The sequence below is a fragment of the Cydia amplana genome, chromosome Z (assembly GCF_948474715.1).
Source record: "Cydia amplana chromosome Z, ilCydAmpl1.1, whole genome shotgun sequence".
Taxonomy (NCBI): Eukaryota; Metazoa; Arthropoda; class Insecta; order Lepidoptera; family Tortricidae; genus Cydia; species Cydia amplana.
In genome coordinates, this window is record NC_086096.1 from 20719714 (window position 1) to 20791802 (window position 72089).

Here is a 72089-nt window from a genome sequence, read left to right on the forward strand (position 1 = left end):
CAGGAACTATTTAACTATATGTAGTAATTAGGGCAGTAGGGGCAATGGGCTTGCATGTTGCGGTAGGTATATGAAAAAACATTCGTTATTTATTTTTTAATCGTAATAATGTAATACCCTGATAATGTGAAAATAATAGAATAACAAAAGTACAAAGTCCTGTATTCGACTTAGGTAGGTAACTATAGTTTGTCAAAGGACTGTCTCATTTCAAACATAGACAGAGAGAATCATACTATCTTTGACTTAGACGTGCTTAGACTAGTACTAGCACCCAAAAGAAAAGGATGAGTATTGTTTTTTTTGTTCTTAATTACTGACAATTTTGTTTGACCAACTATAGGTAATTATATAACAGATTACATTTATGTATGGAAGGTTTTGGATGATATCAAATAATTTGTTGGGTTTGGCATTATGCGTATTTGGTATTTAAAAATTTTTGGCATTATGCGTATTTGGTTTTTATACAGCTTTGGCATTCCACGTGTTTGGCATTAACAGAATTTGGCAATACACGTCTTTGGCGTTTCGCGTATGAATGGCGTTTTGCGTTTTTGGCATTATGCGTCTAAAGGATGTGTATGCCCGCAGGCAGAAGTATTATATTTACTATTTATGTTGTTTTGATATTGCACCGCCTACAACTTCTGTGCTTTGCCCGAAGGTTGACTGGTAGAGAATGCTTTATAGCATTAAGTCCGCCTGTTGTACGATAGTGTTTCTTTTGTGCAATAAAGATTAAATAAATAAATAAATTATGAATGCAGTTTTCTTTGTTGCTAAAATCGACGTCATGGTTCCTAAGAACAGATCTTGCTATGTCTCATAGTTTCCGACTTCACCATACTGACCCATTTGGATTGTACACCCGGTAGAGTATAGCGATGGGCGAGTCGAGTTATCTGATTCGAATAATTCGAATCAGCCTACAGATGAGTTAATTCGAATCAAGACTATGGGCAATTCGAATCAACTCGACCACTAGCTAACTCGGCGAACAACTCGCCGAGCCGAGTCAACGCTATCACACTGCTACTAAGGCCATTCAAAAATAAACCTTAATACTGTAGCCCGAAGGCTCTTTTTACAACAACTGCCGCGTGATTCGCCGTCTCAACTCGAGTTGGTACTATGACCATTCAAAAATAAACCTTAATTCCGTGACCCGAAGGTTCATTTTACAACAACTGCCGCTTGATTCGCCATTCCAAGTATCCGAACTCGAGTTCACTGCTAGTATGGCCATTCAAAAATAAACCTTAATTCCGTGCCCTGAAGGTTCTTTTTACAACAACTGCCGCGTAACTCGCCGTCTCAACTCGCTCCGCGCCTGTGCCTGTGACCTTGTCGCGAACCACGCGAATCGTCGAGTCGAGTCAACTCGATTTTGAATTCGAATCAGCGGCCGAATCAATTCGAATGATTCGAATTGAAAAAAAGTGGACTCGTCACATCGCTAGTAGAGTAACGATATTTTTGGCGATCACAAAGTGTCACTAGCGAAGTTTCTACTCCGCGTGTTACAGCTTTGGTAACTAGCAAAGTTGGTACTATGCGAGTTGGTACTATGCGAATTACAGATTTGGTAACTAACGTAGTTGGTGTTTTGCGAGTTGGTCACTTTACAAACTTGGTACTTTACGAAATTGGGGTTTTGCGGAATTGGACATATGAGTATGTTGGCACATTGCGTTTCTGGTACTATGCGTCTGAAGGCGATTGACGACCTTATTCGATCTTCCCTTGAAACCATTCTAAATATACAGCTTAGCGAGCAATCTTGGAACCAGGCGTCCCTGCCCATCAGATTCGGCGGGCTGGGTACGCGCAAATTTTCTAGTGTTGCTTTGCCAGCTTTTCTGTCTTCCGTCCATGGCACTTCCTCCCTTGTAGGAAAAATACTAAGGGCCTGCCCTTTAAACTACGAGACGGCGTGCTGGACGGAGGCTAGAGACGCCTGGCTGACGGCTTTTCCGGGCCAAGATTTACCCTCGAAATTACACATTCAACGTTGCTGGGACGACACGTAGTACAAAATTAACTACGATGAACTACTTTCCAGCTCTGCTACGAGATCCGGCCAGTGGCTGCATGCCTACCCCCCCCCCCCCCCCCACCCTCATATCTAGAGCCGGATACGCTACGTTTAGCCGTAAGCCTTAGATTAGGGGTCAAGGTCTGTGCCCCCCACAGATGCCCCTGCGGCGCGACCGTCGACGTGCTTGGACACCACGGTCTTTCTTGCCAATTAAGCGCCGGTTGCCTCTCCAGACACGCTGCCCTAAACGATATCATCCGCCGATCTCTTGCCACCGTCAATTCGCCGGCTATTCTTGAACCAAACGGCGTTTTGAGGGACGACGGCAAGAGACCGGACGGTATGACCCTGGTCCCGTGGAAGATGGGACGGGTGCTAGTCTGGGACGCCACGTGTGTCGATACACTGGCACCGTCCCATCTACTAAGAACTTCGACCAGGGCTGGGGCAGCTGCCGGGGCGGCTGAAAGCAAAAAGGTCTCAAAATATCAGGGTCTCGGCCCCCAATACCATTTTGTGGCATTCGGTGTCGAGATACTGGGGCCGTGGGGTCCAAGGGCACAAATTCTTTTCAAAGAACTGTGCAAAAAGCTGGTCGATTCCACCGGTGACCAGAGAGCTGGCAGCTTTCTCTCGCAGCGCATCAGTATTGGCATTCAGCGAGGGAATGCTGCCAGCATCTTTGGCACAATGCCGCGGAGGCCTTTTTTAGATTTATTTTAATTTAGAGTAGTTTAGTTTATAATTTTAGATAGTATATGGTGTTTGTTATGTTCGAGTATGTTCCTGTTTTTTTGAGAAATATATGAATAATTAATTCCCAAAAAAATAGATTCTTGTTAAATGAGAACAAAAGCAGCTAAATAGTTTTAGGTAGAAAAAAAAGAAATAATTTTACCTGGGTAGTTAAAATTAAGCGTTGTCCCTCACAGGTTCCTGTAATAATAGAAAAGATTGAATAAAAAGAAATAGCAAAAAAAAAAATTTTCAATCTGAAAAGTAAATATAAACATAATTTAGAGAAATAATAAGAATAAAATATATTTGATATTTATTTGAAAATCTATTCAATAGTTCAACTTTTCACATCTTTATTGTTGATATTATTATTCCCCCCCCCCGTTTTTCTTTAGGAATGACAAAGACGCCGTGAGAGGGCGGAAGCAAGTAACCCTCCTCGAGCGAGGGATCCGTCTCCCGACCATGCTGTATCGAGCTCGGAAGAAGATGATGACCCACCAAGAGTCATGAATATAAATATAGTGCCAGAAAATCCAGCTCCGATAGCCCCTCCTCAAGAACCCCTCCTCAAGGAGTCCCTCCCCAAGAAGCCCTTCCTCAAGAAACCCCTCCCCAGGAAAACCTTGTCGTAAATGATGAGGTATATATGATATTATTTTTATTTTTAGCTTTGTTTAATATTATTTTAGTTTTAATTTTTTTAAGTAGATTTATCTTAATGTTAGTTTAGTTTTAAAGTTTAGTTTATAGTTAGTTTTAATGTTTATTTTACTTATTAAATAATATGTTATTAAAAACGTGCAAAAATGACGTATGAGTATAATTTTTTTTTTTACCTTTAACCTAGATTAACCTCTTATTTCTCTAAAATATGTTTATATTTAATTGTTTTCAGATTGAAATACTTCTTCGGGAGCTTGAAGAGGGTTTTGCAGCGGAACCTTCCCATAATGACCACAACTATGCTGAAAATTTCAATGAAGTAAGGTAACCCCTTATGTTTTTGAAATTCTATTCTCCCCGATCCTTTTACTTAGGTACCACTATAAATAGGTGGTCGAGTATTTTGTAATTTTGAAGATAATTAAATTACATATAATATAACTGTTGTTATAATGTTTTAGTTTATACTAAACATAAATTGTAAATAAATAAAAATTGTAAAATTTTAGACGTTGTCCGCGATTAGCGCTATAAGAGTTCTCCAACCATGCACGCATGCAAAAAGCTTATTAGTACCTACAGAGATACCTAGAGTCCGTCCATGCAAGTCACCTGTTAGTTTTATGTGAATTATGGCGCATGCATTATGAATGAATTAAATTCGTAAAGTGACCATGTAATATTTCGGCTGGGTTACATCGATTACCACGGCCAAGACTTGACTAGTCGGTGTAAACTTAGCGTGCTAAAAATATATATAGGTATGTCCGAAAACGAAGAACACCAAAATAAAAAATAAAAATAAACATTTCAGGTGATTCGGGGTACGCTCTTGAGCCATGGCTCATGACGCCCGTGATGAACGCTGCCCCGAATAGTCCGGAACAAAGGTACACTGCCTGGCACTGCCGCGTGCGGAACACAATCGAAAGAACGAATGGATATTTAAAATAGTTATTTTCGATACAAGTGCGAAAAAGAGGAAATTCGAAACGAGTGGCGATAAATTAAAACACGACCGAAGGGAGTGTTTTAAATCGACACGAGTTGCGAATTACCTATTCGCACGTGTATCGAACAACGTTTTACAGTACATATGGCACTTTAAAGTTTCGACATACGCACGAAAAGTGCTATTTTACGCACTAGTGCGGAAAAGTAGCCCCATATGTACTGTAATAGTTATTTTCGATACAAGTGCGAAAAAGAGGAAATTCGAAACGAGTGGCGATAAATTAAAACACGACCGAAGGGAGTGTTTTAAATCGACACGAGTTGCGAATTACCTATTCGCACGTGTATCGAACAACGTTTTACAGTACATATGGCACTTTAAAGTTCCGACATACGCACGAAAAGTGCTATTTTACGCACTAGTGCGGAAAAGTAGCCCATATGTACTGTAAAATATATTCCGCTGTCTGGGGCACGACCGTGTGCTCCATTATAGCCCGGCTAAGGCTTCGGCTATTATTTATACTTGCTGTACCTACACTATATAACATAATGGAGCATTACAAGTAAGTGAGCTCCAGCATTTACATAGAGAATCAAGTAGGTATGTTACAAAAATGGTAGGTACACATAATGAACAAAATGGTAGGTACACATAATGAACTAAAACAAAATTTCGTGTTCAAGAAAAAATAAGGTTTGGCTCCGCTCCTCAAAACGAAAAAACCTAATACCTATATAACCCTTGTATGATCACTCGAATCTTTCTATCCGGTTGTCGCGGCAAAACCCCTGACATATTTTTTTTGAGAATGACCCATTTAAGCTTTAGGAGGATAACACTTTATAAAAACATTAAAATTACTCAACAATTAGACTAGGGTAGACGGGGGTAAATTGAAACATTTATTGTTTGATGGCCTGTAACTATTTTATTTTTACAGTTAGCTACGAGTATAAAGGAAAACATCGTGAGGAAACCAGCATACATCCGCAAAAAACATTTAGGGCGCGTGTACACGGTGCCGCCTCCGCGCCGCCCCCGCACCTTCGCGATATGTACACGAGACGCGTAAAGCCCGCCGCCGCGCCGCCGCCGCACCTTCGCGCTATGTACACGAGACGCGTAAAACCCGCGGCGGCGGCACCGTGTACACGAGCCCATGCGGCGGCAGCGCGGAGGTGGCACCGTGTACACGAGCCCGTGCGGCGGCGGCGCGGAGGCGGCACCGTGTACACGCGCCCTTAAAGGTGCATAGCTCGAAAAGATGGCGCCACTGTTTGAAATTTCACAAATTCAACACAAATCAGTGAAAGAACAAGGTTCAAAGTCAAATGGCGTTCTACAAGTTTTAATCATGTGTCGAAAGATGGCAGTAAATTTACTGTGACTACAAAATTTACTTTGACAATACGCCTCTATACTAAATTCTCTTTGATATAGGTATTTCCTTGTTCCAGAAATCTCCCAGTAATAGAACCACAGGCAGTAATTGAAGAAGACGCTGCTCGAGGTGGGATGCATTATCCACAAAACGGACTTCTCTTAAGGGTGGCACGGGAAAAGCGTGCCCAATTAATAAACGCTTATTTCGCCTAGTACTATTTTGTTTTGTTATGTTAACACTGCCTTCCTGAAAACATTCTAAGGAAACCGGGCTATGCCCAAGTAAAGTTTCTCCCTGAGTAAGAAGGTCAGATGGTAGCTTATGTAAGACTGCCTGTGCCTTCCCAAGTGAAACGTGGCAGAATATTGGACCAGTGGCGTAGCGTAACCAATCTAACCGTGGGCGAAAACCACTACTGCGAAGCCCTTTTCAATGTGTTTTCCCAAGGTATTAAAAAGGTTGGCTTTGAGAGACCCCCCTAAGTGCGAGGCCGAGGGCGAAGCCCCCATTCGCCACGCCACTGTTGTTGACTTATTACGGCCCGATTCGAATTTTAGTTATTCGATCCGTTTCCAATATGCTCCTGATCTGTCCAATAACCAAAATTCGAATCGGGCCGTCAGGATCAAACCTCTGTCCGTCTGTCTGTATGTGTATGTTTGTGTCTTATGTGTGTGTTATGTGAGTCAAATCCCCGCCAACACGAAATAAAATGCTATTCCCTCCAAAGCCGCAAACCCCTTTAGCTCAAAATATTTAAACTCTTTGAGACGAAGGAACCAACGATTCCCTTTACGGTAATATATTATATAGTACGCGGCTAATGTTGATCCGTATGACAGTTCCTCCAATTCGCTTGAATAAATAAATGTACAAGTACCTATTTAAATATTTAATTTATTAAAACATAAAATGACTCCATTAAACAAACAGTCCTTACATTTAAAAATGTTGAAATGCCTCTGCTACTTACATTATTAATGAAACATCGACCATCGTAATCGAGGTAACTACCTATTTGAATAATACATATTAATAAAGGTCGTTGGGGTGTGAAGAGGCTGGCTCAAGCATACAGGGGATATTAGCTAACTCTGACAGTAAGGCTCTCCTAACGATGTCATTTAAGAAAATGGTGTCGTGGGAACCTCCCAGCGCAACGGCAGCAGCTTAAGGCATGGTGGCTGTTGCTCCCCACAGTGGAACCGTAGATGCATTGGTGGGGTTGCCATACATCACAACCTATTAGGCGGAGAGCAACGGCCACACGCATCGAGCAGTTGTCTAGTAAGGTGCCTAAGTTTGGGGAGGGCCTACAATTTAGTTCATTTTGACAGATCGTAGATAGTTTGACGTTTACAATTCACCGTATTTGAGGGTAATAAGGTCTACTGTCCTTAAAATTTTGTATGAATTTACAAGAAAATATCAGCTTTCGTTAATTAAGTATTGCCGCCGGGTCTACCTTAATCGGTTTCACTTTAAAAATCGCCTTAAATAAACACCATTAGAATTTATTTTTCTAAAGTTTTAACCTTGGATAACTTTTAACTATAAATGTCACATGTGGATAAGTTGTGATAGGATGTCATTCATTAAAATACGCTTTAAGTAAACTTGTTTAGAATTGATTTTTATCAGTCAATGGCAAAAGTAGATAAGTGGTGGAATGTCGTCAGTCAGTCATCGAGATTGAAATTGATTTTTCAAAAGCTCAAATCATGTCACGCTATAATTTAGTCACTTAAACTTTATCCTCGCGTTATTTTTACCGATTTTAATCACTTATCAGATATTTCATATGTCACGGAATAAATCTAATACCTTTAAACGAGCAATTCTTGTTTATTTATTTATTTATTTATTTATATATGTATATATTTCGTTCGGGGATCTCGGAAACGGCTCTAACGATTTCGTTGAAATTTGGTATATGGGGGTTTTCGGGGGCGAAAAATCGTTCTAGCTAGGTCTTGTCTCTGGGAAAACGCGCATTTTCGAGTTTTTATATGTTATGCGAGCGAAGCTCGGTCACCCAGATATTGATTAATAATTTGGTGACAAAGCATCATAGCCCTCGGTTTGAGTTCTATTCATGTTTTTATTTTTATTTTGTCACCTTGAGTCAAAAGTCACGTTGATTTGGTTGGTTGGTTAGTGCACAGTAGTTGTATAAAATTCATTTTTTAGCACTTTTTCGTTCAAAAATTAAAAAATTTAAAGTTTTATGCAACTTTCCAGCATGAGACGAATCTAATGACATATCATTTATCCAAATCGGATCATAACTGTAGATCTGATGGGAGTGATGGGATGTACAAAAATCGGCTTCGCGTAATAAAGATACTAACAGTTTTTTATTACAATTAACTTCGTTGAAGAAACTTTTATTTGGCTAATCTTATCATTGTAATGTAAAAAGAATCTGGTTTATTACACACAACTTAGGGAGTACTACCATTTACTAGACGATCTCAACTTTCTTTAGGCCAATTGATTTTAATGTGGACACGGTTTAATAAAAAATTTCAAGTTCATAGGTCTACGATTTCGGATAGTTGGGTAGGTAGTTATTTATTACAACGGTAAGAGTAAGTAAGGTCTATCATTATATTATATTACCTATACTGGGTTGACTGGGTTACCTATACAGTATTATCTCCCCAAGCTCTTATTTATGTCCACTCACCACGAAACATTAAATCTGACAGCACCCTAAATCTCTATATATAACACAAAACGACAGAAACATTTCACGTAACAAATTCGGGAATAACGAAACATACGAGCAACAATTATGGAGCGACCGCGTCATCATTCATAGGGTAAACGTAACAATAACCTCTCGGCGCGAGTGACAAGCGATTTTTTTTTACCTACCTAATTACAAAACATAACATAAAATTATGAAAAAGTAAAATGTAGGCGCAGCATCGCATGACATAATAAGGTAGGTAAGTATATTAATCAGTATCAGTAATTGGGTACTCTCACCGAGTTTCCTCTATAACACAGTCATAAAAGTTCTATGTTCGACTAAAAAAAGTCTTAGTAGGTACCTACATATCAACCTAATATTTTATGGGGCCTAGCAATGAATTTCATTACCTACCCAAAATTAGTAAACGTGTAGCAAGTTTTTGAGTTCTACGAGACGTAGTACGCTGTTACGAGAAAGTTCACTCATTACAATGAGTGGTAGGCAGTTAATCTTCGAACAAAAAATTGAGCGGACGGCGAGAAAAAACAAGGGACGATCTTCCTGAACTAGCCGTAATTAGCCATGATTACTAAGATTACCACCTCATCTTCCGTACATATGTAAGTTTCATTTTCATTTATTTCATGCAAAAAACCCATGCAAAGGTGTTACATAAAGATTTGGTACATGGTCACCCTGCAAGGGCGTAGCACTGTCTTAGAAACTAGTTTAAAACAAAAAGTTTATTTATACAAAACAAGATATGTTTAAATATAATAATAATAATAATAAGTGCGTGCTTGCCTCGCTGCTGGCGGCACCCTAGGTTAGGTTTTTTATAATATGTTTATATGTACCTATTTTGTATTGTTTCTGTAAGTGTTTTTGTATTTTATTTTTATATCCATATTATAAAATAACCTAGCCTAAGAGTTGAAATAAATAAAGATAATAATAAATATCTATAATAAATTCCTTCATGCTCCAGTCTTATTGCCCGTAAGGCTAGTCCTGAGATATATATACGAGGGGCGTTCAAAATATTCTCGGTATTGATATCTTACGACCTCTTCTAAAATTTCTTTCGTTACAGGCCGCTAAGGTTTATTCATTGATTTTCGTACTTGTTTGTTTTCATTCTCATACCGAGAATATTTTGAACACCCCTCGTACCTATGTCAATGTGGCAACGTGAGCACAACAACTCTGGCCCCAGTTTTGCACATGCAATAATAGGCCAAGATTGGCTCTTCTTCCGGATATTCGTTTTGGAACGCTATCAATAATTGATATTGAATTGCATTTCGAAACCACGAGCGTATTCTCATACGTATTAGGCCGTACTCATTTAGTTCATCAAACTGTAAAACATCGGGTATTATTATCTTAAATTTTTCTTCGTTATCTTCCGGTATCCGCCGCAGAGCACGAGGAACATAGGCATTATTGCAGACAAAGCAATGTCCTCTACCTAATAGTAATGTCATTCTACAATACTCGTATTTGAACGAGTAAATCTTACTTTTAAACCTTACCTATCATTGAAAATGTATTCACATTATGTAAACTGGGGCTAATCGGTACAATTTTTGGAGTAAAACATCAATAACTCCATATTTTGTATCAAAAAAATTGTTTTATATATTTTAATGGATAAAACGCATCTTTCTCCATCATTTTATGTACTACACATGTTTGAATTGTTAACACAGAACGAGTAATGATTTTTTAAAAAGGTGTTCCCAAATATTTCATGATTGGGGCTATATGGAAATCGATGGGTCTCTCACTGGTTTTAACTGAATTTTTAAGCTTGTGTTGTTTTAAACGTGACTGTGCCTATTTGAGACGCTTTAGAAACGACTGCCTAAGGAAATAAAAACAGGGTAACCACAATTTTCAAAGAAATTTCGGGACAAAAATTCACAAAGTTATGCACACTAAACAAGATTTCCGAAAATCTTATTTTAGCTGTAAAATACCTTATATTTAACTATATTCACATGTATATGTACCCAAAATGTGCGCCTTTAAAATTACATAAAACTAACGTTTTTGATAGCAGTAAATCAATAAAAAAAATAACGGGTTGCACTCCGGGAGTGCCGGCAGAAGTGAAAACTTGAATATTAACGTAGTGCATTTTTGATATTTTGGAATCGTTAGGTAATAATTTTGCACGAATTCCTTTCATCATCAGTATAAAAGTACTATACATTTATGTGGTAAAATACAATATTCATTTATTGCGCTATCGTACACAAACATGACAATTTATATTACATTAAAAATTTAACACTTCAGGACTATTACAATTATTTAACATTAAAAAGTTTATCTCCCAGAAAAATCAACTTTCATCGATAATTTCAACGATTCTTACACCAACATCATTACTAGAACCATCATCGCCAATCTCTAAAACTGATACGATAGGTTTATGGTAGCTGAAACAAGAAACGAACAATTTTGATTCGAACCTATTTAATTTAAATATCTAATAAAGACCGCATCAATACTAGTTTTGTATTTCGTAGTGCTAAGATTGCGATCAATAAAATTGACATCGTTAAACCAAATTCATTATTTAAAAATTCAATTAATAACAAACACACACGCACTTTCGCGCATGCGCCCTGCGCGGCCTAAACGAGGGCAGCAGGCACAGTACTTCCTCTCCTACGCCGCGCCGGCGGTCTACTGGCTTCAATGACATTGTAACAGTTTTTCGATCAGGTCACGTGTCCGTCTTACGAATTTTCAATCTGTCGGTCACGTGACCTGTCGCGAGTTTAAATTTTTTTCTCTATCACAAAAAGTGCACAGCGCCGCTAAAGAAGTTTTCACTTCAAAAAAGAAAAAAGAAGGAGATAATCTGAATATATATTTTAGTCAAATCAAGATAGAATATTTTTATTTTCCTGTCTCTCTAAATCTTTATGAAAAAGTGACCAAAGTGTAATTGGTAAATCTAAATGGTTCTTAAATAATAACAAATTTATCGATGGAATAAGAAAATTTATTAAGTATTCCCCTCCTTAGTGTACTGTTTTTCAACTCACAACTTTGTATTTTGTTTTACGGAGGTTCCAATGCAACACTGTTCGTTAAATCGTACTTATAATTTTTTTCCCACTCCTACCGCTATCAGGCTCCTTTCGTTTCATCGTAAACCTATATATTTATTTACATTGGCTACATAATTTTTAGAGCAGATCCAAAAGTTTACTTTTTAGTGAAAATGGGTGACTTTGTAGGGCAATTCCCATACCTACTAATATTTTTTTAATAAACCAAGAACCTAATCTTAGTTTAGTAAGATACCTAATAGTAAAGTCAGTTCTCCGTTGCCCCTTTGCCGCTTCCTTCCATGACTTAGCCTGTGCATAACATCACAGCACCTGAGGCGGGGTAAACAATACTTTAATTACAATTTGTATAGGTACGTTTACGTCGCTTGGTTAAGGTAGGCATTGTATTCGGTTGACGTAAACGCAAAAGCGCAATTTGCTTTTAAACAGTTCTTCTCCTCAGGACATTATAGGTAGATAGAGATGAATGTAGGTAGGTACATACTTTTGTTTTAAAATTACGAATTGCGTTAAAGTGGAAAATACTTTTAAACGTAGCACAAAAAGCCTGGATAGTTTTTTTATCTCCTTGGCAACAACCATTAATCAGGCTGCATTGCGCTCGACTCCTGTAGAAACTCGTAGAAAATAAGAAAACTTTTCTTTCAATTGAATTAAAATCTTCAACTACCTAGTTGACTTTTTTCCTGTCAAATTCCTGATTAACAGAACCCTGCTATTAGCAAATAAAACAAAAACATCATGTCTGGTAGTGTGTATGTATTAACCCTTTAATACTACGTTCTCAAGTTGTTGTTTCAGTTTCTTAATGATTAATTAATAATCAACTACGATCAGAGTACCGTAAGCAACGGGAAGGAAAGACACGAATTTTACCTTCCTGCATAGTTTTTGGCAAAACCTAATTAATACAAGTGATATAGAAATGTTTATATATATTTGGAGTTGTACCTAGTTAGTTCTTAGTCTAGACAGTGTAGTTAGTGCTTTTGTCATTTTTTTTTATCTTACTTAGAGAAAATCAAATAAAACTGCCCGTTTCGTTAAAGGACCCTCAGAAGAATAGTTATAATAATTTTTAAATAAATCATTCAAACATTTTGCTCAAAATAGACAAAGCGTTAAGCCCTAAAGGGTCAGCTAGAAAACCAACAACTAAACTTATATCGTAGAAAAATGCGGCGTAAAGCCAGTGGACAATATTGGTTTTGTACTATACTAACCCAAATCAAACTAGTTTAGCTTACCGATTGCTCCGTGTCCTTGCGTTGGCAAAGGAAGGCCTCTACTGGTGGTGGCTGCTTCTTGTTCTTCCTTTATTCATTATTAGGTAACACTTCATAAGTTTGGTTTTTACTGAATATCTTGGAAATTGTGACACAATTTCTTTCGCGATTCGAATGACACGATTGCCTCTATTATAAATCTACCTTTTAATAACACCAAGACAATTATTAAACTAATTTGTAGTAGACTTCACTCAAGTAAAACACGAGCCATGATGTTAATGTTGTTTACGGAATAATTAGCAAAGTGTTATCGGTCATGCGCAGGCGAATGGAATTCTGTTATATCAGTTGAGCAGCCGTCACACCTTGTCATTATTGTAGCTTACGTGAATAATATTATACTCGGTATTAGACTCAAAATGTATATGTCCTCCTCACCTTAGTGCACTGAATGCATTCTAAACATCATGGTCCCCTTTTGACAACATAATCCCAAGAATTGGCACAGTTTTTACGAAAACTGAATATGCCCGGTCCGTTGGTTTTTGTAGCTAAATTTGGTTGGTTTTTGTAGTTGTCTAATTCGGTTCATCTAGGCAACCATGGACTAGATCACTAGATCAACAACTTTTTTAAAAAGGCAACCTATTACAGTTAGATTCGGACCATAGATGGTAGTATTTCTATAGATGTGGCCTACCGCGTGCCCCCGTAAGGGATAGACATAGATGACGTCACAAACCCGGGGATACCTATAGGGATATAGGGATACATATAGGTAAAAATTACCCCAATATTATCAAATATTGGGGTAATTTTAATCACGTTCGCGAGTTGTTCGCCTACGTAAGACGCAGCGATAAATAAAATATCAATGGGCCAATTTTTTTTATTTAGAAAACAAACCGGCTTTTTACAAATAAGTCTTACAAAAATGACTAAAAATAGGCCTAAAGTTTAATACGTTACTTGCTTACTAAGTTGTCTATTACAATGAAAAGTAAATAGGTTACTTAATTATAAATTACCCGTAGGTATAGTTGTGAGTACAACACGCAAATAAAGTAAGAAAACAATGCAAAATATTTACTTGAAACAATTTTTCAATTACTAGTAAACAAAATATGCCGAACTTTTTTCTTGAAAACGGACAAATTATGAACAAAAATGTCTATATCATTAAGCGATTCATTAATATACATATTACAAGTGCCTAAAGAAAGAATTTTTAGCATACTGTGTGCCACAGGAAGAAATAGAAAAGGTAGGTTTTCGTAATATGCTTTGAGCATATCCGGCAGTTTTGCGTCGGTGCCCAGTTTCTCCTTCCGGTTGCTAAAATCCATTACGCACGCGTGCCTGCATCTTGTGGAAATCTGGAGGTAATAAACGAAATATTCATTTTGTAATCTGTCACTCTTATTGCAAAATTAAGAATTAGTGCCTGCAGCATATCATAGAATTCGATTCTCTGAGTCGTGGCAAAACCCCCTATAACGTTAATATAATTTACATTCTAATTTAAACACAGTTCAATTTTATTGTTCGTATATGTCCAGTTCTACAGCAAAATTATTTATAAGAATATTATTAAAATACAAAATACCCGAATTTTGGGGTAATTGTATGCATCACGGGCTGGTATCCCTCGAATAATAGCAATGCGACTAAATTGAATACACGTTATTAAAAGGGTGACGGCTTACTGTCAATATGCGTACGTAATTTGGTCGGTTAATTTATCAGGAAATATTTATAGGTTAATTTTTTTACCCGAGTTATAATTTACTGTAAATGCTTTTTCTACTCAGATTTTAATTGATATAGATTGTAGGATGCTGTTCCTAAGCATGATAATGTGACCGAAGTATAAAATACTGTATTTACCTGTGAAATGTTACGTTGTCCTGTTTTTGCCGGCAGTCACTTGTACAGCGCAAAACTGAGCAATTCACCATATTTGTTGAATTGTTAAGTACTCCTACATGCACACGAAACACTGATTTCAATATTTTTCCTGATAATCTTTGCACTGTTCATATGTTTCACACCAATTTGACGTTTACGCATTGTTTGTATCCCACCATAAACTACGGTGGGGAATAAAAAAATATGAGACTGTGACAAAGACAAACAATAATAGCGCTTTCTCTGCTACTCCTAGTGAAAGATACATAAGACTATCCCGTTCTGTCAGTTATCCCCACCACTCATGCCATGCCCTCGATTCGGACATTCGGAATAAAATAAGCTTTCATTTGATATAATAATTATGTAGTTACAATTAAAAAACAAAAAGAAAAACTGTACCTACGCAACTAGACAACCTAATATTTGAAATATTCCAATGTGAATTTTATCCATCATTTATTTCTTATCACTAATCTAATAAATAACAGAACCAGATGAGGGTCTTTATTTCTTTAAATATAGTATCTTAGACTATTTATTTGTAGAATTTTTTAAATCCATCTAAAAAAAAACAGTTTTGGTGTTCATAGTTAAGTGAGAAATTGGGCATGTTATTATTATATCCTTATTAGGGCTTCTTTTGGCTATAGTTTCAAACTCCAAGCTTTGGGGACAATTTTTCCAATACTATCCTGCTACATCCTTTCTTTATGCAACACGTTTCTTTTTGCCATGCTCCATGCCAGCTCTATTGCATTGAGATTACAGTGTTATGGAGATTGGAGGTAGATTCAGGACCCCGTGATCGTCATTCTTAAAAATCCCTTGTTTCATAACAAACTCTAGGTGTTTCTTTCGTACCTATAGGTAAGTGTGGTCAAATGCAATCCCATACCTGGTGAGCCAATTCTGGATGATAGCTTTCAAATCCTGTGTCGTTGGTGGTTTAATCGTTTGCTTGACGTGATATTTTACTTTGTCCATTACAAGGGCTCGTGCAAGTTGGGGATCAATTTTTCGTAGAGCGATTTGGTAAAATTTTACTCTTGCATGTTGTGTACTAAACACTAAAAGTGCATTTGGAACCCCACACTTTTCAGAGATAGCATTCAATATAACGTAATGGACCCTATAATGGACGTGGAACCGGTAATGGGACATAAAACCACAAATCCTCTAAAATAAGTATGTAAAAGTAGTTTATAAACACTGGCAATATTTTACCATAAATAAGAGTCATAGAGCTGTTTAAGTTTGACTTTTTATTAATTTCGGTTAATTTTTAAGAAATTGGCGCCAACCCAAAAGTTGTCGTGTCACTGGAAAAAATAACCAGTAAGAATTCTTAACAACTTCGCTAAGAGAGGTGAGTTCATATATTAAATTTTAATTAATTATTACTTGGTGTAAACTAGAATGTGTTTTGTTAATTGCATTTACCATGAGATAAGGTATACAACACATTATGTTGTGACTCTAGAGATGTATAAAAAATAGTAGTATTTTGCCCAATCCCATTATAGGAGCTGTAAAACTGCATACCTCCTATGATGGGATAATTTACATAATGATGCTTGCCATGGCGTAATTTCATGTTTAAACAATACAGAAGTATAATGTAGTTACTCGTACGAACTATGTCAGGAGGTCTTCTCGGACTTCGGATAAATTAATATCGTTTTTACAAAATTTTATTTAACTTGCCCTGTTAGTTTGTATACAGGGTGGATTTTCTTTTTGGGTCAGTGAGGGTAGCTACCAGATCCCGTGCTGCGACGAGAAAACGGTCTTAGAAAACCTTCCCTCGATTTCAAATTAATGAAGATTGGCTTTTACAGATTTTGGAAAAAACATACAGGGTGCGAGAAAAAGGTAATTTTTGACAATCTTTTTTTGATGCCAATCGATCCCATTCCTATTGAGGATCAAAAGCTTGTATGGAGCTAAAAAAAATTCCGGCTAGAAAAGCCACAAATCGAGGAAAACTTTTCCCATACAATTTGTATGAAAATCAAAACTTTTATTTTTCACATGCTATTTTTCTATGACAATTGATTCCATTCTTATCTAGTATCAATAGTTTCTTTGGGGTCAACTTACGATAATGTACTAAAAAGCCACAAATTAATAAAAACTTTTTCCATTGACCCCAAAAAAACTATTGATACTGGATAGGAATGGAATCGATTGGCATACAAAAATAGCATGTGAAAAATATAAGTTTTCATTTTCATACAAATTGTATGGGAAATGTTTTCCTCGATTTGTGGCTTTTCTAGCCGGAATTTTTTTTTGTTCCATACAAGCTTTTGATCCTCAATAGGAATGGGATCAATTGGCATCAAAAAAAAAGTTTGTCAAAAATTACCTTTTCCTCGCACCCTGTATGTTTTTTCCAAAATCTGTAAAAGCCAATCTTCATTAATTTGAAATCGAGGGAAGGTCTTCTAAGACCGTTTTCTCGTAGCAGCACGGGATCTGGTAGCTGCCCTCACTGACCCAAAAAGAAAATCCATCCTGTATTAGTTAGTGTGGTTCAAATCTTGGAAATGGCATTTGAGCCACTTTCGGATTTCCGATTGAGTTGAAATTTTGGATACGTATGCAAATCGGATGACAATGCAATCGGGTGACAAAAATGACTAATAACTAGTTTTTTGCCAAAAACTTATTCCCTATTCCAATATCTTATACTGATAGGGTATGCCCATTATAGGGGGCCCATTACTGGATCCACGTCCATTACCGGGGTTCCATTACTGGAGCTTTGGTGTCCATGACTGGAGAAAAAAACCATACTTTTAATTTATTAATTATGTGGAAACTAACTGCAGTATCTTTGATACAACACGCCTGAAACATGAAAGAAGGATAGGATATTCATCTTTTAACAAGCTAAGCGGTAGAACTTTTACATGTATCAGGGAAATATCACAAATACTCAAAATTTCCTCTTAAATGTCCCATGACTGGTGCCGTTACTATATATCTTTTGCAATATAGTTTCCATTGTCATTTTTGACCGACAGTCCCTGCCAAGATTTTTTAGCTTTGTAGTTGAGAAGCACCGTAAGTCTCAATTAAGTAAATGATGGGTTTCCGTTCTTGTGTCTTGGTATTAATCGACCTCAAGTACTTTTCTCGTCATAGCGATATTTTTATCCTCTCTCTCAGATTGATTATTTTTAAATACAAATTCAATCCGACGCAATGTCTCCGAATTCCATGGCTTCTCTCAATTCGGGTAACAAATGTACTACGTGCGTAACGTTTTCACCGGTTTTTTGACAGTCTAAAATTCATTAATTTCGTTTTTTATTGCAGTAATGTAATACCAACACTATCTAGATTCAAACCTACCAACCTACCTATAAGTAAATCCTTGCGCTGCACTGGTGTCATTTTTTTTGCGCATGGTGGCAATCTGGGACGTAATTGGTCAACAAACCTTCGCAATATGTATATACACATACATTTGTGGCATTTGGCCGTTTTAACCATTTTTGTTGCTGAAGTTTGCCGCTCTCACTTCAGCATAAAATATGTAAACAAGTTGAAGTAATTTTATTTGAGTATATGATTTTGTCTGTTGGCCAATTCATGACTACTTTTATATCCGTGTTACATTGGTTACACGATCCATGACACGAAATTATGTCGCCGTACCTACTTAATGGAATAAGTTTTAATAAAGGTCCAGCTACATGGTATTTTCGTATTTTTCAAGATTTCTTCCCGCAGTATATGCGCCCATTGATATTTTTGAAGAATATTTTTCATGTCGCTACTTTGTAATTGATATTGAGTCTCTTTCCTCGCTATGCATTTCATTATGGGTTGGATTTGTTCCCAATGGTATATATCCAGTGTAAACATAAATACCTTTTGTCTATTTTATTCATCCTCTTCGCTATCATTTTCATCCTTATATTCTGTCTCCGAGGTACAGTCATTCACGGTTGATTCCTCATCAGAAGTATCGTTTGTTCCGCAGTCAATTAAATTATTGAAAAAGTACCGATAATTCCTCTTTAGCGATAAGTAAAACGCCTTTGCCGACATTTGGCACTGCAACTCGTTGGAAATATCTTTGAAAGTCTTATCACATGGCGAAGGTAAGTTGTTTTCATTGTTGAGGTATTTTTCATACTTTCAAACACTTCCTTTTGACTATCTAGTGAAATAATACCTTTGTTTCTACGTTTCATGTTTGTTTTATTAATATCACAGCATAACTCTTAACACGTAATATATGTATATCGTTTTATGTGCTACAACGTTCAGACGTGACAGCAGGAGTCATTTATTTTTGCCATTGTCATATTTTCATTTCACTTCTCATGTTGCGAACCAACAGAGTCTAGAAAATAAAGAAAAAAAAATAGATATCCTCCATAGAACGCCGGAAGCATTTTGTTATTGTTGTAGATGCTAGAATAAATTGTAACATTTTAGTATCAGTGAAACCTAGTTAATTGGAACCTACTAGTATAGATAAATGAGAAACCTCAAAAATTGCTACCAAGAACCCAGTATTTTTGTCACCAAAATTATGGTAACCCCTTTAAATTTATTTAGACGACAACGGTTTCACTCACTTGAATTTTTAGTCGCTATTGGCGACATGTTTCTTTAATTTTAATTTATTTTCTTTAAATTTAATAATTATTTTAGGTTTTCCTCATATTACTTCTTAAATACACCAATCTTACAAGATGTGATCATGCAAGAAGAGACTAACTATTGCGTTTGTTGTTATAGCGGCAACAAAAATACATCATCTGTGAAAATTTCAACGATTCATGAGATACAGCCTTGTGACAGATAGACAGACGGACAGGCAGACAGACAGATGGACAGACAGACAGACAAACCGACAGTGGAGTCTTAGTAATAGGGTCCCGTTTTTACCCTTTCGGTATGAAACCTTAAAAAAAACCAAGGTTCCGTACATTAAGTCCGACTCACGCTTGACTGCACATTTCTAATAGGTTTTCCTGTCATCTATAGGTAAAGAACTATTTTGTTATATAAATACATTAAATACATCCTATAGCTATAAGCGAAGCGCCCGATGTCCGCACAACACCACATTGTTATGGCTGCAACATCGAAACTCACTCAAACTAACGAGTTCGAAGTCCCACAAGTCCTCCCCACACTCTATTTGTACCTCTTTACGTTCATAATAAAGGGTCAATCAATACAAATTTAATATACTTATTTTATTATTTACAGGAGTAAAATATAGGTACCTAAATTATGAAAGACCGAAAAATGAGGTAACAGGCGTGTCTGTATATTACTATTTGTTACTTAACTAGGAAGCTGAAATTTGGCATGAGTAGGTACATATTTTGATCAATTACTAAGAATAAAAACTAAAGTGGGGATGATTTTTTTCACATTAATATCATTCTAAAATAAACGTGCTGTGTGCAGTTTATTGACTTCAAATTACACAGGATTCCATCAAAGCGTAACGACTTTGGTCAGAGTATTGGGCATCTTTATATGAAAAAGCAATTATATTTCTTTTCATGATGTCTTTGAAGATTTATTGGAAATGTCAATATCCATTTTTAAGTAGTTACTAGATATAAAAATAGTATTTTATGCAACCGTTGTTTAAGAGGGGTCAAAAAAGGCGAGTGGCGTGAGTAACAATTTGAGGCGAAAAAGACGCCACGAGTATTTTTTGACTCAGTTAAACAACGTTGCATACAATACTTTTTCTACGACCAAGCTTTGAAATGCAATGAAATAATAATAAAAATGGATAATGATGATTGTTTAATTTCCTAATATGATAGGTTGTTCAGTGCGTGGGATTCTTAAGGGGAATGAACATTTTATTATTTTTGCGCTACGACGCACGGTTTAGGAGATACAACCCATAAACATTTTTCTTTCTTTTTTTAAATTTTTTTTTAGTTTTTCGTTATTTTTAAATATTACTTACGGGTTTCAAAGGGGAACGAAAATTTGATTATTTTTGCGCTACGACGCACGGTTTAGGAGATACAGCATTATAAAGTTTTTTTTAGTTTTTTTTTTTATTTCTCTTTTGTGTTTTTTTTTTAATATTAATTAGGGGCTTCTTACAGAGGAATGAACATTTTAATATTTTTGCGCTACGACGCACGGTTTAGGAGATACAACCCATAAACATTTTTCTTTCTTTTTTTTATTTTTTTTTAGTTTTTTGTGTTTTTTAAATATTACTAAATTTGATTATTTTTGCGCTACGACGCACGGTTTAGGAGATACAGCCCTATAAAGATGAAAACTGATGATGATGATGATGATTAACCAAAACATGTCTATGGTTCACTCATCTGTCAGAAATGACAATTAAAATTAGGTTGACAACAATGTATTCCATACAATATTTTTTAAGTGGTGATTACACGAAGTATCGTAAAAGTGCCAAAAAGATACTGCGTGTATGCACAAATACTGTTTTGGGGAATAGACTAAAGACTTGTCTTGACAACTATAAGAGAGGGGTTTAAAGCTGTGTGCACGACCCTTTAAATGACAAATAAAAGTACGGGAGTAGAAAAAGTATATTACAGTTCAGTAAGTCTCATAGCACCACCACTGCTTTACTAGACGTAGTAGATAACATCTTAGCGGATCGAGACAGTGGTAAAAATGTCATGCTGGTGCTGTTAGATTTCTCTAGGGCAACCATACTCTAAGTGTGTTCCGCGGAACCCTAGGGTTCCGCGACACCCCTGCAGGGGTTCCGCAAGAATTTAGAACACTATGCTTTAGTCGCCTCGAAAAATTTTACTATGCCGCCACTGTAGGGTACTTGATGGAACCCCTTCGCTTTCCAAAAGGGTTCCGTCAAAAAAAAGATTGAGAACCGCTGCTCTAGGGCATTTGATACCATTAATACTACGCTCTTACTTTCCAAAATGGCATTTTATGGATTCGATATACGTTCTCTTAACTGGTTTGCGAGCTATCTCACCGGACGCACACAATCTGTTGAACTACGAGATGAAAATGGTTCAACGTCAATGTCCAGTTCGCTGCCCGTTATACGTGGAGTTCCACAAGGATCAATTTTAGGCCCATTGCTTTTTATCTTGTATAGTGCAGATATTATTACCAACATAAATCATTGCAACTATCATCAATATGCCGATGATTTACAAATTTATATACCATTTAAGCCCAACGAAATGTCCTCAGCAGTGAGTAAATTGAACTTGGACTTGGATCAAATCGTGCAGTGGTGTAAAGCAAACAATCTCGTTCTTAATTCTAGTAAATCAAAGCTGATGCTGTTTGGTCCTGATAAACTGGTGCGTGACCTAGCGCCTCCGCAGGTTTCAGTCTCGGGCGATGTTTTGGAGCGCGTTTCTATAACTCGAAATTTAGGTCTGCTTATGGACTGTAAGATGCGATTTGAAAAACATGCTCTAGAACTCGTCAGCAAATGTTTCTATAGGCTTAAAGTATTATATCACGTCCGTGATTTTATTAATGTCGATTTACGCAAAAACCTTTGTGACACGCTTATTCTATCCAAATTGAGTTACGCTGATGCCGTCTTTTGGGGGTGTATGCTGGCGCGTACCTCGGTATTAATTCAACGCATTCAGAATGCTTGTGCCCGTTTTTGCTTCTCTGTTCCTAGTCATTCTCACATCACACCATTTTTGAACCGTAATAATCTGTTAAATATGACTGACAGACGTACCTTGCACTTTGCTTCATTGCTTTTTGATGTTATTCGCGATAAACAGCCATCTTATCTATTTGAAAAACTCAAGTTTCCGAAAGGTCATCTACGAGGTGCTCTCAAGCTTAACGTTACGCAACACAGTACGTCCGCTTTTCGTGGTAGCTTCCGATATGCTGCCGAAGTGTTGGAACAATTTACCGCCACCAATCAGAAACTGCAAATCCGTCACTTCTTTTAAGTACAACCTAAAACAGTATTTACTCACAACTCAACAAAATTTATAACTTAGCGGACTTATTCAAACAGCTTTAAAAAATAAAAATAAAGAAATTGTAAAAATTTGTGAACGACAAGATATATTTGTCGACTCTCTCTCTCTCTTTCCATCTTACACGTGATATGTCTAATCTGTCTTGTTCTGATTATATCTGTTCTGTTTGTGTATTAGTTTTAAGGTTTAGCTTTTAATTTTGGGTGCCCCGAAAACCAGCGCAGTGTCTTAGAGACACTGCTTAATGCTGAGCGGCATCCTATTTGGTGTACCTTTCTTGAATTAATATTCTGTTGTACCTAAATAATGTATGTTTTTTACGCCAAATAAATATTTTCTATTCTATTCTACTGCACCTTAGCACCTTAAATTTATATGTGTCGTGTTTAGTCAACTAGGCAACCTTATAGTTTCGCCTTGTCCGTCTGTCTGTCCGAGGCTTTGCTCCGTGATCGTTAGTGCTAGAAAGCTGCAATTTGGTATGGATATGTAAATCAATAAATCCGACAAAGTCGTACAATATAATCTAGAAACAAAAATTTAGTGTACCTCCCCTGGACGTAGAGTGGGGGTGAAAAGTTTTTTTTCGCTTCAACCCTACAGTGTGTGGTATCGTTGGATAGGTCTTTCAAAACAGATAGGAGTCTTCAACAAACATTTTTTTGACTTATCACTGTTACGATAATAATTTAAAATCATAACTAGGTCCATGTGGGGCAAGTTTGTAGAATCTGCTCGCATGAACTCGCTCATTTTGATCCTTCTTGCAAAACTCAGTCCAACGGTCAGCGCAGGGGTCGCCGTGTAGGGAAGAAACAGGGAAGAAATTGTCGTCCAATATGCAGTGCCAAGTTGTCAAACTAGATAAATCTTTGTCCAAATTAATACTCGCAGATGTCGTGGGAAATCAGAAGTCCGTGGGTCGTGCTGAGTAGACATGGGTAGTTCGCGAATGAACGATTCAAATGAAGTACTTAATTAGATGTAACTCACTCATTCACTTGTTCAGTTCAGATTCATTTAGTTCTATCTTCAGCAGTTCAGTTTATCTATCTTTTCTTTTACTTGCTCACTCGCTCATAAAGTGACAAGGACAGCGTAATATATCGCGTCCCGACGCCATAACCCCGAATAATCCCGAACGCGGCCGAAGCAACACGAAAGCTTTTGGCGCGAACGCCGAACAGCCGTGAGCTGAGCGGCGCAAAATCGGAAACACTCCTTGCACTTGCGCGAGAAAGTTATATTCCATTTCACTTAGGCCTTGGCTTGTACTCATAAACTTAACGATAGGAAATAACAAATAACTACGCAGCGTACATTCACAAGGAATGAATTTTTTACTGCGTGCAAGTGAAGCAATGTATACTGACTTGGTAAGAGTTCACACTTTATGGGTAGTTTGGATATTGTTTCTAGGAATTGAATTAGCGCTAATATTTTTAAATGAATTTGATCTATGAAAGAGTTGCATAAGACACTTTTTAGGCTAACTATAAATAATTTCGTACGTAATAATAAGAAAATATTGCAGTTTTGGAATTTACGAGAAGCTTAGTTTTCATTTCAATTTCGCGCGTTTACGTGACCTGTGATTTTGAAAACTTTGCTTAGGTATTAGTATAATATCTGTGTTTATTTTCTAAAGTGTTGTATATATGGAGTAGAAGTGTCAATATATTGTAAATAAAACTGTAAACTAGTAGTGTCGTAGAGTTAGTTGTTGATCAATGAAACACTAAAAGTTCAAGCCTTCCTATCTCTGGTGTTTTTAAAGTTATGAGTGTGATATTTCGTACGAAGATAAACAATTTATTTGGCTATCATATGGCATTCTTGGTTTCTACTTATTTTTAACAGTTTCTGTATTATAAAGCTTTCTTTGAAAAATGAGTTTTGTTTCATTGTGTACTTGTGCATGTTTTCAATGAAACACTCTAATTTTTACAGTGAAACAGATGTAATATATATAGTCTACCATGAAACATCCTTAATAAACATTGAAACGTTGTAATAAATAAGTTACATTAATACATACATCCTTTCAATCAATTAATGAGAAAGGAAAGGAGAAAATAGTGGTAGGCTGAAATTTGTTATTTAAAAGGTTTCCGAAATATGGAATCGTTATAAGATTGCTGAAATATCTAAAAGCGAAAGACTTGTTGCATTGTACGCATACCTAAGTTTCATTGTGAATCGAAAATCTGGTCGGCACTTACGGCATGCTGCGAGAAAGGCGCCTTTTATGTCCACGGAGCATGATTGCCAACTAGGTGGACGCGGGAGGGTTTTAAGCATCTCCTTGCTTGATATCATACACTTTCTTGCAACATAGTGTTTATAAACGACTGTTTCAATGTTAGACTTGTGACCTTAACCTTGCCATCAATGAAACATTCAACATATAAACTATCCTATCTCAGCCATTTCTAAAGTTAAGTATCTTATATTTTGTCATATGATAGACAAATTATTATCAATTTTCATGGTATTTTAGTTTCACAAATTTCGCACATAGTCTTTAATTAATTAAAAAGATAATGAGTTTGTTTCATTGTGTACTGATACTGGTGTTCAGTGAACATCATGTTTCATTGTTTACTACATAAAAATGTTTCATTTTGAGACTAGGGGGTGTTTTTTGAAACAATAAAAAAAAACTGCACCAAAGAGTGAACGAAATTTAAAAATATTTAGCTCCAAAGTAACTTTAATACACATAGAACACAACAAAAAATGAAATAACGCCAAACTAGACTCTATATCTTGGTAAAAAATTGCGAAACAAAAATGAAAAATATTACTTTTGTCGCACGAATTCACAATAATGCTCGTAGCAACGTGCTCCTTCTCCGAGGCGCGCTCGTGTATTGGGGAGGTGCTGGGGGTCCCTGAGCCCGCCCTTGCTTGACAGATGGCACTAGCTGATAACACCTAGTTTCCGAGATATGGCAAAGTTTCACTGTGTACGATTGTTTCAATGTTCGACAAGTGACCCTATATATAATTGCACAAAAATGTCATCAAGGAAAAGGAGCGCTATGTGGAACCCTTTCACGGAAATGCTGTCAAATCCTTAGTAGAAATGGTAGCGCCTGACTTGGTAGTTATGTTTAACAACAGTGTTGATTGCGGCGAGTTTCCTGATCTAATGAAACATAGTAAAGTAACTCCTTTATTTAAATCTGGTAGCAGCTCTGACCCCACTAACTTTAGACCGATATCTGTGCTACCAACATTTAGTAAGATTTTTGAAAAATTAGTTCTTTCTCAATTAGTACGACATTTTAACGTTAATAATTTAATGCATAATAAGCAGTTTGGTTTTACACGGGGTCGCTCAACAACCGATGCTGGTGTTGAGCTAATTAAGCATATTTTCGATGCCTGGGAGGAGTCACGAGATGCTCTAGGTGTCTTCTGTGATTTGTCTAAGGCCTTCGACAACGTTTGTCATGAAACATTAATCAGGAAACTTCATTATTATGGAGTTAGAGGATCGGCACTGAATTTACTTAAGTCCTACTTAAATGGTAGAATACAAAGGGTCGATGTGAATGGACAGCGATCACCGGGGTCATTGGTCTCTATGGGTGTACCGCAGGGGTCAATATTGGGGCCTTTCCTGTTCCTTATCTACATAAATGACTTGCCATTCCTTGTAAAGACCCACCATGATATAGTATTGTTTGCAGACAACACCTCACTTATTTTCAAACTCAAACTACAGCAACAAGCTTGCAATGATGTAAACGATGCTATTTCAAAAGTAGTAAATTGGTTCAATGTTAATAATTTATTGTTAAATGAGAAAAATACTAAATGTATTAAGTTTGTCATTAGTAGTAACGTAAGGCATGTGCAAATAAGTGTCATTGTGAAGGATGAGGAATTGGAATTAGTTGATAGTACAGTTTTTCTTGGTATAACTTTAGATTCTAAACTCCAGTGGGGTCCCCATATTGCTACTCTTTCGAATAGACTGAGTTCTGCAGCTTTTGCAGTGAGCAAAATCCGTCAGTTAACTGATGTGAAAACAGCTCGATTGGTATATTTTAGTTACTTCCATAGCATTATGGCATATGGTATTTTACTGTGGGGTGGTGCTTCAGAGATAAATACCATTTTTGTTCTGCAGAAGAGGGCTATTCGAGCAATATACAAAATGAACCATAGAGACTCACTTAGAGATAAATTTAAGGAAATTGACATAATGACAGTGCACTGTCAATACATTTATGAAAATATTCTGTATGTACATAAAAATATTGTAAATTTTAGAAAAAAATGCGAAATTCATAATATTAATACTAGAAATAAACATAAGCTCGCAGTGCCCTTCACTCGGCTCCATAAAATAAAAAAATTATTCATGGGTAATTGTGTAAGATTTTATAATAAACTTCCAAACCATATTACTGAATTATCTATTAATAAATTTAAGAATTATGTAAAGCGTAAACTTATTTCTAAAGCTTATTATACCACATAAGACTACATGAATGATAAAACAACGTGGGATTAATTGTTATTCGAAATGATTATTTATTTATTAGGTTTATTTGATTAATGATGAGGAAATTGATATTCCGATGTATGTACTTCTTTTGCTTTTTTTTATTTATTTGACATTTAGATTTTATTCTAGAAACATTCTAGACTAGTATTTTTTTATACAATTTTTTTCATGTTTGACGATCCTTTTGTGAAATTCTTAAATTAGTGTTAAATTTGATTTGTATAATAATCCAATATTATTATGGAATAATAACATCAATAAATCGCTCTGATAATAAAATTAGCTTAAGATAATATTTATGTTAACGATTCATAAGTGCTTGTTGCTAGGCCTACATGAATAAAGTATATTTTGAGTTTGAGTTGAGTTGAACCAAAACGTGCAAAATGTTTATATTGCACAAATACTTTGTGTATTTCGGGCGGTAATGTAGGTAATTTAAACAGACATTTAAAAACAAAACACCCAACTGTGCCTCTTAATACAGAGCGTCAGGATATGCCTCAAGCAGATGCTGCTGCTGCTCCCAGTGCGACCCACTCAGAGACTGCCAGCCAGCCAGCCAGTTTTGGTCGAAGATCTGGCACAAAATATACCTACAGTGCAAGCACCACGACCTACCCCGGCTCAACAGTCTATGAACGAATTCGTACATAGCATGAGGCCGCTGGGACCCCGTCGCGCTGAGAAAATAGATGAACAGCTGATTAAAATGGTCGCTAAAGGTCATCATCCATTTTCGTTGGTTGAAGAACAGGAATTTAAAACATTTGTGTCGATGCTGTGTCCTGGGTACTCGCTGCCTACCCGCAAAACTCTCTCAGAGAGTCTTTTACCAAAAATGTACAAAAGAGAAATGGATAAGGCTAAAGCAAAAGTAGAGGCCGGGCAGGCTATTTGCCTAACCACAGACGGATGGATGTCGGACAACAACGAGAGTTTCATTGCTGTCACGGCTCACTATATAGGAGCTGACACAAAATTAGAGTCTACAATGCTCGGCTGTGTAGAGTATGCAGAACGCCACACTGCAGCAAATTTGGCCCAATTTTTGAAAGACATAACACGGGAATGGAACTTTGAAAATAAAATCACGGCAGTGGCTAGTGACAACGCAGCTAATATCACCGCAGCTATAAAAGCAGCAGATTGGGCGCCAAATACCGTGCTTCGCTCACACATTAAATTTTTGCGTTCAAAATGCACTGGCCGCAATGGCAGAGAGACAACCGCTAGAGTGAAACAAATTGTGGAGTATTTCAAACGAAGTTCACAAGCCCTAGCTAAGCTCAAAGAGATTCAAAAGCAGTTAGATGTGCCTTTACTTAAATTAAAACAAGACGACTCGCTGGAACTCCACCTATGATATTTTGGGCCGCATGTCACTCACAAGAAATGCCGTCACCGCCACTCTGTCTCTGATCAGGCCGGACTTAATGCTCAGTGGTGCCGACTGGATGATAGTGGAAGCAGCGGTGCCAATTCTGGAAACGTTTTATGAAGTCACGGTAGAAGTGAGCGCGGAGAAAAACGTCACGTTGTCTAAAGTCATCCCACTGTGCTCAATATTAATTGCAAACGCGAGGCAATTATAAAGCGCAGAGCACACATTGCCTGAAATAATAAAAATGGTCCAAACTCTTCAAGGAGAGCTGGAAAGAAGATTTGTCAATATAGAGCAATCGGAGCTTTATGTGGATGCGGCACTATTGGATCCTCGATTTAAGGATAAAGGCTTTCGAGAAATTTTACTCGCAGATAGAGGCATTAATAACCTAAAGCAACGAATTGGTCGCCACCGCCCGCTTCAAACATCGACATCAACACCTCAGCAGCAGCTCAACCACCCGTTAACTTCAAACCAGCAACCGCTTCCACCACAGGAAACTGTCTCGTCTTCCATTTGGGCAGCTTACGACCAAAAAGTGAAAAACCTGAGGCCAACCAACCCAACAGCAGCAGGCATAGTCGAGCTTCAGAAGTACCTACAGGAACCTATGCTTTGCCGAACCAGCGACCCATTCCTGTGGTGGCATGAACGCCGCTTTATATATCCGCTGCTATATAATTATATGTTGAAAAGGTTGAATGTTGTGGCGACTTCCGTTCCCTGCGAACGCATTTTCTCAAAAGCAGGGAACATTTTGACGGAAAGAAGCTATCAGCTATAAGCCGGCTCACGTCAAAGAAACTATCAGAGCTTCTTTTCATTAACTGTAACAGTTAAATACAGCATGTGTTGTAAATATCATACATGTATAAGCCGTGTAGATATATAGTAAATATTGTATATTCAAATCACTGTACATACCACAGACTTTTAAATACGCCAATCTAGTTTTAACACAGCTGATTCAAACTTTAGTAAATTACAGTTTAAAATGATATATCTATCAAATAAAAACAGTTATAAATGTGTTTTCTTTGGCAGAAATAGCATGTATTGACTTAGTAAAAAATTGGTAATAAATAATCATGGACTAGCTATCCCAGCTAGGTACAAAAAAGTTAATCTAGATTGTCAGTCCTAAGCCTGATCAAGTATGAAGGGAAGTCTCTGGTAGATATAATGAGACTAATAATAAATAATAGGCTATATGACTATACCTTGTGCAGTCGTATTTGCGTCATTTGACACATGACACTGACAACAGCAATAGAACGTAAAATATCTTGCACATCGAAATTACAAAGGAAGATAATTGCACTGCGAACGTTTACGTTTTACGTCTTTTTCTTTTTAAATTTAGGGTTGGCCGGACACCACCGTTATGAATCGTTATGAATCGGTAGTCGTCTAAGTAAATCGATATAAATTTTTCATTTTAGGTCGCGACAATTCAATTCAATTCAATGTTTTATTCATAAAATATACATTTTACACGTCAACTTTTTAATCATTATTAAATCTAGGTAAATGTTGTTATAAATCATTCATATTACAATAGTTATTCGATATTTATAACAAACTAGCTGTTGCCCGCGACTTCGTACGCGTGGATTTGTATATTCATATTCATAATCATATTCATATTCATATTTTATTGATAACGTTAACCTGTTACTAGATGGGAAGACGAAATAAAAAATATCGCTGGTCAAAACTGGATGCAAATAGCTCAAGATAGAGACGAGTGGAAAACTCTGGAGGAGGCCTTCACCTGCGAAGACGGGGTTCTTGCCAAATATTAAACATTTATAATATTAGAACATTATTAAAATTATTAGTTAACTTTAGACTAATTCTAAAACACCAAACAATGTTAAAAATTCGCAAGAAATAAAAGGCTATTTTATTTTATTTTATTTTATTTATTTATTGATAACGTTAATTACATGTTAGGAGTAAGTACATAAAATAAAATTACATTTCACTAAATGTAAACATACTTAACAACAAATAAAAGCAGAACAGAAATACATATGTCGTGTCGATCATAATTATAAACTTAAAACTAAAATAATTCCACGTTTCGTTAAATAATTTTAAATAGTTACATTAAGGCTTTCTAATAATCCATATTAAAATATCTAAATTAAAAATAACATTTTACAGTGAAAGTAATGTCCCATCATGGTCCCATCGAAACAGTGATTTAGACTTTCACATTGTGTGTATGGATCAATGACACCCTGTCGAAGAATTCGTCGATCGTGTAGCAGGCCATCTCCAATAACATTTTTTTAACCGACTTCCAAATCTAAAAGGAGGAGGTTATCAATTCGGTTGTATGTTTTTTTTTTTTATGTTTGTTACTCCATATCTCCGTCATTGCTGGACCGATTTTGAAAATTTTTTTTTTTGATTGTAAGTATATGCATACAGATTGGTCCCGTTTTTGTCAAAACCCAGTTCTGATGATGGGATCCATGAGGAATCGAGGGAACTACTCAAATCTTAAAGGCATACATATAGTGATTTTTGTGTTTTTATCAACAAATCAAGCATATGCATTCAGAAACGTGACATTTGATGAAGTGGAACTGCTGATGATGATCAGAACAGAACTCTTCAACGACGCATAGTTCACGTTTGGCGATTTGTCCTCTTCGTTATGTTTGTTAAGCAAGTTAAGTTTTTAAGCCACATTTTTGTCAAGCTCGAGTTCTGATGATGGGATCCATGAGGAATCGAGGGAACTCCTCAAATCTTAAAGGTGTGCGTATAGAGATTTTTGTATTTTCATCAGAAAATCAAGCATTTTTATTAAAAACTGTCGCATTTGATGAAGTGGAACTGCTGATGATGATCAGAACAGAACTCTTCAACGACCCATAGTTCACGTTTGGCGATTTGTCCTCTTCGTTATGTTTGTTAAGCAAGTTTAGTTTTTAAGCCACATTTCTGTCAAGCTCGAGTTCTGATGATGAGATCCATAAGGAATCGAGGGAACTCCTCAAATCTTAAAGGCATACATATAGTGATTGTTGTGTTTTAATCAACAAATCAAGTATATACATTTAAAAAGTAACATTTGAGGAAGTGTAACTGCTGATGATGACCAGAACGAAACTCTTTAACGACGCATAGCTCGCGTTTGGCGATTTTTTCTTTTCGTTATGTTTGTTAAGCAAGTTAGATTTTTAAGCCATATTTATGTCAAGCTCAAGGTCTGGACATGGGATCCATGAGAAATCGAGGGAACTCCTCAAATCTTAAAGGCACACTACGTATAGAATTTTCTGTATTTTCATCATAAAATAAAGTTTAAGTACATGTTTGGTGATTTCGAATTTCGACTTTGACTTGGACTGGGACCCGGACTCGGATCCAGATCCGGACTCGTACCCGGATCCGGTTCGGACCCGGACCCGGACCTGGACTCGGATTCGGACTCGGACCTGGACTAGACTCGGACACAGACCCGGAACTTGACCCGGAAAACCACTATGATACCTAAACTAAATAAACCACTATGATTACCTACCATAAAATGTAGGTATAAAGTATGATGAGGCCAAACCCCTCCCGCTCAAATCCCGTACACCGCACCGCATGCGCCGTTAAGTGGGTTAGGTTAGGTTTGAACTGCTATCCTCACAGAACCGAACAAAAGTGGGTTAGGTTAGGTTAGAACTGCGAGCCTTACAGAAACGAAATGCTTCCTTTTCTACATAGCGCACCATCTACAATAATCTTTCACCGGGCCGCATAGAAGTCGGTTTTTTTTCTTAAAAATTATTAATCTTTCTAGTAAATGTGACATCACTAAGGACATCTCTGATTTCAGCAGGTAACGTGTTGAACAGTCTGACGCCTAAAACACCAAGGGATTTCTTAGCTTTAGCGGTAGTATGGGCCGGTACCAGAATGAGACTTCCACCGCGCGTGCTTCTACCCGACTGCTGCTCACGGGTTTTATAAGAGCTTAGATTGCTTCTTACGTACTTACACGTACTTATCGTTACGTACTTATTGGTGGTTATAAATTCTACATTAGCTTAGAACATTATGCAGCAAAAGATAGCAGTAGGGACGGTTAATCATTTGTTAATTATTATACAACGCATGAGATTTGTCTTTCACAACCTGGCTACGAAGTTTCAAGCCCCTAACTGAATAAAATTGTTCTCGATATAATCTCTCTCTCAACCCCCAGAAGATTTTCAAGCCCACTATTTAATAAAACCTACTACCTAACTACCTATTTACGAAGTTTGAAGTTCCTAGCTTTAAATAAAATTTGAACCCTCTACCAACTCTCAACCCCTGTTTAAACTTTTAGGGGATGCATTTTTAAAAACGCTGAAATTACTTTTCTTGTATTGTAATAATATGCCTTTATACAACGATTCAAGTCCCGCACTCAAGTAAATATTTGGGTTCCATACAAATTTTCGACCCCCTTCACCACCTTGGGGGATGAATTATCAAAGACTCTGATATTAGTTTTCTTTTCTCTTAATAAAATATTTTTTTACGAAACTTCAAGTTCCTAGCTTTAAATAAAATTATAACCTATACAATCTTTCAACCCCTTTTTAACCCTGTTATGAGATGAATTTTTAAAAACGCTGAAATTATTTTTCTTGTGTTATAATAATATGGCTTTATACAAAGATTTAAGTCCCGCACTCTCAAAAATATTTGATCTCCATACAAACTTTCAACCCCTTTTTCACCTCCTCGGGGGATGAATTTTTAAAAACGCTGATTAGATTTTTTTGTTTTTTAATAAAATACCTTTTTACGAAGTTTCAAGTTCCTAGCTTTAAATAAAATTTGAACCCTATACAAACTTTCAACCCCTTTTGGACCCTTATAGGGGAGGAATTTTTAAAAACGCTGAAATGACTTTTCTCGTATTCTAATAATATGTCATTATACAAAGATTCAAGTCCCGTACTTTAAAAAAATGTTGACCTCCATACAAATTTTCTACCCCTTTTTCACCACCTTAAATGTTGAATTTTGAAAAACGCTGACAATAGTTTTCTTCTCTTTTAATGAAATAACTTTTTACGAAGTTACAAATTCGTAGCTTAAAATAAAGTTTAAACCCTATACAATATTTTAACCCCTTTTTAACCATTTTAAGGGATGAATCTTTGAAAACGCTGAAATTACTTTTCTTGAGATCTAATAATATGGCTTTATACAAAGATTCAAGTCCCGCACTCTAAAAAATATTTGATCTTCGTACAAACTTTCAACCCCTTTTTCACCACCTCGAGGGATGAATTTTTAAAAACACTGAAATTAGTTTTGTTGTTTTTTAATTTAATACCTTTTTGCGAAGTTTCAAGGTCCTAGCTTAAAATAAAATTTGCACCCCAAGACAAAGTTTCATCCCCTTTTTTACCCCCTTAGGGGTTGAATTTCCTAAAACGTCGCAATTCCTTTTTTTTGTAATCGGCTATAATGCCTATCTAAAAAGTTTCAAAGCATTTGTAATGGTTTTAAACTTTCAACCCCTTTTTAACCCTGTTAGGGGATGAATTATTAAAAACTCTGAAATTACTTTTCCTATCTTATAATAATATACCCATATGCAAAGTTTCAAGTCCCACACTCACAAAAATATTTGATCTCCATACAAACTTTCAACCCCTTTTTCACCACCTTGGGGGATGAATTTTCGATAACGCTGAAAGTAGTTTTCTTGTTTTTTAATATAATACATTTTCACAAAGTTTCAAATTCCTAGCTTAAACTAAAACTTGAACCCCATACAACCTTTCATCCCCTTTTTAACCCCCTTAGGGGTTGAATTTTTCAAAATCGCTTCATATCTCTTGTACACTTTATAAATGCAACCTAGTGTGCAAATTTCAACATTCTAGCTTTTGTAGTTTCGGCTCTGCGTTGATGAATCAGTCAGTCAGTCAGTCAGTCAGGACACTTGCATTTATATATATATATAGATAGATGACTATTAAATTTATTATATCGTCTTATTATTATTTATTAACCATATAATTCTAGCTTTATTTAAATCTCAAATAAAAATTAACTAAACGTCACAATTCGATACCTCAGTCTAGGTGCCATCCAATCGTAAATGCTTGCTGTGACAATCGATTTGGGTTAGTTACATCTCTATATACGTCAGTCATAATGTGTCAAAAGACGCAAAAAAGACTCTTCAACTAAGTGCAATGCTAGGACTCAGTATAAATATAACATTGTACTACCAAAAACAAACACATCTATATACAAAAAGAGCACATTTGTAACAGCTATTCGAGTATTTAATCACCTTCCAGCTGATATTAAGGCACTTGAAGGTAACCGATTCAGGGTAAGGTTGAAAAACTGGTTACTAGATAAAACATTTTATAGTCTGAAAGAATATTTTGAACATTAATACCAATTAATGTTCAAAATATTCTTAGATTTACATAGGTACCAACCTATGTAAATCTTTGCATGTTATTTGAGTCTAGTTCATAAGTTAATTAAGTATTGCATACCCGAAATGGGTAACTGTTGAAACAAATTACCTATGTGAACTTGGCACCCGACCTTGACCAATTTTTTATTTATATTTTTTTTCTTATAGTATTTTGTTTGTAGTTGATTGTAGTTAAAAGGATTTTATTTGTAGTTGCCCCAAAAAAAAGTTATGGGGGTGAGAAAAATCCCAGCACCCCACTTTTGAAATCTTATGCTTTAATTGTTGATCCTGGCTTAGAATCGTTTGTAGTTGATTGTAGTTCTTTTATTTTTATTTGTACTAGCCAATTATCTCCAAAAAATAAAAAAATAAAAAAAAGCCTTATGAGCCCGTTGATGTCTTTTCCCGATAAAGAGCTTTTTGGTGAAATTAAACACGAGAGCGCGTTTATGTCTTTTACAAGGAAAGGACAAACGGTCCGTTGTACCAAACCGTCAGTCACCCTTAAAGTATTCTCTTAAAGTTATAATATAATGGTAATTACACACCATCACTACTAAGTGACGTTGAACAGTCTGTCAAGTGTGAATGCTGCAACTGACCCTAAGTATGATAAAACTTGATAAATCCCACACTGTGTTGATTGATTATGGGTAAAATCGTTTATACTGTTTGTAGTTATTTGTAAATCTTTTAATTTCATTAGTTGTTGCCAAACTAAACGACTAAACTTTGTTTTAATTTCACTATGAGAGCTTTTTCAGGATAATTTAATAATATTTGAAAAACTTGGAAAATCGTAAACGTTTATGATGGATTCTGGTTCAGAATCGTTTGTAGTTATTTGTAGTTCTTTTTATTTCATTTGTAGTTGCCAAACAACCCCACAAAAATCGATTCGATTTCACTATGAGAGCTCTTCTCATGACAATTCAATAATATTTGAATAACTTGGAAAATCGTACACGTTTATGATTAATTCTTGTTCACAATCGTTTGTAGTTATTTGTAGTTCTTTTCATTTCATTTGTAGTCGCCAAATAACCCCACAAAATTCAATTCGATTTCACTATGAGAGCTTTTCTCATGACAATTCAATAATATGTGAAAAACTTGGAAAATCGTAAACGTTTATGATGGATTCCGGTTCAGAATAGTGTGTAGTTATTTGTAGTTCTGTTCATTTCATTTGTAGTTGCGAAACAACCCCACAAAAATTGATTCGATTTCACTACGATAGTTTTCTCATGACAATTCAATAATATTTGAAAAACTTGGAAAATCGTTGACGTTTATGATGTATTCCGGTTCAGAATCGTTTGTAGTTATTTATAGTTCTTTTCATTTCATTTGTAGTCGCCAAACAACCCCACAAAATTCGATTCGATTTCACTATGAGAGCTTTTCTCATGACAATTCAATAATATTAGAAAAACTTGGAAAATCGTAAACGTTTATGACGGATTCTGGTTCAGAATCGTTTGTAGTTATTTGTAGTTCTTTTCTATTCATTTATAGTTGCCAACCAACCCAACAAAAATCGATTCGATTTCACTATGAGAGCTTTTCTCATGACAATTCAATAATATGTGAAAAACTTGGAAAATCCTAAACATTTATGATGTATACCGGTTCAGAATGGTTTGTAGTTATTTGTAGTTCTTTTCATTTCGTTTGTAGTTGCCAAACAACCCCACAAAAATCGATTCGATTTTACTACGAGAGGTTTTCTCATGACAATTCAATAATATTTGAAAAACTGAGAAAACCGTAAACGTTTATGATGGATTCAGGTTCAGAATCGTTTGTAGTTATTTGTAGTTATTTTTATTTCATTTGTAGCTGCCAAACAACCCCACAAAATTCGATTCGATTTCACTATGAGAGCTTTTCCCATGACAATTCAATAATATTAGAAAAACATGGAAAATCGTAAACGTTAATGATGGATTCTGGTTCAGAATCGTTTGTAGTTATTTGTAGTTCTTTTCATTTCATTTGTAGCTGCCAAACAACCCCACAAAAATCGATTCGATTTTACCACGAGAGCTTTTCTCATGACAATTCAATAATATTTGAAAAACTTGGAAAATCGTTAACGTTTATGATGAATTCCGGTTCAGAATCGTTTGTAGTTATTTGTAGTTCATTTCATTTCATTTGTAGTTGCCAAACAAAACCACAAAATTCAATTCGATTTCACTATGAGAGCTTTTCTCATGACAATTCAATAATATGTGAAAAACTTGGAAAATCATAAACGTTTATGATGGATTCTGGTTCAGAATAGTGTGTAGTTATTTGTAGTTGTTTTCATTTCATTTGTAGTTGCCAAACAACCCCAAAAAAATTGATTCGATTTCACTACGATAGTTTTCTCATGACAATTCAATAATATGTGAAAATTTTGGAATATCGTAAATGTTTATGATGGATTCTGGTTCAGAATCGTTTGTAGTTATTTGTAGTTCCTTTCATTTCATTTGTAGTTGCCAAACAACCCCACAAAAATCGATTCGATTTTACTATGAGAGCTTTTCTCATGACAATTCAATAATATTTGAAAAACTTGGAAAATCGTTAACGTTTATGATGGATTCTGGTTCGGAATCGTTTGTAGTTATTTGTAGTTCTTTTCGTTTCATTTGTAGTTGTCAAACAACCCAAAAAAAATCGATTCGATTTCACTACGAGAGCTTTACTCGTGACAATTCAATAATATTTGAAAAACTTGGAAAATCGTTAACGTTTATGATGGATTCTGGTTCAGAATCGTTTGTAGTTATTTGTAGTTCTTTTCATTTCATTTATAGTTGCCAAACAACCCCACAAAAATCGATTCGATTTCACTATGAGAGCTTTTCTCATGACAATTTAATAATATGTGAAAAACTTGGAAAATCGTAAACGTTTATGATGGATTCTGGTTCAGAATCGTTTGTAGTTATTTGTAGTTCTTTTAATTTCATTTGTAGTTGCCAAACAACCCCACAAAAATTGATTCGATTTCACTACGATAGTTTTCTCATGACAATTCAATAATATGTGAAAAATTTGGAAAATCGTAAATGTTTATGATGGATTCTGGTTCAGAATCGTTTGTAGTTATTTGTAGTTCTTTTCGTTTCATTTGTAGTTGTCAAAAAACCCAAAAAAAACGATTCGATTTCAATACGAGAGCTTTTCTTATGACAATTCAATAATTTTTGAAAAACTTAGAAAATCGTTGACGTTTATGATGTATTCCGGTTCAGAATCGTTTGTAGTTATTTGTAGTTTTTTCATTTCATTTGTAGTCGCCAAACAACCCCACAAAATTCAATTCGATTTCACTATGAGAGCTTTTCTCATGACAATTCAATAATATTAGAAAACCTTGGAAAATCATAAACGTTTATGACGGATTCTGGTTCAGAATCGTTTGTAGTTATTTGTAGTTCTTTTCTATTCTTGCCAACCAACCCAACAAAAATCGATTCGATTTCACTATGAGAGCTTTTCTCATGACAATTCAATAATATGTGAAAAACTTGGAAAATCCTAAACATTTATGATGTATTCCGGTTCAGAATGGTTTGTAGTTATTTGTAGTTCTTTTCATTTCATTTGTAGTTGCGAAACAACCCCACAAAAATTGATTCGATTTCACTACGATAGTTTTCTCATGACAATTCAATAATATTTGAAAAACTTGGAAAATCGTTGACGTTTATGATGTATTCCGGTTCAGAATCGTTTGTAGTTATTTGTAGTTCTTTTCATTTCATTTGTAGTCGTTAAACAACCCCACAAAATTCGATTCGATTTCACTATGAGAGCTTTTCTCATGACAATTCAATAATATTAGAAAACCTTGGAAAATCATAAACGTTTATGACGGATTCTGGTTCAGAATCGTTTGTAGTTATTTGTAGTTCTTTTCTATTCTTGCCAACCAACCCAACAAAAATCGATTCGATTTCACTATGAGAGCTTTTCTCATGACAATTCAATAATATGTGAAAAACTTGGAAAATCCTAAACATTTATGATGTATTCCGGTTCAGAATGGTTTGTAGTTATTTGTAGTTCTTTTCATTTCATTTGTAGTTGCCAAACAACCCCACAAAAATCGATTCGATTTTACTACGAGAGGTTTTCTCATGACAATTCAATAATATTTGAAAAACTGAGAAAACCGTAAACGTTTATGATGGATTCAGGTTCAGAATAGTTTGTAGTTATTTGTAGTTCTTTTCATTTCATTTGTAGTTGCCAAACAACCCCACAAAATTCGATTCGATTTCACTATGAGAGCTTTTGCCATGACAATTCAATAATATTAGAAAAACATGGAAAATCGTAAACGTTAATGATGGATTCTGGTTCAGAATCGTTTGTACTTATTTGTAGTTCTTTTCATTTCATTTGTAGTTGCCAAACAACCCCACAAAAATCGATTCGATTTTACCACGAGAGCTTTTCTCATGACAATTCAATAATATTTGAAAAACTTGGAAAATCGTTAACGTTTATGATGTATTCCGGTTCAGAATCGTTTGTAGTTATTTGTAGTTCTTTTCATTTCATTTGTAGTTGCCAAACAACCCCACAAAATTCAATTCGATTTCACTATGAGAGCTTTTCTCATGACAATTCAATAATATGTGAAAAACTTGGAAAATCATAAACGTTTATGATGGATTCTGGTTCAGAATAGTGTGTAGTTATTTGTAGTTGTTTTCATTTCATTTGTAGTTGCCAAACAACCCCAAAAAAATTGATTCGATTTCACTACGATAGTTTTCTCATGACAATTCAATAATATGTGAAAAATTTGGAAAATCGTAAATGTTTATGATGGATTCTGGTTCAGAATCGTTTGTAGTTATTTGTAGTTCCTTTCATTTCATTTGTAGTTGCCAAACAACCCCACAAAAATCGATTCGATTTTACTATGAGAGCTTTTCTCATGACAATTCAATAATATTTGAAAAACTTGGAAAATCGTAAACGTTGATGATGGATTCTGGTTCAGAATCGTTTGTAGTTATTTGTAGTTCTTTTCATTTCATTTGTAGTTGCCAACCAACCCCACAAAAATCGATTCGATTTCACTACGATAGTTTTCTCATGACAATTCAATAATATTTGAAAAACTTGGAAAATCGTTGACGTTTATGATGTATTCCGGTTCAGAATCGTTTGTAGTTATTTGTGGTTCTTTTCATTTCATTTGTAGTCGTTAAACAAACCCACAAAATTCGATTCGATTTCACTATGAGAGCTTTTCTCATGACAATTCAATAATATTAGAAAAACTTGGAAAATCATAAACGTTTATGACGGATTCTGGTTCAGAATCGTTTGTAGTTATTTGTAGTTCTTTTCTATTCATTTATAGTTGCCAACCAACCCAACAAAAATCGATTCGATTTCACTATGAGAGCATTTCTCATGACAATTCAATAATATGTGAAAAACTTGGAAAATCCTAAACATTTATGATGTATTCCGGTTCAGAATGGTTTGTAGTTATTTGTAGTTCTTTTCATTTCATTTGTAGTTGCCAAGCAACCCCACAAAAATCGATTCGATTTTACTACGAGAGGTTTTCTCATGACAATTCAATAATATTTGAAAAACTGAGAAAACCGTAAACGTTTATGATGGATTCAGGTTCAGAATAGTTTGTAGTTATTTGTAGTTCTTTTCATTTCATTTGTAGTTGCCAAACAACCCCACAAAATTCGATTCGATTTCACTATGAGAGCTTTTCCCATGACAATTCAATAATATTAGAAAAACATGGAAAATCGTAAACGTTAATGATGGATTCTGGTTCAGAATCGTTTGTAGTTATTTGTACTTCTTTTCATTTCATTTGTAGTTGCCAAACAACCCCACAAAAATCGATTCGATTTTACCACGAGAGCTTTTCTCATGACAATTCAATAATATTTGAAAAACTTGGAAAATCGTTAACGTTTATGATGTATTCCGGTTCAGAATCGTTTGTAGTTATTTGTAGTTCTTTTCATTTCATTTGTAGTTGCCAAACAACCCCACAAAATTCAATTCGATTTCACTATGAGAGCTTTTCTCATGACAATTCAATAATATGTGAAAAACTTGGAAAATCATAAACGTTTATGATGGATTCAGGTTCAGAATCGTTTGTAGTTATTTGTAGTTCTTTTCATTTCATTTGTAGTTACCAAACAACGCCACAAAATTCGTTTCGATTTCACTATGAGAGCTTTTCCCATGACAATTCAATAATATTTTAAAAACTTGGAAAATCGTAAACGTTTATGATGGATTCTGGTTCAGAATAGTTTGTAGTTATTTGTAGTTCTTTTCTTTTCATTTGTAGTTGCCTAACAACCCCACAAAAATCGATTCGAGTTTACCACGAGAGCTTTTCTCATGACAATTCAATAATATTTGAAAAACTTGGAAAATCGTTAACGTTTATGATGTATTCCGGTTCAGAATCGTTTGTAGTTATTTGTAGTTCATTTCATTTCATTTGTAGTTACCAAACAACGCCACAAAATTCAATTCGATTTCACTATGAGAGCTTTTCTCATGACAATTCAATAATATGTGAAAAACTTGGAAAATCATAAACGTTTATGATGGATTCTGGTTCAGAATAGTTTGTAGTTATTTGTAGTTCTTTTCATTTCATTTGTAGTTGCCAAACAACCCCACAAAAATCGATTCGATTTCACTACGATAGTTTTCTCATGACAATTCTATAATACGTGAAAATTTTGATAAATCGTAAATGTTTATGATGGATTCTGGTTCAGAATCGTTTGTAGTTATTTGTAGTTCGTTTCATTTCATTTGTAGTTGCCAAACAACCCCAAAAAAATCGATTCGATTTCACTACGACAGCTTTTCTCATGACAATTCAATAATATTTGAAAAACTTAGAAAATCGTTGACGTTTATGATGTATTCCGGTTCAGAATCGTTTGTAGTTATTTGTAGTTCTTTTCATTTCATTTGTAGTCGCCAAACAACCCCACAAAATTCGATTCGATTTCACTATGAGAGCTTTTCTCATGACAATTCAATAATATGTGAAAAACTTGGAAAATCGTAAACGTTTATGATGGATTCTGGTTCAGAATCGTTTGTAGTTATTTGTAGTTCTTTTCATTTCATTTGTAGTTGCCAAACAACCCCACAAAAATTGATTCGATTTCACTACGATAGTTTTCTTATGACAATTCGATAATATGTGAAAAATTTAGAAAATCGTAAATGTTTATGATGGATTCTGGTTCAGAATCGTTTGTAGTTATTTGTAGTTCTTTTCGTTTCAATTGTAGTTGCCAAACAACCCCACAAATTTGAATTTTCTAGTGCGAAAGCTTTCTTATGACAATTCAATAATATTAGAAAAATTTGGAAACTTCGTCACTTTTATGATTGATTCTGGTATAGAATCGTTTGTTAATGAATTTAGTATTTTCTTTTCCTTTATAAAAGCAAAATAACGGGAGAAAAAATAATTTCACTACGAGAGCGCGTTGATGTCTTTCACAAGGAATTGGCTAAGTTAGGAAAAAACTTGATCAATCCTACAATTTCCTCGTTGATTATTGTTCAGAATCGTTTGTAGTTATTTGTAGTTCTTTTCATTTCATTTGTAGTTGCCAAACAACCCCAAAAAAATCGATTCGATTTCACTACGACAGCTTTTCTCATGACAATTCAATAATATTTGAAAAACTTAGAAAATCGTTGACGTTTATGATGTATTCCGGTTCAGAATCGTTTGTAGTTATTTGTAGTTCTTTTCATTTCATTTGTAGTCGCCAAACAACCCCACAAAATTCGATTCGATTTCACTATGAGAGCTTTTCTCATGACAATTCAATAATATGTGAAAAACTTGGAAAATCGTAAACGTTTATGATGGATTCTGGTTCAGAATCGTTTGTAGTTATTTGTAGTTCTTTTCATTTCATTTGTAGTTGCCAAACAACCCCACAAAAATTGATTCGATTTCACTACGATAGTTTTCTTATGACAATTCGATAATATGTGAAAAATTTGGAAAATCGTAAATGTTTATGATGGATTCTGGTTCAGAATCGTTTGTAGTTATTTGTAGTTCTTTTCGTTTCAATTGTAGTTGCCAAACAACCCCACAAATTTGAATTTTCTAGTGCGAAAGCTTTCTTATGACAATTCAATAATATTAGAAAAATTTGGAAACTTCGTCACTTTTATGATTGATTCTGGTATAGAATCGTTTGTTAATGAATTTAGTATTTTCTTTTCCTTTATAAAAGCAAAATAACGGGAGAAAAAATAATTTCACTACGAGAGCGCGTTGATGTCTTTCACAAGGAATTGGCTAAGTTAGGAAAAAACTTGATCAATCCTACAATTTCCTCGTTGATTATTGTTCAGAATCGTTTGTAGTTATTTGTAGTTCTTTTCATTTCATTTGTAGTTGCCAAACAACCCAAAAAAAATCGATTCGATTTCACTACGAGAGCTTTTCTCATGACAATTCAATAATATTTGAAAAACTTGGAAAATCATTGACGTTTATGATGTATTCCGGTTCAGAATTGTTTGTAGTTATTTGTAGTTCTTTTCATTTCATTTATAGTTGCCAAACAACCCCACAAAAATCGATTCGATTTCACTATGAGAGCTTTTCTCATGACAATTTAATAATATGTGAAAAACTTGGAAAATCGTAAACGTTTATTACGGATTCTGGTTCAGAATCGTTTGTAGTTATTTGTAGTTCTTTTCATTTCATTTGTACTTGCCAAACAACCCCACAAAAATTGATTCGATTTCACTACGATAGTTTTCTTATGACAATTCGATAATATGTGAAAAGTTTGGAAAATCGTAAATGTTTATGATGGATTCTGGTTCAGAATCGTTTGTAGTTATTTGTAGTTCTTTTCGTTTCAATTGTAGTTGCCAAACAACCCCACAAATTTGAATTGTATTCTAGTGCCAAAGCATTCTTATGACAATTCAATAATATTAGAAAAATTTGGAAACTTCGTCACTTTTATGATTGATTCTGGTATAGAATCGTTTGTTAATGAATTTAGTATTTTCTTTTCCTTTATAAAAGCAAAATAACGGGAGAAAAAATAATTTCACTACGAGAGCGCGTTGATGTCTTTCACAAGGAATTGGCTAAGTTAGGAAAAAACTTGATCAATCCTACAATTTCCTCGTTGATTATTGTTCAGAATCGTTTGTAGTTATTTGTAGTTCTTTTCATTTCATTTGTAGTTGCCAAACTACCCCACAAAAATCGATGCGATTTTACTACGAGAGCTTTTCTCATGACACTTCAATAATATTTGAAAAACTTGGAAAATCGTAAACGTTTATGATGGATTCAGGTTCAGAATCGTTTGTAGTTATTTCTAGTTCTTTTCATTTCATTTGTAGTTACCAAACAACGCCACAAAATTCGTTTCGATTTCACTATGAGAGCTTTTCCCATGACAATTCAATAATATTTGAAAACCTTGGAAAATCGTAAACGTTTATGATGGATTCTGGTTCAGAATCGTTTGTAGTTATTTGTAGTTCTTTTCATTTCATTTGTAGTTGCCAAACTACCCCACAAAAATCGATTCGATTTCACTACGATAGTTTTCTCATGACAATTCAATAATATGTGAAAAATTTGGAAAATCGTAAACGTTTACGATGGGTTCTGGTTCAGAATCGTTTGTAGTTATTTGTAGTTCTTTTCATTTCATTTGTAGTTGCCAAATAACCCTACAAAAATCGATTCGATTTCACTACGAGAGCTTTTCTTATGACAATTCTATAATATGTGAAAATTTTGATAAATCGTAAATGTTTATGACGAATTCTGGTTCAGAATCGTTTGTAATTATTTGCAGTTCTTTTCATTTCATTTGTAGTTGCCAAACAACCCCACAAAAATTGATTCGATTTCACTACAATAGTTTTCTCATGACAATTCAATAATATGTGAAAAATTTGGAAAATCGTAATTGTTTATGATGGATTCTGGTTCAGAATCGTTTGTAGTTATTTGTAGTTCTTTTCATTTCATTTGTAGTTGCCAAACAAAACCACAAAATTCAATTCGATTTCACTATGAGAGCTTTTCTCATGACAATTCAATAATATGTGAAAAACTTGGAAAATCATAAACGTTTATGATGGATTCTGGTTCAGAATTGTTTGTAGTTATTTGTAGTTCTTTTCATTTCATTTGTAGTCGCCAAACAACCCCACAAAATTCGATTCGATTTCACTATGAGAGCTTTTCTCATGACAATTCAATAATATGTGAAAAACTTGGAAAATCGTAAACGTTTATGATGGATTCTGGTTCAGAATCGTTTGTAGTTATTTGTAGTTCTTTTCATTTCATTTGTAGTTGCCAAACAACCCCACAAAAATTGATTCGATTTCACTACAATAGTTTTCTCATGACAATTCAATAATATGTGAAAAATTTGGCAAATCGTAAATGTTTATGATGGATTCTGGTTCAGAATCGTGTGTAGTTATTTGTAGTTCTTTTCATTTCATTTGTAGTTGCCAAACAACCCCACAAAAATCGATTCGATTTTACTATGAGAGCTTTTCTCATGACAATTCAATAATATTTGAAAAACTTGGAAAATCGTAAACTTTTATGATGGATTCTGGTTCAGAATCGTTTGTAGTTATTTGTAGTTCTTTTCATTTCATTTGTAGTTGCCAAACAACCCCACAAAAATTGATTCGATTTCACTACAATAGTTTTCTCATGACAATTCAATAATATGTGAAAAATTAGGAAAATCGTAAATGTTTATGATGGATTCTGGTTCAGAATCGTTTATAGTTATTTGTAGTTCTTTTCATTTCATTTGTAGTTGCCAAACAACCCCAAAAAAATCGATTCGATTTCACTACGAGAGCTTTTCTCATGACAATTCAATAATATGTGAAAAATTTGGAAAATCGTAAATGTTTATGATGGATTCTGGTTCAGAATCGTTTGTAGTTATTTGTAGTTCTTTTCATTTCATTTGTAGTTGCCAAACAACCCCACAAAAATTGATTCGATTTCACTACAATAGTTTTCTCATGACAATTCAATAATATGTGAAAAATTAGGAAAATCGTAAATGTTTATGATGGATTCTGGTTCAGAATCGTTTATAGTTATTTGTAGTTCTTTTCATTTCATTTGTAGTTGCCAAACAACCCCAAAAAAATCGATTCGATTTCACTACGAGAGCTTTTCTCATGACAATTCAATAATATGTGAAAAATTTGGAAAATCGTAAATGTTTATGATGGATTCTGGTTCAGAATCGTTTGTAGTTATTTGTAGTTCTTTTCATTTCATTTGTAGTTGCCAAACAACCCCAAAAAAATCGATTCGATTTCACTACGAGAGCTTTTCTCATGACAATTCAATAATATTTGAAAAACTTGGAAAATCTTTGACGTTTATGATGTATTCCGGTTCAGAATTGTTTGTAGTTATTTGTAGTTCTTTTCATTTCATTTGTAGTCGCCAAGCAACCCCACAAAATTCGATTCGATTTCACTATGAGAGCTTTTCTCATGACAATTCAATAATATGTGAAAAACTTGGAAAATCGTAAACGTTTATGATGGATTCTGGTTCAGAATCGTTTGTAGTTATTTGTAGTTCTTTTCTATTCATTTATAGTTGCCAACCAACCCAACAAAAATCGATTCGATTTCACTATGAGAGCTTTTCTCATGACAATTCAATAATATGTGAAAAACTTGGAAAATCCTAAACATTTATGATGTATTCCGGTTCAGAATGGTTTGTAGTTATTTGTAGTTCTTTTCATTTCATTTGTAGTTGCCAAGCAACCCCACAAAAATCGATTCGATTTTACTACGAGAGGTTTTCTCATGACAATTCAATAATATTTGAAAAACTGAGAAAACCGTAAACGTTTATGATGGATTCAGGTTCAGAATAGTTTGTAGTTATTTGTAGTTCTTTTCATTTCATTTGTAGTTGCCAAACAACCCCACAAAATTCGATTCGATTTCACTATGAGAGCTTTTCCCATGACAATTCAATAATATTAGAAAAACATGGAAAATCGTAAACGTTAATGATGGATTCTGGTTCAGAATCGTTTGTAGTTAATTGTACTTCTTTTCATTTCATTTGTAGTTGCCAAACAACCCCACAAAAATCGATTCGATTTTACCACGAGAGCTTTTCTCATGACAATTCAATAATATTTGAAAAACTTGGAAAATCGTTAACGTTTATGATGTATTCCGGTTCAGAATCGTTTGTAGTTATTTGTAGTTCTTTTCATTTCATTTGTAGTTGCCAAACAACCCCACAAAATTCAATTCGATTTCACTATGAGAGCTTTTCTCATGACAATTCAATAATATGTGAAAAACTTGGAAAATCATAAACGTTTATGATGGATTCAGGTTCAGAATCGTTTGTAGTTATTTGTAGTTCTTTTCATTTCATTTGTAGTTACCAAACAACGCCACAAAATTCGTTTCGATTTCACTATGAGAGCTTTTCCCATGACAATTCAATAATATTTTAAAAACTTGGAAAATCGTAAACGTTTATGATGGATTCTGGTTCAGAATAGTTTGTAGTTATTTGTAGTTCTTTTCTTTTCATTTGTAGTTGCCTAACAACCCCACAAAAATCGATTCGAGTTTACCACGAGAGCTTTTCTCATGACAATTCAATAATATTTGAAAAACTTGGAAAATCGTTAACGTTTATGATGTATTCCGGTTCAGAATCGTTTGTAGTTATTTGTAGTTCATTTCATTTCATTTGTAGTTACCAAACAACGCCACAAAATTCAATTCGATTTCACTATGAGAGCTTTTCTCATGACAATTCAATAATATGTGAAAAACTTGGAAAATCATAAACGTTTATGATGGATTCTGGTTCAGAATAGTTTGTAGTTATTTGTAGTTCTTTTCATTTCATTTGTAGTTGCCAAACAACCCCACAAAAATCGATTCGATTTCACTACGATAGTTTTCTCATGACAATTCTATAATACGTGAAAATTTTGATAAATCGTAAATGTTTATGATGGATTCTGGTTCAGAATCGTTTGTAGTTAATTGTAGTTCTTTTCATTTCATTTGTAGTTGCCAAACAACCCCAAAAAAATCGATTCGATTTCACTACGACAGCTTTTCTCATGACAATTCAATAATATTTGAAAAACTTAGAAAATCGTTGACGTTTATGATGTATTCCGGTTCAGAATCGTTTGTAGTTATTTGTAGTTCTTTTCATTTCATTTGTAGTCGCCAAGCAACCCCACAAAATTCGATTCGATTTCACTATGAGAGCTTTTCTCATGACAATTCAATAATATGTGAAAAACTTGGAAAATCGTAAACGTTTATGATGGATTCTGGTTCAGAATCGTTTGTAGTTATTTGTAGTTCTTTTCATTTCATTTGTACTTGCCAAACAACCCCACAAAAATCGATTCGATTTCACTACGATAGTTTTCTCATGACACTTCAATATTATGTGAAAAATTTGGAAAATCGTAAATGTTTATGATGGATTCTGGTTCAGAATCGTTTGTAGTTATTTGTAGTTCTTTTCGTTTCATTTGTAGTTGCCAAAAAACCCTACAAAAATCGATTCGATTGCACTACGAGAGCTTTTCTCATGACAATTCTATAATATGTGAAAATTTTGATAAATCGTAAATGTTTATGACGAATTCTGGTTCAGAATCGTTTGTAGTTATTTGTAGTTCTTTTCATTTCATTTGTAGTTGCCAAACAACCCCACAAAAATTGATTCGATTTAACTACAATAGTTTTCTCATGACAATTCAATAATATGTGAAAAATTTGGAAAATCGTAAATGTTTATGATGGATTCTGGTTCAGAATAGTTTGTAGTTATTTGTAGTTCTTTTCATTTCATTTGTAGTTGCCAAACAACCCCAAAAAAATCGATTCGATTTCACTACGAGAGCTTTTCTCATGACAATTCAATAATATTTGAAAAACTTGGAAAATCATTGACGTTTATGATGTATTCCGGTTCAGAATTGTTTGTAGTTATTTGTAGTTCTTTTCATTTCATTTGTAGTCGCCAAACAACCCCACAAAATTCGATTCGATTTCACTATGAGAGCTTTTCTCATGACAATTCAATAATATGTGAAAAACTTGGAAAATCGTAAACGTTTATGATGGATTCTGGTTCAGAATCGTTTGTAGTTATTTGTAGTTCTTTTCATTTCATTTGTAGTTGCCAAACAACCCCACAAAAATTGATTCGAATTCACTACAATAGTTTTCTCATGACAATTCAATAATATGTGAAAAATTTGGCAAATCGTAAATGTTTATGATGGATTCTGGTTCAGAATCGTGTGTAGTTATTTGTAGTTCTTTTCATTTCATTTGTAGTTGCCAAACAACCCCACAAAAATCGATTCGATTTTACTATGAGAGCTTTTCTCATGACAATTCAATAATATTTGAAAAACTTGGAAAATCGTAAACGTTGATGATGGATTCTGGTTCAGAATCGTTTGTAGTTATTTGTAGTTCTTTTCATTTCATTTGTAGTTGCCAACCAACCCCACAAAAATCGATTCGATTGCACTACGAGAGCTTTTCTCATGACAATTCAATAATATGTGAAAAACTTGGAAAATCGTAAACGTTTATGATGGATTCTGGTTCAGAATCGTTTGTAGTTATTTGTAGTTCTTTTCATTTCATTTGTAGTTGCCAAACAACCCCACAAAAATTGATTCGATTTCACTACAATAGTTTTCTCATGACAATTCAATAATATGTGAAAAATTTGGCAAATCGTAAATGTTTATGATGGATTCTGGTTCAGAATCGTGTGTAGTTATTTGTAGTTCTTTTCATTTCATTTGTAGTTGCCAAACAACCCCACAAAAATCGATTCGATTTTACTATGAGAGCTTTTCTCATGACAATTCAATAATATTTGAAAAACTTGGAAAATCGTAAACTTTTATGATGGATTCTGGTTCAGAATCGTTTGTAGTTATTTGTAGTTCTTTTCATTTCATTTGTAGTTGCCAAACAACCCCACAAAAATTGATTCGATTTCACTACAATAGTTTTCTCATGACAATTCAATAATACGTGAAAAATTAGGAAAATCGTAAATGTTTATGATGGATTCTGGTTCAGAATCGTTTATAGTTATTTGTAGTTCTTTTCATTTCATTTGTAGTTGCCAAACAACCCCAAAAAAATCGATTCGATTTCACTACGAGAGCTTTTCTCATGACAATTCAATAATATGTGAAAAATTTGGAAAATCGTAAATGTTTATGATGGATTCTGGTTCAGAATCGTTTGTAGTTATTTGTAGTTCTTTTCATTTCATTTGTAGTTGCCAAACAACCCCAAAAAAATCGATTCGATTTCACTACGAGAGCTTTTCTCATGACAATTCAATAATATTTGAAAAACTTGGAAAATCTTTGACGTTTATGATGTATTCCGGTTCAGAATTGTTTGTAGTTATTTGTAGTTCTTTTCATTTCATTTGTAGTCGCCAAGCAACCCCACAAAATTCGATTCGATTTCACTAAGAGAGCTTTTCTCATGACAATTCAATAATATGTGAAAAACTTGGAAAATCGTAAACGTTTATGATGGATTCTGGTTCAGAATCGTTTGTAGTTATTTGTAGTTCTTTTCATTTCATTTGTACTTGCCAAACAAGCCCACAAAAATCGATTCGATTTCACTACGATAGTTTTCTCATGACAATTCAATATTATGTGAAAAATTTGGAAAATCGTAAATGTTTATGATGGATTCTGGTTCAGAATCGTTTGTAGTTATTTGTAGTTCTTTTCGTTTCATTTGTAGTTGCCAAAAAACCCTACAAAAATCGATTCGATTGCACTACGAGAGCTTTTCTCATGACAATTCTATAATATGTGAAAATTTTGATAAATCGTAAATGTTTATGACGAATTCTGGTTCAGAATCGTTTGTAGTTATTTGTAGTTCTTTTCATTTCATTTGTAGTTGCCAAACAACCCCACAAAAATTGATTCAATTTAACTACGATAGTTTTCTTATGACAATTCGATAATATGTGAAAAATTTGGAATGATTGAAATGAAAAGAACTACAAATAACTACAAACGATTCTGAACCAGAATCCATCATAAACGTTTACGATTTTCCAAGTTTTTCACATATTATTGAATTGTCATGAGAAAAGCTCTCATAGTGAAATCGAATCGAATTTTGTGGGGTTGCTTGGCGACTACAAATGAAATGAAAAGAACTACAAATAACTACAAACAATTCTGAACCGGAATACATCATAAACGTCAAAGATTTTCCAAGTTTTTCAAATATTATTGAATTGTCATGAGAAAAGCTCTCGTAGTGAAATCGAATCGATTTTTTTGGGGTTGTTTGGCAACTACAAATGAAATGAAAAGAACTACAAATAACTACTAACGATTCTGAACCAGAATCCATCATAAACATTTACGATTTTCCAAATTTTTCACATATTATTGAATTGTCATGAGAAAAGCTCTCGTAGTGAAATCGAATCGATTTTTTTGGGGTTGTTTGGCAACAACAAATGAAATGAAAAGAACTACAAATAACTACAAACGATTCTGAACCAGAATCCATCATAAACGTTTACGACTTTCCTAATTTTTCACATATTATTGAATTGTCATGAGAAAACTATTGTAGTGAAATCGAATCAATTTTTGTGGGGTTGTTTGGCAACTACAAATGAAATGAAAAGAACTACAAATAACTACAAACGATTCTGAACCAGAATCCATCATAAAAATTTACGATTTTCCAAGTTTTTCAAATATTATTGAATTGTCATGAGAAAAGCTCTCATAGTAAAATCGAATCGATTTTTGTGGGGTTGTTTGGCAACTACAAATGAAATGAAAAGAACTACAAATAACTACACACGATTCTGAACCAGAATCCATCATAAACATTTACGATTTGCCAAATTTTTCACATATTATTGAATTGTCATGAGAAAACTATTGTAGTGAAATCGAATCAATTTTTGTGGGGTTGTTTGGCAACTACAAATGAAATGAAAAGAATTACAAATAACTACAAACGATTCTGAACCAGAATCCATCATAAACGTTTACGATTTTCCAAGTTTTTCACATATTATTGAATTGTCATGAGAAAAGCTCTCATAGTGAAATCGAATCGAATTTTGTGGGGTTGTTTGGCGACTACAAATGAAATGAAAAGAACTACAAATAACTACAAACAATTCTGAACCGGAATACATCATAAACGTCAATGATTTTCCAAGTTTTTCAAATATTATTGAATTGTCTTGAGAAAAGCTCTCGTAGTGAAATCGAATCGATTTTTTTGGGGTTGTTTGGCAACTACAAATGAAATGAAAAGAACTACAAATAACTACAAACGATTCTGAACCAGAATCCATCATAAACATTTACGATTTTCCAAATTTTTCACATATTATTGAATTGTCATGAGAAATCTATTGTAGTGAAATCGAATCAATTTTTGTGGGGTTGTTTGGCAACTACAAATGAAATGAAAAGAACTACAAATAATTACAAACAATTCTGAACCAGAATTCGTCATAAACATTTACGATTTATCAAAATTTTCACATATTATAGAATTGTCATGAGAAAAGATCTCGTAGTGCAATCGAATCGATTTTTGTAGGGTTTTTTGGCAACTACAAATGAAATGAAAAGAACTACAAATAACTACAAACGATTCTGAACCAGAACCCATCATAAACGTTTACGATTTTCCAAATTTTTCACATATTATTGAATTGTCATGAGAAAACTATCGTAGTGAAATCGAATCGATTTTTGTGGGGTTGTTTGGAAACTACAAATGAAATGAAAAGAACTACAAATAACTACAAACGATTCTGAACCAGAATCCATCATAAACGTTTACGATTTTCCAAGTTTTTTCAAATATTATTGAATTGTCATGGGAAAAGCTCTCATAGTGAAATCGAAACGAATTTTGTGGCGTTGTTTAGTAACTACAAATGAAATGAAAAGAACTACAAATAACTACAAACGATTCTGAACCTGAATCCATCATAAACGTTTACGATTTTCCAAGTTTTTCAAATATTATTGAAGTGTCATGAGAAAAGCTCTCGTAGTAAAATCGCATCGATTTTTGTGGGGTAGTTTGGCAACTACAAATGAAATGAAAAGAACTACAAATAACTACAAACGATTCTGAACAATAATCAACGAGGCAATTGTAGGATTGATCAAGTTTTTTCCTAACTTAGCCAATTCCTTGTGAAAGACATCAACGCGCTCTCGTAGTGAAATTATTTTTTATCCCGTTATTTTGCTTTTATAAAGGAAAAGAAAATACTAAATTCATTAACAAACGATTCTATACCAGAATCAATCATAAAAGTGACGAAGTTTCCAAATTTTTCTAATATTATTGAATTGTCATAAGAAAGCTTTGGCACTAGAATACAATTCAAATTTGTGGGGTTGTTTGGCAACTACAATTGAAACGAAAAGAACTACAAATAACTACAAACGATGCTGAACCAGAATCCATCATAAACATTTACGATTTTCCAAATTTTTCACATATTATCGAATTGTCATAAGAAAACTATCGTAGTGAAATCGAATCAATTTTTATGGGGTTGTTTGGCAAGTACAAATGAAATGAAAAGAACTACAAATAACTACAAACGATTCTGAACCAGAATCCATCATAAACGTTTACGATTTTCCAAGTTTTTCACATATTATTGAATTGTCATGAGAAAATCTCTTATAGTGAAATCGAATCGAATTTTGTGGGGTTGTTTGGCGACTACAAATGAAATGAAAAGAACTACAAATAACTACAAACGATTCTGAACCGGAATACATCATAAACGTCAACGATTTTCTAAGTTTTTCATATATTATTGAATTGTCATGAGAAAAGCTCTCGTAGTGAAATCGAATCGATTTTTTTGGGGTTGTTTGGCAACTACAAATGAAATGAAAAGAACTACAAATAACTACAAACGATTCTGAACCAGAATCCATCATAAACATTTACGATTTATCAAAATTTTCACATATTATAGAATTGTCATGAGAAAACTATCGTAGTGAAATCGAATCGATTTTTGTGGGGTTGTTTGGCAACTACAAATGAAATGAAAAGAACTACAAATAACTACAAACTATTCTGAACCAGAATCCATCATAAACATTTACGATTTTCCAAATTTTTCACATATTATTGAATTGTCATGAGAAAACAATTGTAGTTAAATCGAATCAATTTTTGTGGGGTTGTTTGGCAACTACAAATGAAATGAAAAGAACTACAAATAACTACAAACGATTCTGAACCAGAATTCGTCATAAACATTTACGATTTATCAAAATTTTCACATATTATAGAATTGTCATGAGAAAAGCTCTCGTAGTGCAATCGAATCGATTTTTGTAGGGTTTTTTGGCAACTACAAATGAAACGAAAAGAACTACAAATAACTACAAACGATTCTGAACCAGAATCCATCATAAACATTTACGATTTTCCAAATTTTTCACATAATATTGAAGTGTCATGAGAAAACTATCGTAGTGAAATCGAATCGATTTTTGTGGCGTTGTTTGGCAAGTACAAATGAAATGAAAAGAACTACAAATAACTACAAACGATTCTGAACCAGAATCCATCATAAACGTTTACGATTTTCCAAGTTTTTCAAATATTATTGAACTGTCATGGGAAAAGCTCTCATAGTGAAATCGAAACGAATTTTGTGGCGTTGTTTGGTAACTACAAATGAAATGAAAAGAACTACAAATAACTACAAACGATTCTGAACCTGAATCCATCATAAACGTTTACGATTTTCCAAGTTTTTCAAATATTATTGAAGTGTCATGAGAAAAGCTCTCATAGTGAAATCGAATCGAATTTTGTGGGGTTGTTTGGCGACTACAAATGAAATGAAAAGAACTACAAATAACTACAAACAATTCTGAACCGGAATACATCATAAACGTCAATGATTTTCCAAGTTTTTCAAATATGATTGAATTGTCATGAGAAAAGCTCTCGTAGTGAAATCGAATCGATTTTTTTGGGGTTGTTTGGCAACTACAAATGAAATGAAAAGAACTACAAATAACTACAAACGATTCTGAACCAGAATCCATCATAAACGTTTACGATTTTCCAAGTTTTTCACATATTATTGAATTGTCATAAGAAAAGCTCTCATAGTGAAATCGAATCGAATTTTGTGGGGTTGTTTGGCGACTACAAATGAAATGAAAAGAACTACAAATAACTACAAACGATTCTGAACCAGAATCCATCATAAACGTTTACGATTTTCCAAGTTTTTTCAAATATTATTGAATTGTCATGGGAAAAGCTCTCATAGTGAAATCGAAACGAATTTTGTGGCGTTGTTTAGTAACTACAAATGAAATGAAAAGAACTACAAATAACTACAAACTATTCTGAACCAGAATCCATCATAAACGTTTATGATTTTCCAAGTTTTTCACATATTATTGAATTGTCATGAGAAAAGCTCTCATAGTGAAATCGAATTGAATTTTTTGGCGTTGTTTGGTAACTACAAATGAAATGAAATGAACTACAAATAACTACAAACGATTCTGAACCGGAATACATCATAAACGTTAACGATTTTCCAAGTTTTTCAAATATTATTGAATTGTCATGAGAAAAGCTCTCGTGGTGAAATCGAATCGAGTTTTGTGGGGTTGTTAGGCAACTACAAATGAAAAGAAAAGAACTACAAATAACTACAAACTATTCTGAACCAGAATCCATCATAAACGTTTACGATTTTCCAAGTTTTTCAAATATTATTGAATTGTCATGGGAAAAGCTCTCATAGTGAAATCGAAACGAATTTTGTGGCGTGTTTTGGTAACTACAAATGAAATGAAAAGAACTACAAATAACTACAAACGATTCTGAACCTGAATCCATCATAACCGTTTACGATTTTCCAAGTTTTTCAAATATTATTGAAGTGTCATGAGAAAAGCTCTCGTAGTAAAATCGAATCGATTTTTGTGGGGTAGTTTGGCAACTACAAATGAAATGAAAAGAACTACAAATAACTACAAACGATTCTGAACCAGAATTCGTCATAAACATTTACGATTTATCAAAATTTTCACATATTATAGAATTGTCATGAGAAAAGCTCTCGTAGTGCAATCGAATCGATTTTTGTAGGGTTTTTTGGCAACTACAAATGAAACGAAAAGAACTACAAATAACTACAAACGATTCTGAACCAGAATCCATCATAAACATTTACGATTTTCCAAATTTTTCACATAATATTGAAGTGTCATGAGAAAACTATCGTAGTGAAATCGAATCGATTTTTGTGGGGTTGTTTGGCAAGTACAAATGAAATGAAAAGAACTACAAATAACTACAAACGATTCTGAACCAGAATCCATCATAAACGTTTACGATTTTCCAAGTTTTTCACATATTATTGAATTGTCATGAGAAAAGCTCTCATAGTGAAATCGAATCGAATTTTGTGGGGTTGTTTGGCGACTACAAATGAAATGAAAAGAACTACAAATAACTACAAACAATTCTGAACCGGAATACATCATAAACGTCAATGATTTTCCAAGTTTTTCAAATATGATTGAATTGTCATGAGAAAAGCTCTCGTAGTGAAATCGAATCGATTTTTTTGGGGTTGTTTGGCAACTACAAATGAAATGAAAAGAACTACAAATAACTACAAACGATTCTGAACCAGAATCCATCATAAACGTTTACGATTTTCCAAGTTTTTCACATATTATTGAATTGTCATAAGAAAAGCTCTCATAGTGAAATCGAATCGAATTTTGTGGGGTTGTTTGGCGACTACAAATGAAATGAAAAGAACTACAAATAACTACAAACGATTCTGAACCAGAATCCATCATAAACGTTTACGATTTTCCAAGTTTTTTCAAATATTATTGAATTGTCATGGGAAAAGCTCTCATAGTGAAATCGAAACGAATTTTGTGGCGTTGTTTAGTAACTACAAATGAAATGAAAAGAACTACAAATAACTACAAACTATTCTGAACCAGAATCCATCATAAACGTTTATGATTTTCCAAGTTTTTCACATATTATTGAATTGTCATGAGAAAAGCTCTCATAGTGAAATCGAATTGAATTTTTTGGCGTTGTTTGGTAACTACAAATGAAATGAAATGAACTACAAATAACTACAAACGATTCTGAACCGGAATACATCATAAACGTTAACGATTTTCCAAGTTTTTCAAATATTATTGAATTGTCATGAGAAAAGCTCTCGTGGTGAAATCGAATCGAGTTTTGTGGGGTTGTTAGGCAACTACAAATGAAAAGAAAAGAACTACAAATAACTACAAACTATTCTGAACCAGAATCCATCATAAACGTTTACGATTTTCCAAGTTTTTCAAATATTATTGAATTGTCATGGGAAAAGCTCTCATAGTGAAATCGAAACGAATTTTGTGGCGTGTTTTGTTAACTACAAATGAAATGAAAAGAACTACAAATAACTACAAACGATTCTGAACCTGAATCCATCATAACCGTTTACGATTTTCCAAGTTTTTCAAATATTATTGAAGTGTCATGAGAAAAGCTCTCGTAGTAAAATCGAATCGATTTTTGTGGGGTAGTTTGGCAACTACAAATGAAATGAAAAGAACTACAAATAACTACAAACGATTCTGAACCAGAATTCGTCATAAACATTTACGATTTATCAAAATTTTCACATATTATAGAATTGTCATGAGAAAAGCTCTCGTAGTGCAATCGAATCGATTTTTGTAGGGTTTTTTGGCAACTACAAATGAAACGAAAAGAACTACAAATAACTACAAACGATTCTGAACCAGAATCCATCATAAACATTTACGATTTTCCAAATTTTTCACATAATATTGAAGTGTCATGAGAAAACTATCGTAGTGAAATCGAATCGATTTTTGTGGGGTTGTTTGGCAAGTACAAATGAAATGAAAAGAACTACAAATAACTACAAACGATTCTGAACCAGAATCCATCATAAACGTTTACGATTTTCCAAGTTTTTCACATATTATTGAATTGTCATGAGAAAAGCTCTCATAGTGAAATCGAATCGAATTTTGTGGGGTTGCTTGGCGACTACAAATGAAATGAAAAGAACTACAAATAACTACAAACAATTCTGAACCGGAATACATCATAAAAGTCAAAGATTTTCCAAGTTTTTCAAATATTATTGAATTGTCATGAGAAAAGCTCTCGTAGTGAAATCGAATCGATTTTTTTGGGGTTGTTTGGCAACTACAAATGAAATGAAAAGAACTACAAATAACTACAAACGATTCTGAACCAGAATCCATCATAAACATTTACGATTTTCCAAATTTTTCACATATTATCGAATTGTCATAAGAAAACTATCGTAGTGAAATCGAATCAATTTTTGTGGGGTTGTTTGGCAACTACAAATGAAATGAAAAGAACTACAAATAACTACAAACGATTCTGAACCAGAATCCATCATAAACGTTTACGATTTTCCAAGTTTTTCACATATTATTGAATTGTCATGAGAAAAGCTCTCATAGTGAAATCGAATCGAATTTTGTGGGGTTGTTTGGCGACTACAAATGAAATGAAAAGAACTACAAATAATTACAAACGATTCTGAACCGGAATACATCATAAACGTCAACGATTTTCTAAGTTTTTCAAATATTATTGAATTGTCATGAGAAAAGCTGTCGTAGTGAAATCGAATCGATTTTTTTGGGGTTGTTTGGCAACTACAAATGAAATGAAAAGAACTACAAATAACTACAAACGATTCTGAACCAGAATCCATCATAAACATTTACGATTTATCAAAATTTTCACGTATTATAGAATTGTCATGAGAAAACTATCGTAGTGAAATCGAATCGATTTTTGTGGGGTTGTTTGGCAACTACAAATGAAATGAAAAGAACTACAAATAACTACAAACTATTCTGAACCAGAATCCATCATAAACGTTTATGATTTTCCAAGTTTTTCACATATTATTGAATTGTCATGAGAAAAGCTCTCATAGTGAAATCGAATTGAATTTTGTGGCGTTGTTTGGTAACTACAAATGAAATGAAATGAACTACAAATAACTACAAACGATTCTGAACCGGAATACATCATAAACGTTAACGATTTTCCAAGTTTTTCAAATATTATTGAATTGTCATGAGAAAAGCTCTCGTGGTAAACTCGAATCGATTTTTGTGGGGTTGTTAGGCAACTACAAATGAAAAGAAAAGAACTACAAATAACTACAAACTATTCTGAACCAGAATCCATCATAAACGTTTACGATTTTCCAAGTTTTTAAAATATTATTGAATTGTCATGGGAAAAGCTCTCATAGTGAAATCGAAACGAATTTTGTGGCGTTGTTTGGTAACTACAAATGAAATGAAAAGAACTACAAATAACTACAAACGATTCTGAACCTGAATCCATCATAAACGTTTATGATTTTCCAAGTTTTTCACATATTATTGAATTGTCATGAGAAAAGCTCTCATAGTGAAATCGAATTGAATTTTGTGGGGTTGTTTGGCAACTACAAATGAAATGAAAAGAACTACAAATAACTACAAACGATTCTGAACCGGAATACATCATAAACGTTAACGATTTTCCAAGTTTTTCAAATATTATTGAATTGTCATGAGAAAAGCTCTCGTGGTAAAATCGAATCGATTTTTGTGGGGTTGTTTGGCAACTACAAATGAAATGAAAAGAAGTACAAATAACTACAAACGATTCTGAACCAGAATCCATCATTAACGTTTACGATTTTCCATGTTTTTCTAATATTATTGAATTGTCATGGGAAAAGCTCTCATAGTGAAATCGAATCGAATTTTGTGGGGTTGTTTGGCAACTACAAATGAAATGAAAAGAACTACAAATAACTACAAACTATTCTGAACCTGAATCCATCATAAACGTTTACGGTTTTCTCAGTTTTTCAAATATTATTGAATTGTCATGAGAAAACCTCTCGTAGTAAAATCGAATCGATTTTTGTGGGGTTGCTTGGCAACTACAAATGAAATGAAAAGAACTACAAATAACTACAAACCATTCTGAACCGGAATACATCATAAATGTTTAGGATTTTCCAAGTTTTTCACATATTATTGAATTGTCATGAGAAAAGCTCTCATAGTGAAATCGAATCGATTTTTGTTGGGTTGGTTGGCAACTATAAATGAATAGAAAAGAACTACAAATAACTACAAACGATTCTGAACCAGAATCCATCATAAACGTTTACGATTTTCCAAGTTTTTCACATATTATTGAATTGTCATGAGAAAAGCTCTCATAGTGAAATCGAATCGAATTTTGTGGGGTTGCTTGGCGACTACAAATGAAATGAAAAGAACTACAAATAACTACAAACAATTCTGAACCGGAATACATCATAAACGTCAAAGATTTTCCAAGTTTTTCAAATATTATTGAATTGTCATGAGAAAAGCTCTCGTAGTGAAATCGAATCGATTTTTTTGGGGTTGTTTGGCAACTACAAATGAAATGAAAAGAACTACAAATAACTACAAACGATTCTGAACCAGAATCCATCATAAACATTTACGATTTTCCAAATTTTTCACATATTATTGAATTGTCATGAGAAAAGCTCTCGTAGTGAAATCGAATCGATTTTTTTGGGGTTGTTTGGCAACTACAAATGAAATGAAAAGAACTACAAATAACTATAAACGATTCTGAACCAGAATCCATCATAAACATTTACGATTTTCCTAATTTTTCACATATTATTGAATTGTCATGAGAAAACTATTGTAGTGAAATCGAATCAATTTTTGTGGGGTTGTTTGGCAACTACAAATGAAATGAAAAGAACTACAAATAACTACAAACGATTCTGAACCAGAATCCATCATAAACATTTACGATTTTCCAAATTTTTCACATATTATTGAATTGTCATGAGAAAAGCTCTCGTAGTGAAATCGAATCGATTTTTTTGGGGTTGTTTGGCAACTACAAATGAAATGAAAAGAACTACAAATAACTATAAACGATTCTGAACCAGAATCCATCATAAACATTTACGATTTTCCTAATTTTTCACATATTATTGAATTGTCATGAGAAAACTATTGTAGTGAAATCGAATCAATTTTTGTGGGGTTGCTTGGCAACTACAAATGAAATGAAAAGAACTACAAATAACTACAAACGATTCTGAACCAGAATCCATCATAAAAGTTTACGATTTTCCAAGTTTTTCAAATATTATTGAATTGTCATGAGAAAAGCTCTCATAGTAAAATCGAATCGATTTTTGTGGGGTTGTTTGGCAACTACAAATGAAATGAAAAGAACTACAAATAACTACACACGATTCTGAACCAGAATCCATCATAAACATTTACGATTTGCCAAATTTTTCACATATTATTGAATTGTCATGAGAAAACTATTGTAGTGAAATCGAATCAATTTTTGTGGGGTTGTTTGGCAACTACAAATGAAATGAAAAGAACTACAAATAACTACAAACGATTCTGAACCAGAATCCATCATAAACGTTTACGATTTTCCAAGTTTTTCACATATTATTGAATTGTCATGAGAAAAGCTCTCATAGTGAAATCGAATCGAATTTTGTGGGGTTGTTTGGCGACTACAAATGAAATGAAAAGAACTACAAATAACTACAAACAATTCTGAACCGGAATACATCATAAACGTCAATGATTTTCCAAGTTTTTGAAATATTATTGAATTGTCATGAGAAAAGCTCTCGTAGTGAAATCGAATCGATTTTTTTGGGGTTGTTTGGCAACTACAAATGAAATGAAAAGAACTACAAATAACTACAAACGATTCTGAACCAGAATCCATCATAAACAATTACGATTTTCCAAATTTTTTACATATTATTGAATTGTCATGAGAAAACTATTGTAGTGAAATCGAATCAATTTTTGTGGGGTTGTTTGGCAACTACAAATGAAATGAAAAGAACTACAAATAATTACAAACGATTCTGAACCAGAATTCGTCATAAACATTTACGATTTATCAAAATTTTCACATATTATAGAATTGTCATAAGAAAAGCTCTCGTAGTGCAATCGAATCGATTTTTGTAGGGTTATTTGGCAACTACAAATGAAATGAAAAGAACTACAAATAACTACAAACGATTCTGAACCAGAACCCATCGTAAACGTTTACGATTTTCCAAATTTTTCACATATTATTGAATTGTCATGAGAAAACTATCGTAGTGAAATCGAATCGATTTTTGTGGGGTAGTTTGGCAACTACAAATGAAATGAAAAGAACTACAAATAACTACAAACGATTCTGAACCAGAATCCATCATAAACGTTTACGATTTTCCAAGGTTTTCAAATATTATTGAATTGTCATGGGAAAAGCTCTCATAGTGAAATCGAAACGAATTTTGTGGCGTTGTTTGGTAACTACAAATGAAATGAAAAGAACTAGAAATAACTACAAACGATTCTGAACCTGAATCCATAATAAACGTTTACGATTTTCCAAGTTTTTCAAATATTATTGAAGTGTCATGAGAAAAGCTCTCGTAGTAAAATCGCATCGATTTTTGTGGGGTAGTTTGGCAACTACAAATGAAATGAAAAGAACTACAAATAACTACAAACGATTCTGAACAATAATCAACGAGGAAATTGTAGTATTGATCAAGTTTTTTCCTAACTTAGCCAATTCCTTGTGAAAGACATCAACGCGCTCTCGTAGTGAAATTATTTTTTCTCCCGTTATTTTGCTTTTATAAAGGAAAAGAAAATACTAAATTCATTAACAAACGATTCTATACCAGAATCAATCATAAAAGTGACGAAGTTTCCAAATTTTTCTAATATTATTGAATTGTCATAAGAATGCTTTGGCACTAGAATACAATTCAAATTTGTGGGGTTGTTTGGCAACTACAATTGAAACGAAAAGAACTACAAATAACTACAAAATATTCTGAACCAGAATCCATCATAAACATTTACGATTTTCCAAATTTTTCACATATTATCGAATTGTCATAAGAAAACTATCGTAGTGAAATCGAATCAATTTTTGTGGGGTTGTTTGGCAAGTACAAATGAAATGAAAAGAACTACAAATAACTACAAACGATTCTGAACCAGAATCCGTAATAAACGTTTACGATTTTCCAAGTTTTTCACATATTATTAAATTGTCATGAGAAAAGCTCTCATAGTGAAATCGAATCGATTTTTGTGGGGTTGTTTGGCAACTATAAATGAAATGAAAAGAACTACAAATAACTACAAACAATTCTGAACCGGAATACATCATAAACGTCAATGATTTTCCAAGTTTTTCAAATATTATTGAATTGTCATGAGAAAAGCTCTCGTAGTGAAATCGAATCGATTTTTTTTGGGTTGTTTGGCAACTACAAATGAAATGAAAAGAACTACAAATAACTACAAACGATTCTGAACAATAATCAACGAGGAAATTGTAGGATTGATCAAGTTTTTTCCTAACTTAGCCAATTCCTTGTGAAAGACATCAACGCGCTCTCGTAGTGAAATTATTTTTTCTCCCGTTATTTTGCTTTTATAAAGGAAAAGAAAATACTAAATTCATTAACAAACGATTCTATACCAGAATCAATCATAAAAGTGACGAAGTTTCCAAATTTTTCTAATATTATTGAATTGTCATAAGAAAGCTTTTGCACTAGAAAATTCAAATTTGTGGGGTTGTTTGGCAACTACAATTGAAACGAAAAGAACTACAAATAACTACAAACGATTCTGAACCAGAATCCATCATAAACATTTACGATTTTCCAAGTTTTTCAAATATTATTGAATTGTCATGAGAAAAGCTCTCATAGTAAAATCGAATCGATTTTTGTGGGGTTGTTTGGCAACTACAAATGAAATGAAAGGAACTACAAATAACTACAAACGATTCTGAACCAGAATCCATCATAAACATTTACGATTTTCCAAATTTTTCACATATTATTGAATTGTCATGAGAAAACTATCGTAGTGAAATCGAATCAATTTTTTTGGGGTTGTTTGGCAACTACAAATGAAATGAAAACAACTACAAATAACTACACACTATTCTGAACCAGAATCCATCATAAACGTTTATGATTTTCCAAGTTTTTCACATATTATTGAATTGTCATGAGAAAAGCTCTCATAGTGAAATCGAATTGAATTTTGTGGGGTTGTTTGGCAACTACAAATGAAATGAAAAGAACTACAAATAACTACAAACGATTCTGAACCGGAATACATCATAAACGTTAACGATTTTCCAAGTTTTTCAAATATTATTGAATTGTCATGAGAAAAGCTCTCGTGGTAAAATCGAATCGATTTTTGTGGGGTTGTTTGGCAACTACAAATGAAATGAAAAGAACTACAAATAAGTACAAACGATTCTGAACCAGAATCCATCATTAAAGTTTACGATTTTCCATGTTTTTCTAATATTATTGAATTGTCATGGGAAAAGCTCTCATAGTGAAATCGAATCGAATTTTGTGGGGTTGTTTGGCAACTACAAATGAAATGAAAAGAACTACAAATAACTACAAACTATTCTGAACCTGAATCCATCATAAACGTTTACGGTTTTCTCAGTTTTTCAAATATTATTGAATTGTCATGAGAAAACCTCTCGTAGTAAAATCGAATCGATTTTTGTGGGGTTGTTTGGCAACTACAAATGAAATGAAAAGAACTACAAATAACTACAAACCATTCTGAACCGGAATACATCATAAATGTTTAGGATTTTCCAAGTTTTTCACATATTATTGAATTGTCATGAGAAAAGCTCTCATAGTGAAATCGAATCGATTTTTGTTGGGTTGGTTGGCAACTATAAATGAATAGAAAAGAACTACAAATAACTACAAACGATTCTGAACCAGAATCCGTCATAAACGTTTATGATTTTCCAAGGTTTTCTAATATTATTGAATTGTCATGAGAAAAGCTCTCATAGTGAAATCGAATCGAATTTTGTGGGGTTGTTTAACGACTACAAATGAAATGAAAAGAACTACAAATAACTACAAACGATTCTGAACCGGAATACATCATAAACGTCAACGATTTTCCAAGTTTTTCAAATATTATTGAAGTGTCATGAGAAAAGCTCTCATAGTGAAATCGAATCGAATTTTGTGGGGTTGTTTGGCGACTACAAATGAAATGAAAAGAACTACAAATAACTACAAACAATTCTGAACCGGAATACATCATAAACGTCAATGATTTTCCAAGTTTTTCAAATATGATTGAATTGTCATGAGAAAAGCTCTCGTAGTGAAATCGAATCGATTTTTTTGGGGTTGTTTGGCAACTACAAATGAAATGAAAAGAACTACAAATAACTACAAACGATTCTGAACCAGAATCCATCATAAACGTTTACGATTTTCCAAGTTTTTCACATATTATTGAATTGTCATAAGAAAAGCTCTCATAGTGAAATCGAATCGAATTTTGTGGGGTTGTTTGGCGACTACAAATGAAATGAAAAGAACTACAAATAACTACAAACGATTCTGAACCAGAATCCATCATAAACGTTTACGATTTTCCAAGTTTTTTCAAATATTATTGAATTGTCATGGGAAAAGCTCTCATAGTGAAATCGAAACGAATTTTGTGGCGTTGTTTAGTAACTACAAATGAAATGAAAAGAACTACAAATAACTACAAACTATTCTGAACCAGAATCCATCATAAACGTTTATGATTTTCCAAGTTTTTCACATATTATTGAATTGTCATGAGAAAAGCTCTCATAGTGAAATCGAATTGAATTTTTTGGCGTTGTTTGGTAACTACAAATGAAATGAAATGAACTACAAATAACTACAAACGATTCTGAACCGGAATACATCATAAACGTTAACGATTTTCCAAGTTTTTCAAATATTATTGAATTGTCATGAGAAAAGCTCTCGTGGTGAAATCGAATCGAGTTTTGTGGGGTTGTTAGGCAACTACAAATGAAAAGAAAAGAACTACAAATAACTACAAACTATTCTGAACCAGAATCCATCATAAACGTTTACGATTTTCCAAGTTTTTCAAATATTATTGAATTGTCATGGGAAAAGCTCTCATAGTGAAATCGAAACGAATTTTGTGGCGTGTTTTGGTAACTACAAATGAAATGAAAAGAACTACAAATAACTACAAACGATTCTGAACCTGAATCCATCATAACCGTTTACGATTTTCCAAGTTTTTCAAATATTATTGAAGTGTCATGAGAAAAGCTCTCGTAGTAAAATCGAATCGATTTTTGTGGGGTAGTTTGGCAACTACAAATGAAATGAAAAGAACTACAAATAACTACAAACGATTCTGAACCAGAATTCGTCATAAACATTTACGATTTATCAAAATTTTCACATATTATAGAATTGTCATGAGAAAAGCTCTCGTAGTGCAATCGAATCGATTTTTGTAGGGTTTTTTGGCAACTACAAATGAAACGAAAAGAACTACAAATAACTACAAACGATTCTGAACCAGAATCCATCATAAACATTTACGATTTTCCAAATTTTTCACATAATATTGAAGTGTCATGAGAAAACTATCGTAGTGAAATCGAATCGATTTTTGTGGGGTTGTTTGGCAAGTACAAATGAAATGAAAAGAACTACAAATAACTACAAACGATTCTGAACCAGAATCCATCATAAACGTTTACGATTTTCCAAGTTTTTCACATATTATTGAATTGTCATGAGAAAAGCTCTCATAGTGAAATCGAATCGAATTTTGTGGGGTTGTTTGGCGACTACAAATGAAATGAAAAGAACTACAAATAACTACAAACAATTCTGAACCGGAATACATCATAAACGTCAATGATTTTCCAAGTTTTTCAAATATGATTGAATTGTCATGAGAAAAGCTCTCGTAGTGAAATCGAATCGATTTTTTTGGGGTTGTTTGGCAACTACAAATGAAATGAAAAGAACTACAAATAACTACAAACGATTCTGAACCAGAATCCATCATAAACGTTTACGATTTTCCAAGTTTTTCACATATTATTGAATTGTCATAAGAAAAGCTCTCATAGTGAAATCGAATCGAATTTTGTGGGGTTGTTTGGCGACTACAAATGAAATGAAAAGAACTACAAATAACTACAAACGATTCTGAACCAGAATCCATCATAAACGTTTACGATTTTCCAAGTTTTTTCAAATATTATTGAATTGTCATGGGAAAAGCTCTCATAGTGAAATCGAAACGAATTTTGTGGCGTTGTTTAGTAACTACAAATGAAATGAAAAGAACTACAAATAACTACAAACTATTCTGAACCAGAATCCATCATAAACGTTTATGATTTTCCAAGTTTTTCACATATTATTGAATTGTCATGAGAAAAGCTCTCATAGTGAAATCGAATTGAATTTTTTGGCGTTGTTTGGTAACTACAAATGAAATGAAATGAACTACAAATAACTACAAACGATTCTGAACCGGAATACATCATAAACGTTAACGATTTTCCAAGTTTTTCAAATATTATTGAATTGTCATGAGAAAAGCTCTCGTGGTGAAATCGAATCGAGTTTTGTGGGGTTGTTAGGCAACTACAAATGAAAAGAAAAGAACTACAAATAACTACAAACTATTCTGAACCAGAATCCATCATAAACGTTTACGATTTTCCAAGTTTTTCAAATATTATTGAATTGTCATGGGAAAAGCTCTCATAGTGAAATCGAAACGAATTTTGTGGCGTGTTTTGTTAACTACAAATGAAATGAAAAGAACTACAAATAACTACAAACGATTCTGAACCTGAATCCATCATAACCGTTTACGATTTTCCAAGTTTTTCAAATATTATTGAAGTGTCATGAGAAAAGCTCTCGTAGTAAAATCGAATCGATTTTTGTGGGGTAGTTTGGCAACTACAAATGAAATGAAAAGAACTACAAATAACTACAAACGATTCTGAACCAGAATTCGTCATAAACATTTACGATTTATCAAAATTTTCACATATTATAGAATTGTCATGAGAAAAGCTCTCGTAGTGCAATCGAATCGATTTTTGTAGGGTTTTTTGGCAACTACAAATGAAACGAAAAGAACTACAAATAACTACAAACGATTCTGAACCAGAATCCATCATAAACATTTACGATTTTCCAAATTTTTCACATAATATTGAAGTGTCATGAGAAAACTATCGTAGTGAAATCGAATCGATTTTTGTGGGGTTGTTTGGCAAGTACAAATGAAATGAAAAGAACTACAAATAACTACAAACGATTCTGAACCAGAATCCATCATAAACGTTTACGATTTTCCAAGTTTTTCACATATTATTGAATTGTCATGAGAAAAGCTCTCATAGTGAAATCGAATCGAATTTTGTGGGGTTGCTTGGCGACTACAAATGAAATGAAAAGAACTACAAATAACTACAAACAATTCTGAACCGGAATACATCATAAAAGTCAAAGATTTTCCAAGTTTTTCAAATATTATTGAATTGTCATGAGAAAAGCTCTCGTAGTGAAATCGAATCGATTTTTTTGGGGTTGTTTGGCAACTACAAATGAAATGAAAAGAACTACAAATAACTACAAACGATTCTGAACCAGAATCCATCATAAACATTTACGATTTTCCAAATTTTTCACATATTATCGAATTGTCATAAGAAAACTATCGTAGTGAAATCGAATCAATTTTTGTGGGGTTGTTTGGCAACTACAAATGAAATGAAAAGAACTACAAATAACTACAAACGATTCTGAACCAGAATCCATCATAAACGTTTACGATTTTCCAAGTTTTTCACATATTATTGAATTGTCATGAGAAAAGCTCTCATAGTGAAATCGAATCGAATTTTGTGGGGTTGTTTGGCGACTACAAATGAAATGAAAAGAACTACAAATAATTACAAACGATTCTGAACCGGAATACATCATAAACGTCAACGATTTTCTAAGTTTTTCAAATATTATTGAATTGTCATGAGAAAAGCTGTCGTAGTGAAATCGAATCGATTTTTTTGGGGTTGTTTGGCAACTACAAATGAAATGAAAAAAACTACAAATAACTACAAACGATTCTGAACCAGAATCCATCATAAACATTTACGATTTATCAAAATTTTCACGTATTATAGAATTGTCATGAGAAAACTATCGTAGTGAAATCGAATCGATTTTTGTGGGGTTGTTTGGCAACTACAAATGAAATGAAAAGAACTACAAATAACTACAAACTATTCTGAACCAGAATCCATCATAAACGTTTATGATTTTCCAAGTTTTTCACATATTATTGAATTGTCATGAGAAAAGCTCTCATAGTGAAATCGAATTGAATTTTGTGGCGTTGTTTGGTAACTACAAATGAAATGAAATGAACTACAAATAACTACAAACGATTCTGAACCGGAATACATCATAAACGTTAACGATTTTCCAAGTTTTTCAAATATTATTGAATTGTCATGAGAAAAGCTCTCGTGGTAAACTCGAATCGATTTTTGTGGGGTTGTTAGGCAACTACAAATGAAAAGAAAAGAACTACAAATAACTACAAACTATTCTGAACCAGAATCCATCATAAACGTTTACGATTTTCCAAGTTTTTAAAATATTATTGAATTGTCATGGGAAAAGCTCTCATAGTGAAATCGAAACGAATTTTGTGGCGTTGTTTGGTAACTACAAATGAAATGAAAAGAACTACAAATAACTACAAACGATTCTGAACCTGAATCCATCATAAACGTTTATGATTTTCCAAGTTTTTCACATATTATTGAATTGTCATGAGAAAAGCTCTCATAGTGAAATCGAATTGAATTTTGTGGGGTTGTTTGGCAACTACAAATGAAATGAAAAGAACTACAAATAACTACAAACGATTCTGAACCGGAATACATCATAAACGTTAACGATTTTCCAAGTTTTTCAAATATTATTGAATTGTCATGAGAAAAGCTCTCGTGGTAAAATCGAATCGATTTTTGTGGGGTTGTTTGGCAACTACAAATGAAATGAAAAGAAGTACAAATAACTACAAACGATTCTGAACCAGAATCCATCATTAACGTTTACGATTTTCCATGTTTTTCTAATATTATTGAATTGTCATGGGAAAAGCTCTCATAGTGAAATCGAATCGAATTTTGTGGGGTTGTTTGGCAACTACAAATGAAATGAAAAGAACTACAAATAACTACAAACTATTCTGAACCTGAATCCATCATAAACGTTTACGGTTTTCTCAGTTTTTCAAATATTATTGAATTGTCATGAGAAAACCTCTCGTAGTAAAATCGAATCGATTTTTGTGGGGTTGCTTGGCAACTACAAATGAAATGAAAAGAACTACAAATAACTACAAACCATTCTGAACCGGAATACATCATAAATGTTTAGGATTTTCCAAGTTTTTCACATATTATTGAATTGTCATGAGAAAAGCTCTCATAGTGAAATCGAATCGATTTTTGTTGGGTTGGTTGGCAACTATAAATGAATAGAAAAGAACTACAAATAACTACAAACGATTCTGAACCAGAATCCATCATAAACGTTTACGATTTTCCAAGTTTTTCACATATTATTGAATTGTCATGAGAAAAGCTCTCATAGTGAAATCGAATCGAATTTTGTGGGGTTGCTTGGCGACTACAAATGAAATGAAAAGAACTACAAATAACTACAAACAATTCTGAACCGGAATACATCATAAACGTCAAAGATTTTCCAAGTTTTTCAAATATTATTGAATTGTCATGAGAAAAGCTCTCGTAGTGAAATCGAATCGATTTTTTTGGGGTTGTTTGGCAACTACAAATGAAATGAAAAGAACTACAAATAACTACAAACGATTCTGAACCAGAATCCATCATAAACATTTACGATTTTCCAAATTTTTCACATATTATTGAATTGTCATGAGAAAAGCTCTCGTAGTGAAATCGAATCGATTTTTTTGGGGTTGTTTGGCAACTACAAATGAAATGAAAAGAACTACAAATAACTATAAACGATTCTGAACCAGAATCCATCATAAACATTTACGATTTTCCTAATTTTTCACATATTATTGAATTGTCATGAGAAAACTATTGTAGTGAAATCGAATCAATTTTTGTGGGGTTGTTTGGCAACTACAAATGAAATGAAAAGAACTACAAATAACTACAAACGATTCTGAACCAGAATCCATCATAAACATTTACGATTTTCCAAATTTTTCACATATTATTGAATTGTCATGAGAAAAGCTCTCGTAGTGAAATCGAATCGATTTTTTTGGGGTTGTTTGGCAACTACAAATGAAATGAAAAGAACTACAAATAACTATAAACGATTCTGAACCAGAATCCATCATAAACATTTACGATTTTCCTAATTTTTCACATATTATTGAATTGTCATGAGAAAACTATTGTAGTGAAATCGAATCAATTTTTGTGGGGTTGCTTGGCAACTACAAATGAAATGAAAAGAACTACAAATAACTACAAACGATTCTGAACCAGAATCCATCATAAAAGTTTACGATTTTCCAAGTTTTTCAAATATTATTGAATTGTCATGAGAAAAGCTCTCATAGTAAAATCGAATCGATTTTTGTGGGGTTGTTTGGCAACTACAAATGAAATGAAAAGAACTACAAATAACTACACACGATTCTGAACCAGAATCCATCATAAACATTTACGATTTGCCAAATTTTTCACATATTATTGAATTGTCATGAGAAAACTATTGTAGTGAAATCGAATCAATTTTTGTGGGGTTGTTTGGCAACTACAAATG

General features: G+C 33.7%; 1 protein-coding gene across 1 annotated transcript; it reads left to right on the top strand.

Moving 5' to 3' along the window:
* The first annotated feature begins 21916 nt into the window (after window positions 1–21916).
* LOC134661855 (uncharacterized) lies at window positions 21917–28581 on the top strand. Its single transcript, XM_063518068.1, has 2 exons — window positions 21917–22039; window positions 27703–28581. Exons 1-2 carry the CDS (start codon window positions 21917–21919, stop codon window positions 28579–28581), a joined length of 1002 nt encoding a protein of 333 aa, XP_063374138.1.
* The last annotated feature ends 43508 nt before the right edge of the window (window positions 28582–72089 follow it).

What these genes read in the sequence shown, in the direction of transcription:
- LOC134661855 (XM_063518068.1), top strand. Translation starts at nt 21,917, where the DNA reads ATGTCCTCAGCAGTGAGTAAATTGAACTTGGACTTGGATCAAATCGTG. An exon ending in TGTTTGGTCCTGATAAACTG is followed by an intron (nt 22,040 to 27,702) that starts GTGCGTGACCTA and finishes CTCTTAATACAG; the next exon opens with AGCGTCAGGATATGCCTCAA.